The sequence below is a fragment of the Onychomys torridus genome, chromosome 7 (assembly GCF_903995425.1).
Source record: "Onychomys torridus chromosome 7, mOncTor1.1, whole genome shotgun sequence".
Lineage (NCBI taxonomy): Eukaryota > Metazoa > Chordata > Mammalia > Rodentia > Cricetidae > Onychomys > Onychomys torridus.
The window spans coordinates 38,784,719-38,855,244 of record NC_050449.1 but is presented as its reverse complement, the minus strand read 5'-3'; the positions used below and the strand labels follow the sequence as shown (position 1 = coordinate 38,855,244).

The 70,526-nt window shown below is 50.1% G+C and overlaps 2 protein-coding genes across 5 annotated transcripts; both read right to left on the bottom strand.

Annotated features, from left to right (window-relative positions):
* Positions 1–14,866: 14,866 nt before the first annotated feature.
* On the bottom strand, positions 14,867–19,086 carry Fxyd2 (FXYD domain containing ion transport regulator 2). 2 transcript variants are annotated; one of them, XM_036194353.1, is made up of 6 exons: positions 18,837–19,086; positions 16,995–17,033; positions 16,767–16,841; positions 15,541–15,577; positions 15,363–15,393; positions 14,867–15,125 (listed from the first exon to the last, which is right to left on the bottom strand). In XM_036194353.1, exons 1-5 carry the CDS (start codon positions 18,871–18,873, stop codon positions 15,369–15,371), a joined length of 213 nt encoding a protein of 70 aa, XP_036050246.1. In that variant the 5' UTR covers positions 18,874–19,086; the 3' UTR covers positions 14,867–15,125; positions 15,363–15,368. The 2 variants fall into 2 exon arrangements, with proteins under 2 accessions (XP_036050246.1, XP_036050245.1); XM_036194352.1 differs by having other exon boundaries at positions 15,367–15,393.
* An 11,907-nt stretch (positions 19,087–30,993) lies between these two features.
* Positions 30,994–61,991, bottom strand: Fxyd6 (FXYD domain containing ion transport regulator 6). 3 transcript variants are annotated; one of them, XM_036194349.1, is made up of 9 exons: positions 61,662–61,991; positions 61,489–61,551; positions 37,252–37,311; positions 36,671–36,709; positions 36,492–36,566; positions 35,600–35,636; positions 34,873–34,922; positions 33,962–34,011; positions 30,994–32,211 (listed from the first exon to the last, which is right to left on the bottom strand). In XM_036194349.1, the coding sequence occupies exons 3-8, from the start codon at positions 37,304–37,306 to the stop codon at positions 33,983–33,985; spliced, it is 285 nt and encodes a 94-aa protein (XP_036050242.1). In that variant the 5' UTR covers positions 37,307–37,311; positions 61,489–61,551; positions 61,662–61,991; the 3' UTR covers positions 30,994–32,211; positions 33,962–33,982. The 3 variants fall into 3 exon arrangements, with proteins under 3 accessions (XP_036050242.1, XP_036050241.1, XP_036050243.1); XM_036194348.1 differs by lacking the exon at positions 61,489–61,551 and having other exon boundaries at positions 61,662–61,986; XM_036194350.1 differs by lacking the exon at positions 61,489–61,551 and having other exon boundaries at positions 36,671–36,706; positions 61,662–61,986.
* Between the last annotated feature and the right edge of the window lie 8,535 nt (positions 61,992–70,526).

The window sequence follows — 70,526 nt, the reverse complement described above, 5'->3', positions numbered from 1 at the left end:
ACCAACAAAACAAAAACAAACAAACAACAACAACAACAACAAAACAAAAACCAGAAACTCAGTCTGTATGGCTCCCCAAGCTGTCCTACAGGTCTCTGATCTACTTTTCATCTAATTTTACTTTAATTTCTATATAAAACAGACAAACAAACAAAAACCCCTCTCAACCTGCTGGTGTGGTGGCACACACTTTTAATCCCAACACAGGGGAGGCAGAGGCAGAGGCAAGCAGAGCTCAGCCAGCCTCATCTACATAATGAGTTCCAGGTCAGCCAGGACTACATAGAGAGACCCTGTCTCAAAAATACAAACAAACAACAGCAAAAAGCCCTGGTGTTTTCAGATCCTTCTCTAAGGGCTGGTCCAATAAGTATAGTCCTCACCCCTCATCAAAGAAACTTCTCCCTGTAACAGACAGAGACCATTCCAGAAAACCACAACCAAACAAACTGAAGAACTGTGGAGCCAGGCCCAACTCATACATCTACAACTCAACTCCTGGGTGGAAAGAATTGCAGGAAAGGGGGTGGAAAGATTATAAAGCCAGAGGAGTGAGAGTTTACTGTGAGACTGGGTCTCTTAGGAACGTCAGAAACTACACCTGCAATAGTTCATGACTGCCTTAACATGCGCTGAACAAGGACAGCAACAACAGACATGTTAACACGGACAGAGGAGAGACCTCAGCCCTCCACATAGAACTACAGACATGTTAACACAGACAGAGGAGAGACCTCAGCCCTCCACATAGAACTACAGACATGTTAACACGGACAGAGGAGAGACCTCAGCCCTCCACATAGAACTACAGACATGTTAACACAAACAGAAGAGAGACCTCAGCCCTCCACATGGAACTACAGACATGTTAACACAGACAGAGGAGAGACCTCAGCCCTCCACATAGAACTACAGACATGTTAACTTGGACAGTGGAAAGACCTCAGCCCTCCACAAAGAACAACAGATAACCAAGAAATGGCAAAAGGGGGAGCAATGGTCTTCTCCAGAGTAAAGCACCCCAACTGGTTATGCAATACCAAAAGATCAGCCCTAAAAGCATTACATACACAAATAACATTATATAGACTGAGCAGGTTGTACTCATGGATTTAAGAATGTGTGTGTGTGTGTGTGTGTGTGTGTGTGTGTGTGTGTGTGTGTTTGTAAAACAGTAACTAATGAAAGGGGGGCTATGAATTAGAAAGAGCCAGAAGGGGTCTATGAGAGGGTTTAGAGGGAGGGAGGGGAAGGGGGAAATGAAGTGATTATATTATAATATCAAAAATAAAAGAATTTTACAAAACGACCTCTGAGCACTCGGCCTTTTCCACCTCTCTCTTTTCCGGTTCCCAGGCCTTTCCTCCACCTACCATGCACTGACCTTCTGTGAGGCTGACAGGCACTCTGGCATGGCATGGTAATCTCTCTCGGCCCTGGCTGCTGTGGACAGAGTGGCCTATGGCACTCATCCCTTTGATGGGAACTGAGGCTCTTTCTGCACTCCCGTGACCATCTCTGCGGACATTGGGTGCCCAACCCTCCTGGCTTTACCTACAGGCCCCCTCCTGGAGCCTCCGCAAATGTTGACCAAATGACTGACTTGGCTGTCTCATTAGGTGCCAAGCACCTTCCTAACCCCCACATGTCACAGTCCCACAAGTGTGGCCTTCCTCTTGGGTTTGAGCCCTAAGTTCAGCAGACCTCATACTGGCATCTCTGGCCTCTCAAGGTGTGCTCTTGGCAGGCTGCTGGTGTCGGCAGACATGCTGACCTCAAAGCCAAAGCAGTTCTGCCAGAGGCGTGCTCAGCCTGCATCACTGCCATCTTCGTAATTGTCATCGCGGGGAGCTTTTGGGGGTTCCGAGTGCTTCATGTCTTCTTCTCAGATCTTCATAAAATAGGGCCAGAGGCCAGGCAGGGTGACATATGCCTTCAATCACAGCACTCGAGAGGCAGAGGCAGGTGGATCTCCTGAGTTCAAGAGCAGTTTGATCTACATAGTGAGTTCCAGGACAGCCAAGACTGCATAGAGAGATCCCGTCTTGTCTTAAAAAGATATCAGGGGGTAGGGATGGGGGACAGAAAGGGCCAGAACTGCTTTTGCTTGTTATACAAAATGCAGCCACTGATGCTCAGAGGGGTCGTGGTGTGCCTGAGACAGGTTTGCTATGGAGCCAACACAGCCCAAGTTTGGGATCTTCCAGGCTGAAGAGTGCGTTCCTAGTGTGTGGGATGATCCAGTTGATCTGCAGTCACAGCTGGTTCTCTTTTATTATCTTGCATCCCAGGGGGTCTGGGACGTATTTAGGTAGTTCACAGGCAATTCATGCCTCTGTCCCATGAAAGGGACAGCTTGCAGGAACACTCTTGCAGCCCCAGAACAGCTCACCTGGCTTTGCTTTCACACAAGGTCTTGCTAAGGGACCCGGGCTGAACTTGAACTCTTCCTTCTGAGTGCTGAGATTACGAAAGTGCCCCACCTTGCCAGGCTTGCTCACTTTATCACACAAAGCTGCAATGGTACGATTTAAGTCCCACATGCTTGTGGACTTTGCTGCCTGCCAGAAAGAGCGAGAGAGCTAGAAAGAGGGGGGAGGGAGAGAGGGGGAAAGGCAGGGGAGATCAGGTGTAAAATAGATGGAGCCAGCAGCTGGTCTGTGTAAGCTTGGAAGCACAAAGAACATTTCAAAGAAGAGGGATGTGGTGGTGGCTTGTCAGGCCTGAAGGAAACACACGACTGTCCAGATTTTGTGATATTTGTAAGTCCTCCCCCCCCCGCCACAGGATGTCAGTCTTACTTTTGTGTGTGTATATGTGTGTGTGAATGAGCTCTGCACGTGTTCATGTATGTGCACATGTTGACGTCAGGTGTCTCGCTCAGTGGCTGTCCACTTTCTATTTTGAGACAGGATCTCTCACTGAACCCGGAGCACACTGATTCAGCTAAACAATCCGGACAGCAAGCCCCAGGGTTCTTCTTGTTTCTGCCTCACCAGCACTGGGATTACAGGTGCGTGTGGCTCCTAGCTTTTATCTGGGTGCCAGGGGATCCAAACTAAGGGCCTCGTGCTTGTACAGCAAGCACTGTGCCAGCTAAGCTGCCTCCCAGCCCCATAGTCATTTTTATCGTTCTAAATTAGCAATCACATTTTATCTATTTTTAAACATTTTAAAAATAAATTTATTTATTTACATCCTGGCCAAAGTTTCCCCTCCCTCATCTCCTCCCTGCCCCCCCCCATCCGCTCTGTTCCCACTCCCCAATCCACTCCTCCTCCTTTTCAGTTTAGGAAAGGGCAGGGCTCCCATGAGTATCAACAAAACATGGCCTATCAAGTTGCAGTAAGACTAAGCACCTCCCCATGTGTTAAGGCTGGACAAGGCAACCTGATATGGGGGAGCAGGTTCCCAAAAGCCAATAAAAGAGTCAGAGACAGCCCCTGTGCCCACTGTTTGGAGTCCCACAAGAGGACCAAGCTACACAAACGTCACATATATGCAGAGTGCCTAGGTCGATCCCATGCAGGTTCCTGGTTGTTGGTTCAGTCTCTATGAGCCCCTATGAGGCCAGGTTAGTTGATTCTGTGAGTTTTCTTACGGAGTCCTTGTTCCCTCTGGCTCCTACAATCCTTTCTCCTCTTCTTCTGCAGGATTCCCCAAACTCGACCTAATGTTTGGCTGTGGGTCTGCATCTGTTTCTCAACATTTTTAAGAGATTTATTTTATGTGTATGGGTGTTTTACCTGTATGTCTGTGCACCACATGCGTGCAGTACCTGAGGAAGCCAGAAGAAAGTGTTGGATACCTTGGAACCGGAGTTACAGATGATGGTTAGCTGGCCTGCGGGTACTGGGAAGCCACGCCAGTCCTCTGGACAAGCAGCCGGTGCTTGTCCATCCGAGCCATCTCTCTATCACCTTGCCTACTCTCAAATCTGTAACTTCGATTGTTTCCTGAAGATTCGGGCTCTAGAAATCCTAATTCATTCCAGAAATTTCCCAGAGTGGCCTAGAGCTGGGCACGAACAGACTTCCTGGATCCTGACAGAGGGTCCTCAGTCCCTATGTAAGTTACATACTCATGCAGTGCGCTTGAAATTGCCACCTCCCCGGGAAGAGCTCTTCCTCTGCAATGAAGAAGGCAGACGTTAAGGCAGTACCCATGGTCATGATCCGCTAGAAAGCGGGTCTGCTTCTCCACAGGCTTCACCTGGTAGTGCTCACACTTTAGAGTCTTGGGACAGGGGTGCCTCAGTGCCACCCTAATGTCCTCCCCCACACACTCTTGTCGTTGTGACAAGCTGTCAGTATTGAGGATGGAGCCACTCCTCAGAGCCAGAAGTCACTGGAAGATGGCATTAGCTCCTCCTGCCACCCAGCCCAGGAACTGTGAAGAGGAAGAAATCCCTCCCATCAGGAGTTGAGTCGAGAGACCAGGGTGGCTGACAGTGAGCAGAGGCTTTGTCAAGTGAGTGTGGGACACACAGGATGCTCGGGGCTCCCCTCATCTGGTGCCATCTTGCCCCTGGGCTCTCTCTAAGCCTCCACACAGGTGCTTTATCAATCTCAGGTTCAAGAGTTCCCTCCTCACCCTGAAGCCTAGCCTAGCATCACCTATGCACACATTCTGGTCTCTTGAACCTCATCCGCCTGGCCTTTCTGTATGCTCTCTGTGCCTGGATCTTTCCCAGATGACGGCTTTCCACATGGTGGAGAGACACCAGGGCCCCAAGTGTTCTTTTACTAGGCTTCATTTCCTATCTCTATTGCTTTCCATCTTAACATGATTGCTAGACCTGTGATTGTACTGGCTTCCCTTTCTGCCCCACCCCCACTCTATAGCACAGGGTGGCCTAGAACTTGAGACGCCCCTGTCTCAATGGGCATCATTTTAAATGTGTGGTTACAGGTATTCACCACCATTCCCAGACAACATTTCCCTTTAAGCAGTACAGACCCAATGCAGTAGAAGAGGTCTGAGCAGGCGAGTACAGGAACTGCCATCCCCTGAGGGAGCTCACCAGTTCTGACTGCTACTCTGGGCCCTTTAGGTTTGGTGAAGCACAGCCCCATGGCCCTGGTATGGATTGTTGGGGGAGAGGTGTACTTAAATGCACTATTTACTGAATATTAGGAGTTGGGACCAGTGGCACCACATACACACACTGGGGACATTGGTAATAGTGAAGTAGGGGGTCAGCCCCACAAGGCAAAATGCAACAGTGAAGAGGAGAGCCCACTGTGGCATCGAGTGCCACATCCTTAGCCAAGTTGACCCCATTTTTAACATCCTCGGCAGACAAGATCAAGTATGGCATTTCCTGAGTGTTTCATCAGAAGGTCACAGATGACAGACAGAAACAAACTTATGGCCAATGGGTTTGGAAAACCCTGGGATAGCTGGAGGTCTTCTCCCAGGAACCTGCAATGTGCCAGAGGGGTGCTGAGACTCCTTGTGCAGCCACAGCACGAGGCTTCCTGACTTCTTGTGGCATAAAATCTTTGTCCTTTCACTGTATACAGCCCACCCATGACCCCCCAAGGAAGCACACCCCTAGGGCTTCTACTTTATTTGTTCATTTATTGCGGTGCTCATGACTGAACTCAGGGCTTTGAGGATGCTAGGCAAGCCCTTGACCACCGAGCCACGTCCCCAGGCCCTTTCTTCATTCTTCTAGCAGTCACCCACTCCCCACATCCCAAAGGTACTGATAAAACTCTGGATGAGCCAGCTCAGCCTGTGCCCTCACACTTACCCTGAACTGGGGAGAATGTCTGTGGAGAAACACATAGTGGCCCCCAAGGCTCACAGTCAATAGGGCAGAACAGGGGGCAGAGGACCATCTTCTGTAAGCAGATTAAACCAAGTTCAATGGGTTAAGATGACAGCCTGGCAAGTCACCACAGGGCAGAAACAAGTCTCTTTTCTTTAAAATAAATATTATGGGTATATATATATATATTTGTATGCCAAAGCACCATGCGCATGTAGTGCCCACAGAGGCCAGAAGAGGGCAGTGGATGCCCCAGGACTATTGTGAGCTGCCATGTGACCGCCAGGAATTGAACCAGGATCTCTGTAAGAGTAACCAGTGCTCTTAACCTCTGAGCCATCTTTCCAAAAGCTTTCTTTTTCCCTTTCTTTTAGGATTACCTGTAGCTCAGGATGGCCTCAAACTTTCTAAGTGGCTAAGGATGACCTTGAACTCTTCCTTGATCCTCCTGCCTCCACCTCTGGAGTGCTGGCCTCTCTCACTACACCTAGCAGAGACTGCTGCTGGTCAGCCGTCCTGTATCTACGATGGTGTTTATGTCACTGGTGGGGCTACCTCTTTCCCTTGCACAGTCTACTCACCCCTCCACACTCCAGCTGGACATTTTCTACGCGTTCGTTGAGTGAATCTGAGACAGTGTGGTTGGGACAGACGACTTTTCAAATCTCACTGAGGGTTGAGGCTTATGGAAACTATGAAGGAGTTGCTTGAATTCAAAGAAAGGGGCAGTCAGCAAAAACGGAGGTAGGACTCGAGGGACAGAGAAGTCCAGGGTTGGCCTAGTGTTGGCGAAAAGGACACAGTCAGTGTCTGCAGCTGAGACAATCTCACACTGGGACGTGTGTGGCATTTTAAGGATGTCTTCAGCGACACTGTAGTTAGTGCCCTGAAGCTAAGCAGAATCAGCCAACTGTCAGCCTCAGCCATTCCATTTGGCAAATTTTAGCCAGGGCCATGGACGGCTACTCATCATGATGACTGTAACAGGCCCTGGTGGTGGCTCGGTGCCACACTGAGGTCCTCAGGACATTGCAGCCTTATCTCACGCAGCCAGGTTCTTGCCCACCATTCCCACTGTACAGCTGAGGTTCGGAGGAACTGGCTAACTTGTCCTCACACAGATGGTGACCTCTGTATGGTCACTGGTGGTAGTGTCAATGTTTGCCGTTACCGTCCCAAAGCAGAGTTGACACAGAATTTCAAACATACACAAGCAGGGAGAGCAGTCTATTGGGCCACCCAGCCCCTTTCCCAGCAGCACTTGCTATTCACTTGAGGCCAGTCTGATTGCACAGGTTCCCCCACAACTCCTGCTCATCACCTTGGATTTTTACATTTTTATTCTATTTGTTATTATGAGAGTGTGCACGCATAAATGCCACGATGCATACGTGTGGAGGTCAGAGAACCATTTTCAAGCATCTCTTCTGCCATGCTTTATCCACTGAGCCGTCTCCCTGCGCACCTTGTATTGTGTTGAATTGTATTGTATTGCATTATAGGACATCATCAGTAGACTTTGCATCCTCCTGGCAAAGTACCCAGGACCAGGACACCCCAGTCCTGCCCTCTCCCACCCATGTGTCAAGCTAGCCACTGTTCCAAACACCCCAGTATTCAGACATGGAAGTGTGTTGTGGGGCAGCCTGTCCTAAAGCCCTGGCCCGACGTGGCTTCTCTGAGTCACTTATGTGTCTGTACCTGGAGCCTCGTCCCTCAGCCTGGCTTCTCTTGAGACAGAGACAACAGGATGTGGTGGGGCTCTTGCCGTGAGCACAAGTCTTTCTAGACCAGGTTGGTCCTAAACTCACACTCTGGTCGTGCCCTTGTTAGTTCCTGCTTTGGGTTAGAGGGAGGGGAGGAGGAGGGGCAGTGTCTGCCTGGGAGGGAAGGACTCCCTCCTCTTTCCAATCTAAGAGCAAGATGTACAGATGAGTTCAAAGAGCGGTAAGCTTTCTCCATAGTTTGGCCAAGTGAGGATACAGTACCTACTATGGCCAGCAGGTGTTGCCTGAAGAGCACCAGAAACCATGGGTGGTGTGGGGTGGTTATGATGAGGTTTTCTTTCAGTATTAAATCCTATTGGGCCTGGGAGAAGTGAAGTCCCCCTGTCTTGGTGGATCTGGCACTTCTTAGGTCTCGAGTGACGCTTTAGAGAACCTGATGTGCATTGCATCAGATCCTAGGACCAAGCATCAATAGACTGTTTGTTCTACAGATGAGGGCCCCAAGGCTCCGGAAACCGAGTGGTTTCTAAATGACACACAGGCACCGAAGGGCAGGGCTTGGAGTTGGTAATAGGATGTGACTCAAGTCTCCTGACTGTTCTGGGCACTGTGCTGAGGCACTGGGAAGAAGTGGGGGAGCACGGTGCTCTTGGAGCCATTGGCACGAGACCCGCTGTTCTCTGAGGGCATCTCCCTCCAGTTTCAAAGTCTGCCTTTCAGTGGGAGAGTACAACTAAATCAGTGACTTCCAACCCCTGCCTTGAACGAATACACACACACACACACACACACACACACACACACACACACGATGATTCACACATACATTATCACACATACACACACACACATGATGACTCACACATACATTATCACACACACACATACATGATGACTCACACATACATTATCACACACACTCACATACATGATGACTCACACATACATTAACACACACACAGACACACAGACACACAGACACACACACACACACACACACACACACACACGTGCACAAATTGGAACAGAGAGACAACCCTAAGACCGGCTGTGTTTTATATCTTCTACAAGTTGGACATAAGCAGCTTCCCAAGAGTCACACATGGGGCTGGGGCTGGGGCTGGGGCTGGGGCTGGGGCTGGGGCTGGCATTTGCCCCAGGGGATGCTCTGTGTGTTTCTGATCAGCACTTTTTAAATAAATATTTATTAGTATTTTATGTACATTGGTGTTTTGCCTGCATATATGTTTGTAGGAACAACCCCTGGAACAGGAGTTACAGACAGTTGTGAGCTGCCATGTGGGTGCTGGGAATTGAATCTGGATTCTCAGGAAGAGCAGCCTCTTAACCACTGAGCCATCTCTCCAGCCCCCTGATCAGCATTTTTATAGATGATCTCCATGCTAGTTTGTCAAAAGGCCTAATAGAGTGCTGGCGCATGCCGGTGTTCAAATCCTCAATCGAAGCACACGGCACACAAGGCCAGGCTGAGCTTGCCTTGTCCCTCAGCTAATCTAGGGCTTTGTCACAGATGAGAAACTGAGGCACAGAGTGCTGTCCAGCTGACGGCTGAGCTCTGCTTCACACTACCTGTTTCCGGCCTTGTCTGGTCTTTGCCCCTGCAGTATCTGAGAGGAGGGAAGCCCGGAGTCTGGTGACAGCCAGGTTTCTAGATCTGCTCAGACGGGGGTGGTGACATCAGGCGTCAATGAATCAGTGACATCAGGGTTTTGCCTCGGTTGGTGAAGGGCGGAATGGGCAAGCCTAAACTGTTACGTACACCCTCCCTGAAGGGATGGTTGTGGGAGGAGGAGGGCAGAGTGTATATCCCCAACTCTGCTTGTTCTCTGTGAAGGTTTGCTCCCTGAAGAGGACTCTGCTCTCCCTGCTCTGATTCACTATGGCTGCAGTCCTCAGTGAACCTTGTAACAGAGAAGCTGGTTATGTGGCGCCCCCTAGTGTCCGATGGCAGGATGGCAGAGCTGCAGGCTGTGCTGAAATCTCTGCCTCAAGTTGTGTCTCATAGGCAAGCCTGTAACCTGCCTGCCCCGTCCCAGCTTGTGTCCATCTCGACCTCTGAGACTTCTTAGAAAAGACACACAGTGTCCTCCAGGCTGGGCCCCTTATCCTCCGATACGTGGGCCAAGCGCCGGGGAGGGGGCTCCTGGTTGTAATTTGCTTGCTGTTGCTGTGGTGAAACATTCTGACTAAAGGCAACTGGGGAAGAAAAGGGGTTTATTTGACTTACCCTTCCAGGTCACAGTCCATCTTGGAGAGAAGTCCAGGCAGGTACTCAAGTGGAGCAGGACCCCAGAGGCAGGAGCTGAAGCAGAGGCCATGGAGGGGCGCTGCTCACTGGCTTGCTCCCCATGGCTTGGTCAGTCTGCTTTCTTATAGCACCCAGGACCACCAGCCCGGGGGTGGTCCCGCTCCCACGGACGTACCTACAAACCAATATGATGGAAGCAATTTATCAATTGAGGTTCCCTCTTCCTGGATAACTCTAACTTGTGTCAAGTTGACAAAAAAAACTAACCAGCACATTCCCTGCGGCACGTGGGCCCTAATTTCTGTCATGGCATTGTGAGGGTCACAGCTTGGGACCTGGCAGTCCTGACACACTGGGCCATCCATCCTCAATAGGATGAACAAGTCACAGGGAAAAGTCACACATTATAAAGAGGAACAAAGGATCCAGGGGGCCCCCACCTGGCGGGGCCTGTCGTGATGCTTAGTTTTGAGTAGACAACAAGAGGGGTGCGGAGCTGGGCAGCCCAGGTCAAGGTGTGGTCTAGCCCGCCCTGAGCCATCACTGCCTCAAGTTCCTCCTGCAAGGTGTTCTGATGAGTCCTTAGAACCGTGTGAGATCTTGTCCCAGGAGACAAGCCCCCCTCTGGCTTTTCCTTCTCCTAGCTGGAGATTCCTGAGGAAATTCCAGTTCTTCAGTGAGGCCATTTGTTGAGTCCCGATGAAGGAGACACAGAATATCTTCATGACTGCTCAGATTCTTGCATTAATTGAGGCCAGGCTACCCTCTGCCCAGGCTCTCTCTGCCTGTGGGTTCCTCTACCTCTCCCCAGTGCCAACACAACTAGAATCATACTCACCCCAAAGACCTTTCCCACACCCTCCCTGCTCTCAGTATAGTAGACCATAAATCACCCTTCCCCCTTGTCAAGGGAAGAAACCGAGATACCCCAGGTAAGGGAGCAGAGGGTCCAAGGGGTGAAGATATCCCACACGTAGCCACCTGCATCTATACCTCAGCTCATATGGGACTGGGAGGGGTATGGGTGTTCCAGTCTGTCTCTGGTATTTGGTTATCTTGAAGCTGGACTCCTAGGGCACAGCCACTTTGCCGTCCCTGGACGTGGTGCCCTGAGAAGAGGGGATGGATAGAACCTTCCCTAATCATTGGTGGGAAGGTTCCAGGAAAGCCAGTGAACTTGAGTGTTAGCTTGGAGATAATGCCTGTCATAGTCACTGGCCCGGGGGTCCAGCGGGTTTTGCTGGTTCCCAAGACTCGGGGGATGAAAAGAAGGCTGTCATGTGGATTGATCTCAAAGGTCACTCCTGGTTCATTGTCTTCCTCTAGGCAGTCAGTGTGGTCACCCAACAAACATTTACTAGATGTATTTTCTGCTGGAGCTGGGGTGGGCACTAGGGGGCATGGATGAACTCCCAGGTGTTATTCCCACCCTGGAGTACCTAATCGTCTGGGGCCCAGAGTGAAGGAATGTTCAGATCCAAGAAGGTACGTCATTAGGGTCTCAGGAAGCATCCCAGAACAGCTGAGACCCATTCTGCACCCCCTACTCCTGCGTGTGTCTCCTGGTGGATGTCTGGGGGCTTGAGGTCTCTCCTGAATAACTCTATTAATCCATGGTGAATGTTTGGTTTGCAGACAGGAGACCTGAAATGTTATTCATTGAAGAGCAAGGACGCTGCATTCCAGGCAGTCTGTGTAAATGTACACTCAGTTACTGATTGACAGGCCTTTCTGGAGGAACAGAGAGAAGTCACCATGCTCCTGGAGAGGGCCAGTCTAGCTCCTTCCTCTGCTTCTCCAGGTGTCTCTGTGGCTGCCTTCCTCACTTACCAAGCTGGTATGTACACGTGGCTGTGTGCATCTGCTGTGCATTAAGAACAACTCACTGGCCTGGGTTTGGAAGAGAATTTGTTTCTACTCCAACTTCCCCTCCAAAGTCACCGCCCCTTGATTTTTAGACAGAAACTTAGAATTTTTGTCTCCCCAAAGCCAAATCTGGAGACAGACAAGGACCCTTCCAAGGTCATACAGCAGGCTCAGAGTTGTGTGGTCTGCAGCCTGCAGGGCTTCAGCGGCCTTTCTGAGCTGCCAGCTGCTGCCCTGGCTGGGTGGGGAGTGCCCACCGTCCATCGCCCTCCCGCCTGGCTCACCTGGGCATTCCTCCCAGTAACCCCAAAAGGTTCTTCCAAAAAGCAGCAGTGAGAAGTTCTCAAAACAGGGAACCAGGTTGAGAGATGTAAAGACAGACAACAGCACTATGGAATTATGGGAGAGTCACACTCGGGGTCACATCAGGCAGCCCAACAGGCTTGGAGAAATAAACTTGCCAAATGGGGCCTGAAGAGTGGTATTGGCCCCTGGGCCTCCCAGATGTGAGGCCCGTGACAACTGGGGACCCCTCACCCTAAACCATGTCCTATTACCATCTTCCTTGTCCCGCCAGTGTCTGGCCGAAACCCTGGGCACTAAGCTTCCAAATTCTAAGTAGGATTTTCCCCCCCAGTCCCTCAGCTATTCAGTTCAATAACATGAAGTGTTCCCAGCCCAGGATTCCTGAGACTGGGAGGGGACCCGAGTTCCCAGAATCTTCTGAGGCTGGTCATTTGTTTGGACAGCCAGCTGTCACTTGCAGCCCATGTCTCAATGCTGCTCTCCAAACACTGTGGCTGCTATGTCCTGGGCTTTGAGGCCCAAGCTGATCCATCTTCCAGACTGGAACAGCAGAGGTGAGCAGCCATGGCATTCACCAAGTAGGGCATCTGTCACGTCACTGATGAAGAACAGTCTCATGGTGAGGGGTGGGTTACCACCATCCAACTGCAGTTCAGAGCTCGACCACCTGGGGTGCACATCTGCAGGGAGGTGATTCACAGCACCAGCAGGGGCATTCCATCCCTCAGACTCAGTCCTCCCTTTGCCTGGGACCCACCTCTGTCCAAGGGGCCCCTTGTTCTGCTGTGGGCCAGCAAATCTACTCAAAACGAGTCTTTTGGGGCTCCCTCTTCCTTACTGAACTGAGGAGAGCCCAGAACTGCTGAGGTGGAGGTGATCTCCCAATCTGCCAAAGCTTTTAGAAAAACTGAAGGCCGGTAAGAGGAGTCCTCATACTTCAGATGAATTAGCCTCGGGCCCAGCTTCTGATTGGGAAGCCAAATCCAGACAGGACAGGGCCCCACCCAAGCCACCTTTCCTAAGATGGGCTCATGCCCTTACCCTGAGTGTCCCATACTTGGGTGTTAGCGAGGGCATCTGGAAATGGGGATAGGATTATGATGATCATTCAAGCTGTGTGGATAGAGGCTTCATGAAAAGGAGTCCAGAGCTTTCCCAGGATATCAGGCGCAAGCCGGCGATTCAATGCAATTTTAGGTGACTCTGAGTAAGTCAAGTGCTCCCTCTGGTGGTAGAAGGAGGAATTGCACTCACCCCAAGGCCTCTAGGTCTCCAAGCTAAGAATCGGTGAGGCAAGGGTCACTTTAAGACTCGGTTTATATTCTGTAATTCAGTACAGCTCTTCAGAGTGAAGGGTAAGTTCAGTAACTCTCAGTGTGTGAACTTCCAAGAGAGTGAAGGGAACTATCCTAGCCCAGAAGCAGGTCACAGAATCAGAATGTCCCCTGGAGCTGTGGTCCTCAGCCCTGGGCAGGCTCACTGAGCCTCAGCCTGGGTGAGGGCCCCAGAGCGCATGGGGACAGGAAGGCAGGCTCACCAGCTAACCTCATGCCTGTGCCCAGCTCTCCCTGCTCAAGGATGACATACGGTCAGGCCCAGGTCAGGCAAAGTCCCCAAGGTCCACCTCCAGTGTGCCAGTCTGGTCACTTAGAGAACAGAGCAGGAGACACGGTGGGAAGCTGAGGAAGGAGAGGTGACCCACCCAAGACCATTTAAGTGATGGGCTGGTGAATAGAACATTCTAGAAATGTGACTCCTTTCCAGGGCTCCCACTTCTCTGTAGTGAGCCACAGACCTTGACTACCTCTGCCTTGGCCAGATCTGCTCAACCTCTGCTCACTCCTCCCACCCTCTAGAGGGAGCCCAAGCATAGCATAAGCAAGTTCTACTTAATGGTGTGAGGTCATATTTTGTTAGTGGCGTGACACTGAGCCTAGTAACCAGACTTTACCTAGTTGACTACTGGTCTCAGCTGGTTCCTGCCCTTCCACCCCAGGCTTCCTTAGCTCTCACATGAAAAGATGGCAGGCAGGATGTCACCCTATCTAGACAAGTCACTGCCTTTCTGGGGGGGGGTGTGCTTAGGGTGCCCTTCCATACAATGGAAATGGTCTCAAAGGACTGTCTTCAATTACCTGTGGATGCATGGGTAGGTGGGTGGGCGGGCTTCAGAGCCTAGGGGGCAGAGGGTTAGGACAGAAGGCTTAAGTACCAAGTGAAATGGCCTGTCCACCCTGACTTTGTGGGTGGGCAAACAGTCTGTTCCTTTCAAATGCTGTCACCCAGGGTTCTGCTCATATACTCGGAGATGCAGATAAGGAAACCAGTCACCAGATGGTACCAGCATCCTGCCAGCCTTCCAGTCTCCTTGGAGACTTCATGCGAATGGAGGGAGAGGGAGTTGGACCCCTTTGTAAGTCTCTGCCCGGATGGACAGGGCCGAAGGAAGCAGTAACCATGGACTCACTCTCACTGTTCACTCTTGGCCCGGGGATGAAGCAACCCAACACCCAGATAGATGAGTAGGAGCGGGTCCAGCTGGAGTTCCTTGGGCACCACCCACCCAAGGAGGGTAGTTTGACGGGTATGCTGGGAGCATGAGCCGAGGCCCAGCACCAGGCTTTTCAAATCCACCCACCCAAGGACAGCAGTGCACTTTGGGAAAACCCACAAATGTGGCCACAGACAGCTACCTCTTAGGTGGCCAAGAGCACCCAAGAAGCAAGTTCCTCATGGAAGCACCCAGGCTTCCACAGCAACAGCATCCAACAGGACCCAACAGACCCAGTCACCTTCAACTTGACACCTTCAGACTTCTGCAGGGCACCCATAAGTCAGGCAGAGGTCTCTGTCCCCATCTATTCAGGGGTGAATGATGAGGGGCCCAGAGATGACCACACCAAGCCTGCTTTCATTGGCAGATACTTGCTAGAATGATTCATTGGAAACCAGTGAGATGAGGCTGCACATGTACCCCAATTTGGAACAGGAAGTGGGGTTGTTAGAGGAGTTGGGGAGGGAAGGAAATTAAGGATCAAGAGGCATGAGTGGATGACCATGAAGGGGTCATAGTGAGCCTGGCACATCCTTCAGCCTGAGTGCTGACTGTTATGGAACAGTGGGGTACAGCTGGGGAAGACAGGCATCCGTGGTACCCGTGCACCGGTGGGCACTGGCGGCTCTGGAAAGACAAAGGCAAGGTTTGAGCTGGGGGGAAGGCCTCTGGGGCTGGGACTTTTGTCTGTCCCCAAGGACCCCTCTGCAGCATCCCTACACCACACATCCCACTACATACTCAGTCCTCACTTTAAAACATTAATGGGGACAGCTCCCCCCAGCCCCCAGATTCCTTCTGCCTGCTGTCTCTTGTTCACAGGCATTCTCTACCCAAGCCCTGTGTTCCTTGAAGGGAACATACTCACTGTCACAGCTCATCTTCGTTGACCTGCCTGGGATGGGGAAGAATGAAGAGAGGGTGAAGGCAGAGGGAGGGGAAACCTGGGGTCCCCCAGATTGCGGATCCCCTCCTCATTAGGGAAAGCTTCCTGCCCTCCTCCCTGCCCCACCCACCTTGCCAGTTTCCCGACAGCACTCACCTGTGCCTCTTACTGCCCCCACAGCGGAATCTTTTGCCTAGAAAAAATACAGTAAAGTTTGTTGCCATTTTCCAAGGAGACCCTGTTGCCATTTTCCAACCTTCTGCCCGGATTGCTTGCCCCCACCCTTCCTCCAGTGGGGCTCGGAGTCTACATTTAACAGTTTCTCTGTTTATATAGGGCTGAACCACCAAGCAATTAGTCAATCAACAACCATTCACTGCACCAGCTCTGTGGTGGACTGTGAACATGTTGGAAGTGGCAGCTGGGACCAGAGTTCATGATGCCACCAGCACAGTGTTAGGCCCAATGGGGCAGCTGCTTGGTACATACACACTTGGAGGAGGACAGGCCAAATCCAAAGTTCAAATCCCTGCTTAGGCTCATAACTTCTGAGAAATGCCCCCCCCCCCATTTCCCCTCCAACACAGATCCAGGAGCCCAGCTTTCAGGGAGAATTCCAGAACACAGACGTTTCACCAAGCATCTTCCTGATTGTGACTCTGGTATTTCTCTTTTGGTGGCATTTCATTTATTGAGCACTTGCTGTTGTGCCTGCCAGTGCTGGAAGACGTCTAAGGACATTGCCCTCCCCCTAAAACCCTCCATGGCTGCCCTTCCTAATGTAACCCCCTCACCTCTATAGCTGTCTTGGGATGCGAGCTCAAATCTTACAAGACTGATGGAGATTGTCCCCATTAAACAGGGAAAGCGGAGCCTCCTCCATCCCCAGAGTTAGTCAGTGGTAGGCCCCTGGGCCTGGATCCTAGCCGGGCTAGTTTGAGGCATATGGAGGAAGGGTTTGCGGGGAAGGGTGATGTCAGATACACCCAGGGAGGGGAGCTGCCACAAGTCTCTCCCGGTGAGTCTCACTGTCCATCTCAAACGATGACAGTCGGGGCAGGGGTACTGTCCCTCAGTGCGCTGAGAACATCTAATGGCTTGGGTGGCTAGGGTGTGGCCACCTCCAGAGATGTCCCGGAGATGGGGTTAGGCTTCCACCCTGCCTGCTCCCTTGGCCTCCCCTGCCCATTGCTGCCGAGCCAGACTCCTCTCTCCGTTTCCCCTTCCACGGCCACTAGGGGGCACCCTGAAGGAAGCGGGAGCCTGCTGTCCTCTTGCACACACTTCCTAAATTCCTCCTCTGGCTGGTGGAGTGTGGGATGGGAAGTGGTAAGTGCCCTTACTGTATGACTTTGGGAACTGCCCCACCCGTCTCCACTTACTGAGGAGGATGAGGAGCCCCACGACGAAGGCCAAGCCCGCGAAGATCAGCCCCCCTTTGCGGACAGTCTCGTAGTCTTGGAAGAGAGGAGACATGCGCGGTGGTGTAAGCACGGCCCCTCGCAGACCTCCCAAGTCCACCCACCAGCAGCCCCATGGTGCTGAGAGCAGATACCCAGGAACAAGGGCTGGGAGCCAGCTGAGGGGTGAGCAGGGGAGGGCTGGCTTACCATAGTGGAATGGATCCTCTGCCCCCTTGCCGCTGCCACCTGAGGAGAGAGCCCGGAGTGGGATGAGCAAGATATCACAACCCCAGAGCAGTGGGAACACTGGACTGCTCAAAGGATCCCCAAGGGCCCAGATGGGCAGGGGAAAGATGGGGAAGAGTGGACTGGACATCCACCCCAAGGTTACTAACACCACATGGACATCCTGGATGGGGGATGATACCCTCACAATCCCAGGAGGGTGTGGTCCTCCCCAGCTCCCTGCTCTATATCACAAGGACAGGCCATAGAGCCCAGGTTCCTGGGAGGCTCCATAGTGGCCTCTACTGATATAATTCCACTTTCTCAAGGAGGAGTAATATCTATGAAATAAATGAGGGAGTCAAAGAGCCTCTGTGTTCAGGGAACAGGAGGAGGGAACCATGGGCCTGCTGGAGTTTTTGTAAAGACCCTGGATATCAAAGGCAGAATCGGGGCTTGACCATCCTAGATTCTACTCTCCTATGTCATGGTCCTCAGGAAAACTAACAGGAGTGGGGAATATACACTCAGTGTCCCGGCACTCCAGACCCAAGTGAATACAAGAGCAGCTCAGACCACCGGTGGGGTACTGTGTTATCCCCCTCTAACCCACAAGAGATTGAAGAGCAAAGAGCATAAGTAAGCCACATATCAGGTAAGGGGCAGAGCTGGGATTTGAACCCAGGCAAAGGGTCACTCTGAGTCTCAAGTGACACGTAGGAAGAGTTGTCCACAAGCTCTCTGGCCCTGGCCCTGACTCCTGTGGCCCCTTTCATCCTGGTGAAAGCAAATATTCCGCTCTTCATCCCCTGAGCTCAGAGCACTTGCCCTTGGATAGCTGGTGGCACTGGCCAGCAAAGCTGCGGCCATCCCACCCCCTCCATGCCAGCTGCACCCTTTGCTGCCCTGCTGGAGACCCTCTTGGCACTAGGGGGCTGAGGCTCTTTCTAAAGGACCGAACAGGTTAGCAATTCCCAGGCAACTTTGAACTGTGCCCCTGTCGTGGTCAACCACAGGGCCTGGTGAGCCCAGCTGTTTCCGGTTGCCAAACAGAGATCAGGGCCTCACAGCCCTCGGGTATGGCTTGTTCAGGAAGGCCAGAATCTGAGGAGAAGCCACAGGGACCCAGGCTCTGCTGCTGTGCAGTAAGTCTCCTCAGCTTCAGTTACAGTCAAGGTCATGTGGGGAGCTAGCCTCAGCCACACCCAAGCCAGGACTCCCCTTCAGAACCCTTTGGTGAGCCCTTCCCCCACCTGCACTCCGGGCCAGAACGCTGAAGATTTGTGGATCCCAAAACTCGGGGCTTTTCTTGTGACCCCAAGCCAGCTGGGGAAGGCTGGTCAGGACTGCTCTTCCCAGGCAGCCTCTGCCTGCTTTGTGGCCTTAGTTCTCCAACCAGTATTAGAAAGTCACACTGGGTAGCGTGTGGGAGGCTGAGGCAGGAGGATTGTAGTGGATTTTAGGTTATTCTGGACTTTACAGTGAGTTCCAGGCTAACCTGGGCTAGAGAACAAGATTCTGTCTCAAAAACAAAGTCACACAGGAACACATACATAAGCAAGCACACACACACACACACACACACACACACACACTTCTGCGGCTCCAACTTCTATTCTGCTTCTTTCCTGTGGGGTTGGGGGAGTTGGGACCCTTCTGATTGCTAATTTTCTTAGAGAGCCACTGGCTGGAAACCCAGAGGCAAGGAGGAGGAGGAGGAGGAAAAGGGGTCCAGCTGCCCACTGAAGGCAGTCCCAGAGGGGGAAGGGGGTCCAGCTGCCCCCCCCAGGCAGTCCTGCCAGCCCCACCGGGCACTGCACTCACCATCATCAGCCGAAAACCCTGTCATTTCCCCGGCCATCAGGGCTGCTGCACAGTCTTCCTACAACCTCTACTTCAGGGATGGTGTCTGCCGTGGGGTGGCCAGGGCAGAGGTGGGGGGCATTAAATATTAACAGTGTCAGGTAATATTTACCCTGGTCACAAGAAAAGTTGGGTGTGCTCAGAGGGGCTCCTGCTGAGCCAGGCAAGGGGGAGGTGTTGAGGGGAGCCAGAGGCGGGGAGGGGCTCGCTGCAGTCTCCAGCCCCTCCCAAAGGAAATTTCCAGAGAGCAAGGCCCGGATGGGCAGCAACAGTATTCTTCCATCAGCTGGGGAAGCTGCAGCTGGCCTGAGGAAGTGGAAGTTAGATGCACTCATTGTGAATGGCCCATGGGGGTGGGGTGGGGGGTGGTACTCTGTCAGATCTGAGTCCCTTAGCCCTCAGAGCTCCCTGCCAGCCCGTGTGGATAGCACCGTGGCAGCTAACATTCTCCTGGGCACTCATGTTCCCCTGGGGAGTTCCTGAGGAGCCTGGCCTGCCTCCCCCTCTCACCAAAGTCCTCTGAACCTTGGGGTCCACGGCAGGATGAGCCCCCGTGGCTCTGCTGTCCCCAACAGCCAGTCCTGACTTCTTTTATTTATCCTGATCCTAAAGGCCGTATTTAGCCACTCACATCTCAGTCTGGAATGCATCCCTGACTAATTAATGTCTTACCCTAATGCCCGGCACTCCCTCGTGTGGCTATCCACCATGCACTTAAGACTTTCAGGAAGAGGCCCACGCTTGTTCTGGCTTATGAAGCATTTTCTAGCTGGCTTCTCCCTGTTGGGTCACCTCCCTACTTAACATGAGCTATCTGAAGCACAGAGAAGTTAGGGGCCTTACCTAAGGTCACGTAGCCAGTGAAAGTTGAGACTGACAACTGTTCTTTCAGGTTCAGGGCACAGACGCTTTGCCCATCCTTACCAGGCTGTCCTCCACTTCACTGTGACTGTCCCCTTGGGAACTACTGGGTGGGTTTTCTGTGAGTACTATATAGTATTTTGGGGACTCTACACAGTAGAATTGGCCTTCAACAGACTAATGTCCATCACTGGCAGATGATGTAGAGATAGATACATAGATGATAGATTCATAAATAGCTGATACATACATACGTTACATACATATATACATATGTGCATGCATACAGGCCACGCAGGTGATAGATGGATAGATAGACAATAGATTGATGGAGAGATGATAGCTAGGTGGATAAGAGATGGATGGATAGACAGACAGACAGACAGATAAATGATATCTCATCCCCTGATGCAGTTCAGTCCTTCTGAAGGGAGGGGCTCCATCTGTGAGTCCCCCTCAACCAATGCCAGGGCACCGATAGCTTTGCTCACACCCTGGCTCCACTACTTGATGTTCCTTTGACCTTTGGCAATGTGTTTGCCTCTCCATGCCTCTGTCTCTTTGTCTATACAGTGGGCAGGGCACAGGACTCAGGGAAGTTGGTGAGGACTGAGACAGGCATATCAGAATATAACCTAGGACAGCGGGTACCATGTTTCTGCATTGCTTAAAAAGTGACAGACGGGGTTGGGGATTTAGCTCAGTGGTAGAGCGCTTGCCTAGCAAGCGCAAGGCCCTGGGTTCGATCCTCAGCTCCAAAAAAAAGTGGCAGACATCAGCCTCGTTTAATGGTACCATCGGAAAGCCAACCACCCTCTGCTAAGTAGATGAGAGGAGAGAAGCAGCCCTGGCTGTGCAGCTCCGAGGCTCTCACCTCTCATACAGCTCTCCCGAGCTTTCAGAGCCCAGTGACATGCACTCATAAACACAGACAGCAGCCCTGCCCTGTGAGAGGCTGGACCCACATGTGAGGCTCTTGGCACTCACAGACCCCTATTTAAATCTCTAGTGGCCCCATTTGACAGATGAAGAAACTAAGGCTGAACATTTGCTTCCCCCAAACATTTCTAGAGGGGCCTAGTGCCATAGCCCTCCAGGGACCAGAAAAAAAAACTGAGATCAAGGAAAGGGGAAGCCTGGAACACAGAAAGGGGAGAGCCAGAACTGGAATGCCAGGGCCCCAATATGGGTGGCATAGCTGGGACCATTCTTCACACAGTTCAGCAGCACCCCCACCCCTTGGTGACTACCTTTGTAAGCCCCAATGAGTTCTCTCTAGAGTAGCAAGTTAGAAAGACATATGACAGAGAGAAAGAAAGAAGGATGGATGGATGGATGGATGGGTGGATGGGTGGATGGGTGGATGGGTGGATGGGTGGATGGGTGGATGGGTGGATGGGTGGATGGGTGGATGGGTGGATGGGTGGACAGACAGATAGATGGATGGGCAGGCAGGTGGGTAGACAGGTAGGTAAAGCCACAGGAAAGCCGGATGACAACTACTTTTCTGTCCCAGGCATTGGGAAAGTAACCCCTCTATCACCACATGATTCAGTAGGAAAGGACAGGACTAGCGTCATCCCATTTTAGTGAGACGCAGACATAACTTGCCAGAGAGCAGGTTGCTAGAAAGTATGGGGACTAAGATGTGACTCAGTAGTCTGAAGTCAGATGGATGGACACACAGCTTGATGAGGAGGCTGATGAAGAATTGATTGCCCAGCCTCTGGTTCAGAGGTGCCTTGAACATCACAGCAGGCCCAGGACTCAGTACTGAGGTGTCCTACCTTATTAGGACAGCCTCTTCCATTTCTGCTTCTCCCACAATTATGAGGAGCCAGCAGGTGTGTTTGAAAGTGATTGGTGGTCCCCTGAATCCAAGTTGGAGAGGGCAGGGGTAGGGACAGGCTTGGGAGACTCACCCAGGTACCACCTGTCCATGGCAGGAGCTGCTGGAGGTGTCTGAGGTATACAGGAGCCAGGGAGTGTCTGCCTTTGCCTGGGGCCTGGATAGGGAGAAGTGGCCCTCTCTGCCTTCGTGGCTAGATGGGCTGAGCTGGGACAGGAAGAATGAGTCAGGAGGAGGGGCTGGTGGGGGAATTGTTACCCTGCACCTGCCTGCCCAGGCTGGTTGAAGCAAGGGACCCACGTGAGGGTAGAGAAGAGTCTCTGGCCTCCACTGGCCTGAGTGTCCCAAAGGAAGAGGACACTCAGAGCAACAAAATGAACTGCAGCATCCTCTCCTTCCTCCGAGGGGACCTTGCTGCTGCAGCTAGTGGTCTGCATTGCGTTGTCTAAGAGGGTTTCTAGAGGGGCACTAGTCCGGACACAAGCTGCCAGGACCAGAGTGTTGCCCCTCCCTGGGTTTCAGGCTAGCAGCTGAAGGAGACACTCAGAGGCAGGTGTGAGTCCCCAGCCTTCACTCAGGAGATTTTCATCCAACCATCCAGTGGGCCCCACCCTGGGCCTATTCTGAAACCCAGAGTCCCCTGAGAGCAGGCAGGAAGCTGTCCCAGGTGCAATGGGGACTTGGTGCAGGAAACTGCCCCAGGTGCAGTTGGCCAGCGATGGGCAATGGCTGGAGCCACAGTTAGTTCAAGGGTGCCCCCATGGTGGCCTGTCCTTCCTCTCCACCTACAGCTCCTCACTTAGCCCTGGGGACACATCTCACTTGTGATGTCACACCTGCTGATGCACCTATGGGATCCCAGCAAGAGTTCCGGCACATAATGAGGTCCTCTGAGGAGGGCTGAACTTTCTGTCAAGGGAGCAGATGAAAGGCAGAAGATCTTCCAGTCCCCAGGGCTGGGATGGCGCCAGGAGCCAACAAAAGAATAACAGGACAACCACCCCATGGCTCCCAGAGACTCTGTGCCCTGGCCACTGTGACAGGCCCAGAGCAAGGCCACTACAAGAAGTCTTTGTTGGCGGACTAAGATTGAGGCTCCCGTGATCATCCCAATAGGCCATTCCACAGGGATACCAGCAGAGCTTGGACAGTGCTACGTCTGATCACCTTGGTGACTGGCCTCTCTGTCCCTCACAGCAGCACCCCCAGGTGTTAAAACGACACCCCCAGGGAGATGGAAGCACTCTGAAATGCTGGCCTGATCTCTTAGCTGAGTTCTCTGGGTAGGCTGAGTTCTGTCTCAGGGCTCTGAGCTGGCGGCATCCCCACACCTACCCCCAGGCACTTGTGAGGTGAAGGGCAACTCCACCCAGTGACCCTGTCACGTGTTCCCAAGTGGAAATCTTAACCTTCAGGTAGCCTGGAGCCCTGAGTGGAAATTCCCCAAGCCAGGCACTGGGGAAGTTCAGGCAGTACCAGTGGTCTCCGTAGACCTCAGCAAGATCCCCACTTCCCCACAATCCCACGAGTTTCCTCCCAGCCTCAGGGCTGTGAAAAAAGACATCCTCTTCCATGATAGCCCCTCATCTGTAAAACCATCCCTTTCCCGCCCAAGACCCTCTGAATACTATTTCTAAGTTCAGGTCCTTGTGTCTCTTTATTTTGTAAGTTTTCTTATTGTTTGCTTGCTGATTGATTGATTGATTGACCACATGTATGAGAGTTTGCCTGCGCCATGTGCATGTCTGGAGAACAGAAGACAATTTGTGGGACCCAGGAATTGAACTGGGGTCGTCAGGCTTTGTGGCAAGTGCCTCTCCTTGCCCTCTTGCTGGCCCCCTTTTGTGTTCCTTCTTAATCTCATCCTAGTGTCCTTTCTGACCCTGTCCCCAACTTTCCTGCTCATCTGTCCATTCCAAGCACACTGTCCTCTTAATGGCTCTCTGACCTTCCTGGACTCATTCCTGCCTCAGGACCTTTGCACAGTTTTAGAGTACTCAGCCTCCAGGGTGTTCCCTCCATCCTCAGGTTTTTCCTCATGGGCTTCTCTCAGAGACTATGCTAGATACCCTTTCTACACTTTCACACTCCCGAGCACAGAGAGGTGGCAGCATTTCCCAGTGATTCAGATAGCCCCCAAGCCCGCCTGAGGCCACCTTCTCTCCTGTCTGTCACATGAGTGCAGCAGGTAACCGGGCCTGGTCTAGAGAGGCAGCTGGCACCTAGTACCCTTGCCCTCAGACTCCTCTAACACCCTGCCCTGACACACACACACACACACACACACACCACACATATCACACTCATACACATATACACCACTCACACACACACACACACATACACACACACACACACTCATACCACACTCATACCACACTCATACACATACACACCACTCACACACACACATACACACACACACACATACACACACACACACACTCATACCACACTCATACCACACTCATACATATACACACCACTCACACACACACACACACACACACACACACATCATTCTCTCTCTCTCTCTCTCTCTCTCTCTCTCTCTCTCTCACACACACACACACACACACACACACACACACACACCACTCATACCCATACACACCACACACACACACACACACACACCACACACACCACACACCACACTCATACCCATACACACACCACACTCATACACACACCACACTCATACACACACCACACTCATACACACACCACACTCATACACACACCACACTCATACACATACACACCACACACACTCTCTCTCTCTCTCTCTCTCTCTCTCTCACACACACACACACACACACACACCACACACCACACTCATACCCATACACACCACTCACATACACACACACACACACACACCACACACACCACACACACACACACACACACACACACCACACACACTCTCTCTCTCACACACACACACACCACATTCACACACACACCATACTCACACACAAACACCACACACACACACACACACACACACACACACACACACACACCCTCTCCCAACCCCAAAAGCCCAGCTAAGAGTTGCTGAGATCTGCTCAGCTGACAAAAGATGTCAAAGTCTTTCCTCATAACTTCCATGTCATCTCCCAGCCAGCCAAGACAATCGTCAGGGTTTAGCCAATGCTGGGGAAAAGGAGCCCTCTCTGAGACACCTTAATCCCCTGCAAAGGGACCCTGTCTCCTGCTCTCCTGAAAGCAGCTGAAGGGATATCTCCTCCCAGGTCTGAGCACACGGCCCCTTAAAGCCAGACCACCCCACTATAAATCCTTCTGTGTACTGACCTTGCCCTTCTGACCCAGTGAGCCAGGAGAAGGATGACTCCCTGTATCCTGCCATTTGAAATGCATGGTAACACCTACCTCCAAGGCTTGATGTGGGAGGAGGTCATTAAGGGAAGTGCTTGGCCAAAGACAGTCCCAACAATGGTAGTAGCATCCATTCTCTGCCCTAAACCGGGCTGGGTCCCCAGGAGATAAGATTGCTCACTACATCCCTTTACATGGCACAGGAGCCCTGTTGACTTCTACTGAGGGCTCTCTGTCAGCTGCCTCCTGTTCCAATGCCCCAGCCAGATCCCTGTCACCACCACGGGCCCCAAGCTTCCTCTCTTCCCTGGGAGAAACACAAGAGCATGCTCTCGCCATCAGTGTCTCAGCTCCATTCTCCTTCTCAGCCTTGCCTGGAGCAAGGGGGCCATGGCCCATGGAAACACTACTCTACTGCTTTTTAAAAGAATGGGGCAGGCCAAGGGCCTCTGGTTATCCTTCTCTGTAGGGTTTCTCCAGAGTGGAGCCCCAGAGAGGCATCCAGCTCCACCCTCCTTCGTCCTCTAAGACCCTGAGACCAAGGCAGTCTTTGGAGCTAGGGGGAGGTCCTCTTTCATCCTTGTCATGCCCACAGAGACAGGGACCTCAGTGGCTGTGCCTCATTTCCCCAAGTCCCCAAGGTTTAAGTCTTGGGGTAGCCATGTGGACAGTCCCCATTGTATTGTGGGTAGGGTGGTCAGAGGCTGGGACATCCAGCTGATCATTGTCTCCCTAATGCCAACAGGAAGCATCAGAGTAGAGGTCCTCACCACCAGCCTTCCTGAAACAGGACTCTCCGGCCCACCAGCCAGAGCTTTGTGATGTTTCCTGCCAGAATCCATAGCATTGCGCTTCAGGCCCTGGGATCATTTCCTCCATGTGGTGTTGATTTGTACCTCAGAGGAGTTTCAAAGGGGCGGAAACTCAAGGCCCCAAGAAAGCCCCAAGAAAGTCCCGACTCTGAGCTCGGGCCCATTCTCCAAGGTATGGTCCCCATGGATACCAGGCAGAGAAGGAGGCTGCTTCTTGTAGGCCCCATCTGTGCTGGCTAGAGATCCCAAGCCCTAAAGAGTGCCAGCTCCTGTGTCCTGCTGTGACCACACGTGCCAGCTCACTGCGGTCTTATAAATCAAGGGCTTGGAGGAGGTGGGCCCCATAAGACGCAGTCCTTAAGTGTTGGCTTCAAGATAGCCCAAGCGGTGGGGCACAGCGGTTCTGGGAGCTGCCAAAGGGCATTGTTTGCTGAGGCTCAAGGTCACCACGGTATGGCAAGGGCAAATCCATTAGTCCAGCCTCCTACACAGAGAATAGCCTGGAGAGAAATGCATTCTTGACTTTCTCAGAACTCACACCTGGCCTTCACCTGGAACTGACCTGTTTCTAGTGGCTCCCTGTGGCCACTGCCTTTGCAGAACCTTGGGGACATAGTCCACACCTTCCCCTCAGATGTGACTCCTGTGGCTTTCGTGTGGCCTGTGACCATCCTGTCCTGGCTTATGGGCATACACAGATCACCACATCTACTCACTCTTTGTACCGTCCATCACTGAGATGGAATCCAGCCCTCCTTATGTGGCAATGGCTCTCTCTGTTTCCTGGTTCTGGAGCATTCCAAAGATCTGCTTTGCTTTTCCTGACATCACAGCCAGCCAAGCTTTGGAACCACTATTTCACAAAGAGTGGGGGCTGCGGGTAATATGTGTCCAAGCCAAGACTGGAACCCAGGTCTAAGGGATGGTAGGGACTCTTGCTATCAGTGAGGAGGCAGTTCTTACACAGCCAGTGTTGACAGTACTGGTAACATGGCCTCTTCAGGTAGAAAGTTCAATGGTGTGTTCTTATGTATCACTATAACTCAAGGAAGTAACAGAAAAACACTGATGAATACAGTGTATAGTGTATATATAGTGTATAATATAGTGTATAGTATAGGCTTCTTTTGTATATATAGTGTATAACATAGTGTATAGTACAGGATTCTTTTGTATATATAGTGTATATATAGTATATAATATAGTATATATAGTATATATATAGTGTATAATAGTGTATATATAGTGTATAGTACAGGATTCTTTTGTATATATAGTATATAATATAGTATATATATAGTGTATATATAGTGTATAATAGTGTATAGTACAGGATTCTTTTGTATATATAGTGTATAATGTAGTGCATATATCTAGTATAATAGTGTGTATATACAGTGTATAGTACAGGTCACTTTGGCTCAATGGCTTTCCCGAGTCACACGGCCAGCAGAAGGCCTACTTTGCCCCGAGGACATCATAGAGAAGAAGGAAAGTGATAGAAGAGGTGGGGGCTGAGGCTTACACAGTTGGGGAGAAGAGAGGCCCAGGCTCTGAGGCAGGGCCTTCCGGAAGGCCCTCTCCTCCTGCCCACTACCCCGAGTCCTTGAGGACATCAATGCCAGCATTGCTCCTTGGCAGGGCACCTCTTGTTGCTCCAGGCCATGGAGCTGGTGCTGGCTCCGGGAAAACCAGCAGGTGGTTGGCTGGAACTGGTTGATTCTGCCAGCCGGGAGCTTAGGGGTGACGGCAATGACTCATACTAATGGCAAGAGGTGGCCGTTCCCTCCTCTTCATGGCCTGAAGACAATTATTTTCAAAGCTCCTCCCCGGCTTGGGCAAACACACCTGACCTTTCTTGCTTTCCCTGGGCCTCAGGGGAAGGGAGCACAGGGCAGCAAGGGACAAGGTGAGCTCCAGCCTGAGCTGGAGAGTTCTCCTCACAAGCCAGACCTGCGGGCAGAGCCCTGCCTCCCAGAAGCATGGGGGGGGGGGAGCAGGCAGGGCCCCTTGACCTTGGGGTGTGCTTCAGCCTGGCACCCTCTTCCCACCTCCATTGCCAGCGTTAACTTTTGCTCTCTGCCTCTGCCCCTCTTCCAAGAATAGTCTGGCCAGTTCTAACCTACATCCTGCAGGAAAAAATAAAAAATGAAACACCCAAGAGGCTGTGGGCCATAGCCCAGGCGCAGATTAGTGGCGTTAAAAATGAGCAGCAGCAACTTTCAAAGAGGCTTGAACATCTTTGGGGTCAAATTCATGTGAGATGGGGGAGGTTATGGGAGCTCAAATTTGGGGGACCCTCAAGGTCACTGAGAACAAGGGACTCACTGACCCTTACAGTGGTACCATAGCATTCCCATCCAACCAAGTAAAGTTGCCACATTAAACCAAATCACAGGGACGGAAGATGTACCTCAGTCAGCCACAAGCTTACATGGCATGCACAAAGTCCTGAATTCAAACACCAACCATTCAAAGCCAGCTGTGGCCATGCACATCTGTAACCCCAAGTCAGGAGGAGGGGCCTAGAAAGTTAAAGTCATCCTTGGCTGCTTGTGTTGTTTTTGAGTTTGAGGCCAGTGTGGGCTATTTGAGACCCTGTCTTAAAGGAAAAACAGAAAACAAATCACAAGCAGTGGAAGCATTTGGGTATTAGAGGCTGGGTGGCCTGCACAGCCCCACCCTTGTGAAGTTATAGTGTTGATGTGAGTATGGGAGGTGGGCTCATGGGAAGCCCCACCCCTGCATCTGGCAAGAGCTTGGTAGATGTTACTATGGTCAAGCTGTAGGAATCTTAAAAGTTCTTATTAATAAAAACAAACCTGGAGCTGGGTATTGGGGTGAATGCTGGAAGATCAGAGAAGCAGAACAAGCCACAGCTTCCTCATCTTGCCAGTTCCTCAGCTGATCCTGTTTCCTCAGACTGCAAGCTTCTGAGTCCTCATCCAGATGGATCTCAGCTGAACTGTTGCTCAAGAGCCTAAAAGCTTAACCAGCCAAAAAGCTTCTAGTTTCTGGTCTTCACGCCTTCTATATTTGTTTTTGCCATCACTCTCTGGGATTAAAGGCGTGTGCCACCATGCCTGGCTGTTTCCAACGTGGTCTTGAACTCACAGAGATCCAGAGGGATTTCTGTCTCTGGAATTCTAGGATTAAAGGCGTGAGTGCCTCCATTTTCTAGCCTCTGTATCTAGTGGCTGTCTGTTCTCTGACCCCAGATAAATTTATTACGGTACACAATATTTTGGGGAACACAATACCACCACATCAAGCTTTCCATTTCTGTGGGTCTGATTTCCAGACCACTGGCCTCCCATAGGAGCCTCCTCAGGGCACAGCCTGGGAGGGTGGGGGGCGTGTCTAGCTGGGTCACATCCTGAAAGGACATGGAGCAGACAAGTTTGCAGAAGCCATGGGTTGCCCCTCTCTTTATCTGACACAGCTTTCCCCAGACACCAGCTGTGTGGTGCACACATGGCCCTGGACACACTGCCTGGGTTCACCCCCAGCTCCCCTGCAGCTGCTGTGGCCTGGACCAGCCTTGAAGGGAATCAAGAGAGAATCTACAAACAAGACTACCCTGCTATCTCAGGATAAAGCCAGGTTGCTAGATGTCTTAGTTAGGGTCTCTTTTCTTTTGTTCTTTTTTCTTTTCTTTTTATTTCTTTGGTTCCTCAAGACAGGGGTTTCTCTGTGTAGCCCTGGCTGTCCTGAAACTTGATCTGTAGACCAGGCTGGCCTTGAACTCACAGAGATCCGCTTGCCACCTCTGCCTCCCGAGTGCTGGGATTAAAGGCATGTGCCATCATTGCCAGATTTCTACTGCTTCAACAAAACACTGTGAGTGAAAAGCATGTTGGGGAGGAAAGGGTTTATTTGGCTTACGCTTCCAGATCATAGTCCATCGTTGGAGGAAGTCAGGACAGGAACTCAAGCAGGAGCTGAAGCAGAGGCCATGAAGGAGTGCTGCTTACTGGCTTGCTTCCCATGGCTTGCTCGGCTTGCTTTCTTATAGAACCCAGGACCACCAGCCCAGGGATGGAGTCACCCACCATAGGCTGGGCCCTCCCCCATTGAACACTAATTGAGAAAATGCCTTAAGGCTGCATCTCAAGGAGGCTCCTTCCTCTCTAATGACTCTAGCTTGTGTCAAGCTCCACAAAACCAGTCAGTACACCAGGCGAACTAAGTGGGTGCTTTTAGACACCTTGCAAAGCCAGTCACCATTTTAGACCATAGTAAAGTAACAGTCACTCCCTTTCACTGGTGTGATGAAGGAAAGTCGGAGCCTCTCATTGGACTTTAGAGTTTAATGCTTCAGTTTTAGTAACCCTGTTACTAAATCCTTTGTGTGTCTGGGGCTTCTCGGTCTCAGTCACCTGCACTTCCTGATGCCCGAGTGTGCTGTGAACGGAGCTCATCTGCTTCCTTACCAAGTCCACGTATGACCAGAGACATCTGAACCCCTGCCATCACTGGCTTGACAATATTAAACTTGGTCCCTGCTGAAAGACTTCAGCTTTTCAGAATCCCCAGGGGCAAAGCACACCAAGGGTAGAGGTAAGAGCAGGTGTGGGAAATGCACCAAGCAGGTCTTGAGATCATTAGCAAGAGGGCGGCCCCATCTGCTCCCTCAAACCTGTGTTGTGCAGCCCTGTGGCTGGAAGCAACCCAGAAACCTCACAGGGCCTTTAGAGGTTCTCTTGAGATCCTAAGATGTTCTGGACATTCTCAGGTTAGAACAAGGCTTATTCCTCACCCTGTAGGGCTTATTCCTCACCCCAGAGGACTTGTGCTTCACCCAAGACACACAGAAGGCTGGAGACTGGGTGGTGCCCAGGGGTGAGCTACCTTCCAACGGAATCTGCCTGCAGCTGTGTTTGTTTGGGCAACAGTTCTTGTTTAAAAAAAAAAAAAAAAAAAGTCACCAAGCTCAATGGGACTGTCTTTGGGAGGCTCACAAGTTCCTTTCTACACACCTGTCACTATGTCACTAAGCTTCTGTGACTACTCTCCACTCTAACTTGCCCTGCTATGAGAAGAACCTGAGACCAGGGACCTGTAGAAAGGGAGCAGGGGAGATGGAGTCCAAAGCTGGGCTTTATGAGCCCTTCGTGAAGGAGGCCCAAACTGCCTGGCACCTCCCCAGCATCCTTCAGTCTTGACCTCCTTCCTCTGACTGTGGACAGGCTCTCTTGTCTTTTAAGGTCCCCAAACCCTCAGACTCTCAGAGGAAGGAAAGCCACTCGGAGCCACTAGGAAACAATGTTTTATTTACGTATTTTTCTGTTGTCAGAGGACAGGTCACAAGACAGAGATCAGCAGTCCCGGTACACAGTGTGGCTTGGTTAGTTTCCAAGGGAACACAATAGACAGGTGGGGCGGGGTCTGGTTTGAGTTTTCACTCTGATGACTTTTGACGTCTGGCCTTCGCTGTGCACCCAGGCTGTGCATACCCTGTTGATCTCTGACCCGCAGCCCTGCTGCTCCCACACATACCCCCATCCATCTCCACTCTGACCCCTGACAGGCAGAGAACAGAAACTGCAGTGACTGCCAGACGTAGACCACAAGGCAGAGGCAGACCCTCCCCCACACTCTCTGTTGCCCATCCCCTCAGCCATCCCCTGCCAGAGGCCTGCTTCAGAGAAGGAAGGAATCCTCAAGTCGGATGGACTGGGCTAGAAAGGAAAGTCTCAGAAGCAGAGAAGGTGGGCCAAGGCAGGAGGATTCCAGAGCCTAAGGGTTATTGCTCAGAAGGTATATGAGGAGCACATTCCCCAGAAGCAAGAGGAAGCCCTGGACCTGGTGTTCTACAAAGGGTGGGACAGACTGGGACTCTGCAGTGGGCACCCTAAAAGGAAAAGGACCCCAGGAGGCCTGTCGGAGGGCAGTCCTTGGCATCTCCCACTGCTGACAGACCTTCAAAACTGGTGGAATCGGGAGCTAGTTTCTTCTGAGTCCATGAAGAAGGGCAACAAAGATGATACACACTTCTCAGTCCCAAGGCAGCTGGGGACTCCTGCCCTGGGTACCACGCTCCCTCAAACCTAAATCCAAAGATGGGACTAGGGTTTCTCAGGGGCAGAGCAGACTCCAGAGAGCAAGAGGGGATGGAGGCCACAGGAGGGCACAAGGCGTGGATGGCAACATGGCCTAGCCCCTCCCAGGAAAGGGAGCACACACAGTTCACGGGAACAATGAAATCCACAGACCACAGTCAGCAGACACACAGACACACACAGACACAGCACAGAAGGGGGCCAGAGCTCTGGCTCCAGTGAACAGGGAAGGGCTGTGAGCGTTGCATCTTTAAGTACAGGACTGGGGTTAGTGGGGACGGGGAGAGGCGCAGGGAACACAGGTTCTTGGCTTCTCCTGGGGAAAGATCTGGTCTGAAGTAGCCGGTTTTCTCAAGCCTTGATACCAGCCTCTAAAGGGTCAGGCAGCTGGTCTTGGCTTCTGGAGGCTGCAGAGGCAGAGAACTCACATTAAAACCTCAGATCCTCTCTGGTACCCATACCTGGTCCTCTCTCCATCTTTAGCATAGTCCCTTTGCCCATGAATCCCCCAGATGGCATGCCCTTGAAGCCTCGAGGTCCTGAAGAACAGACGAGCCTGAGAGGCAGGGAAGGCAGCCGGAGGCTGGTATGTGTGTGTGTGGCTTCCTGGGCTGGAGTTTTTGACAGAGCCTGGTTTAAATGGTCATGTGTCTTTAAGCAGTGAGTTCTGCTGTCTGGGGCTGACCTATGGAGGTTGAGGCACTGCAAGGAATGAAAATACTACACAGGTTCATGGTAGTACTGCCATCATGGAAAAGGCTGGGGGCCATGACACAAGACAGTTTTTTGTTAGTTTAGTTTGTTGTTGTTTTCAAGACAGAGTCCATGTAGCCCAGGCTGACCTCAAACTCACTGTTAGTCAAGATTGACCTTGAACTTCTGACTAGGTTTACAGGTGTGCTCTGCTATGCCTGGCTTGAGAAAGCCTTTAATTGACAACTTTAGCTAAAGCTGTGTACTTGCCCGGTACACCTTATTCTGTCTGGGGCACAAGTGAGGGGACAAACTGGCTTTCTTGCCTTTGTATATCCCAGGGTCTGCCATCCAGACCACACTTGAGTGGGTACTGTGGGTGACCCTAACCTGTAGCCACAGAGACCTGGATTCAGGGCCCAGCTTGTCACATACTGTCTGCGCTGGCTGGTTTTGAGTCATCTTGACACAAGCTACAGTCCTTTGAGAGGAGGAAACCTCAACTGAGAAAATGCCTCCATGATATTGGTTGTAGGCAAGCCTGTGGGGCATTTTCTTAGTTGGTGGTTGATGGGGAGGGTCCAGCCCACTGTGGTTGGGGACACATGTGGGCTGGTGGTCCTGGGTTCTATAAGAAAACAGGTTGAGCAAGCCAGTAAGCAGCACTGCATGGCCTCTGCATCAGTTCCTGCCTCTAGATTCCTGTCCAGCCTGAGTTCCTGTCCTGGCTTCCTTCAATGTGGAAGCTTACACCAAATAACCCTTTCCTCCCCAACTTGCTTTTCGGTGATGGTGTTTTACCACAGCAGTAGTAACCCTGCCTAGGACACTATCCCAATGGCTTTCTCTCACTGCAGGTTGTTCCACTATACATGGGGCCAGCCTGGCATGTCCTGTTTCTCCTGGTAGGCTCCAGAAGGTTCCTCTACGGCCTGCTGACTGGAAGATTTACCCAATCACCATGTACTCTCTGGCACACCCTACAGTGAGTAATGGAAATGAACACACAGTGAGCCCCAAATGTTGAGGACAGTACAGATGGGGGGGATATTATTTTCCCTACTTTTGAATAGTATTGGAAAGTTTCATAATGTGTGTGTGTGTGTGTGTGTGTGTGTGTGTGTGTGTTGGCTCACTATTGGAAGTCATTCTCAATGTCATTTGGATATGGAAGTTTCACTGAGTGATTCCCACCCAAGTCACATCCCTGTGGTAGCTGGGACAGTACCATATGAGCTTGGCCCCGAGGCTGTTTGGAAGCCCTGATTGTGTTTGGGTGAGGGACACCTCAGCGTGTCTGGGACTACGCTGTCCACCGTTTCTCCTCCGCCTCTGAGAGACACTTAAGAGTGAACAGGTAAGAAGAGCCCCATGGGGGGGGGGAACCACACACACACACACACACACACACACACACACACACACACACGACATGACACACGACACTGGATACAGATCATCTACCTTCCTTCTGGAGGCTGCACTTCAGTTCTCTGCCTTCTGGGGCTCTGCAGCTGCAAGAGAAGGCAGACAGATGGGAGTGTGAGGCTGCTCACCCAGGGGGTGCTCCAAGCTGAACCCTCACTTATGCCTGATACCAGGATTTTGAGTCACTGAGATGTGGTGCCAATCTGTGCCCTGACAGTCACTGGTTACAAGAACTTGGACCTGGCTGTTGAATATGGGTAATGGCGGTTACCTCTCTGGGCTTAGCACACAGGTAAAGTTGGAGTCTGCCTGGTATGAAACAGGTATTCTGTATACAATGACTATCACCAGTAGTCTGTCTCTTGTGAAATATTAGCCAAGATGTGTTACATTTGTTCATGCTGTATTTGTTCACTATGTAAAGATGGGTTGCATTTGTATTAATTAAATAAAATTAACCCAGGCTCAGAGAGGCGAGGTTAGCAACTGGTTGCCAGGAAGTAGCGGGGACGAGTACTTAGTGTGTGGGGTTTTGTTGTTGTTGTTGGGGCAGTGTGGAAGGGAGTGGCTTCCTGGACGACTGCAAAGAGAGAAAGTTAGCCAGCTGCTACCCTAACTCAATGAGCTCGCAGGTTTTCACCTTAGCCTTTTGCACCCCCAGTTTTATCAGAACTAGAGAGATTTAGAATACCTTTAGCGGCAGCCACAGAGCCATTGTCTGGGGGAACAGAATTCTCCCCAGGCTACAGCCTTAGTGGTTTAAAGCAGAGCCGCTGTGGTAAAGGTAAAACAAGGTATAGCTACAGCGCTAACATCACAGAGGTCTTGGAGAGCCCTCTCCTGGCACCTCAGAGGCATGTCTGCTGAACCCCAAAGCAGCTCACCCAGACCAGTCCCTCCCCAAACCATGGGAAGACCCTCGCCTGGCACCCTGCCATGGCAGTTACCATTTGTAGTGATCAGGTTCTCCACCTGGGCCTCTTCATCCCCTGGAGCCCTAGGACAAGAGGAGAGACACTCTGTCACCGGTGTCCAGGGCAAACTACAGAGCATCCCCATTGTCTTCACTGAAGTAGGGCCTCTGGAACCCATCCCCCTAAGCTCCCTGAAGGATTCAAACACTCTACCATGGGACATGTGAGGTGAATGGAGAAGTCAGGACTGATAGGGACAGAGGCAAAGAGAACTTATGCGTACACTTCAGTGTCTGCCCCCAGGTAGGATTGCCACAGACTCTGGCTTCTGAGGTCCATGGCCACTGTGGCTGTTTTAATGAATGGGGTGTAACCTTATGTGGTGTAGAAAGGAGGTCAGGTGTCTGTGCAGTTGCAGAGCCTCAGGAAGAGATGAGAAGTAGCGGCAGTGTATCAGCCCTGTACCTCAGAGCAGCCGTGTGGTCCTCTGCTTCCCTCTTAGCAAGCCTAGCTGTTTTAAAGGCCTCCAGACAAGGTTCTAGCACCTTCTTACTCAGCGTTCCTTCTCCTGTTTACATGTGAGGGCTACCCTCCATGTGTGACCTCTCCTTTGTCCCAAAGTCACTTGGAACCCCCCCACACACATTCATACCTCGGCCTCCCACTCTCTCTCTCTGAGACAACCCACTGGGTTCACACTACAGCCTCTCCCTGGCCCTTCCGCTGTTGCCCCCGTTGGCCACAGCCCTGGCACCCTTACCTGGGCTTCTGGTTGAAACTGCACTTGCACCGGCGACCTGAAACACAAAGAAACCATTCAAGGTCACGCTCCCAACATCAGCTCAAGGTCAAGTTCCCAGCCATTCAATCCAGGACATTAGAAGATCTACTGTGAATCTATACAGGCCAAGGGGCACTGCCAGACACAGGCAGTGAATGCCTGCACCCCTGCATGGAGCAACCCTGAGCAGGGGGAGGGGTCAACTGAGGCCAGGTGCTATGGTTTAAACGGCAAATGTACCCCACAGGCAGTTGTGTCTAAATACCTCATACCCCACAGGCAGTATATCCAAATACCTGATTTTCAGTCGGGGTGCTATTTGTGGGAGGAAGAAACCTTTCGGGTGGGGCCTACCTAACCAAAGTGGGTTGCTGGGGTCAGGTCTCGGAGGTGATAGCTGCCCCTGGTTATATCCTCAGCTTTCTGTTTCCTGGTCAGCTTTAATGAGAACAAGCCACAAATGTCTGCCACCATGCACCAAGCTGCTCCACCACGCCTGCTCACTATGATGAACTTTGCTCTTTCATGCGGTGAGCAGAAATAATCAGGTGCACTCCATGCCACAGCTCGTGGGGGAAACACAGAGGAACACATTCCTAGGGCATTAGGAGAATGCATCTCTCTCCTGAGATGGCCAAGCTCCTGCCCTCGGGGTGCAGAGAGCAGCCTTCTCTTTTTAGCTATGTCTGTTCTAACCTACATTTCCTGGGCTCACCTTTCTCGTTTTACTGAGCACTTACTATGTGCCCCGTCCTGTATTGGTCCTGGAGATACCGTGGAGAGACAGACCTTCCCCTTTCCCATAGACACAATGGCTAAGCTTGTATACTGCCCCTATCTAACAGTCACAGAGAGAAGGGGACAAACTTACTTAGGATGAGGAGTATCCCAACAGAGAAGAGGACCACAGCAAACACCAATCCCCCAATCCTCAGGGTCTGGTAGTCTGCAAAGGAACCAGAGATGTGAGGTAGAGGAGGGTCAGGGCCAGGAGAACATGCCTGTCCCTCTCGGATGGGGCCACACCCCAGGGCAGCTGAGCTCACTCACCATAATAGAATGGATCCTTTTCTTTCTCCTTCTCAGCTGCTGGGAAAGTAGAGAGACATGGTCAAGAGGAAGGCATCAGTGCTTCCTGTGACATCTCACCTTCCCACCATTCCCTGTCCCCCCTAAGGATCCTTGTGAAGCAGGACTGTGGGCAGATACGGGAGATCATGGAAGATGGGGTTACTGTGCTTAGTGTCCACACCCGGGACGTACAGCAGATATGACTCAGAACCTCAGTGGGGTCCTGAGGTCACAGCACGCCCTTCATTCACTGAAAGACCAGGTCTATCTGTCATCTAGTGACAGATGGGGAAACTGAGACCAAGGGGTACTCATGACTTGCATATATGGGTCAGGGCGGGCCAATTACAGTCTAGGCTACAAGTCCATAGGAGCCCAAGGTATCTGGAGAGATTAATAGAAGGGCAGCTGGACCCATGTGGGGAACAGTGGGGGACACCTCAGTTAGGGTCTGTTTTTCTCTAATGACTGAAGGAAAGGTCCCAGGTCAGACGTGAAGCTTCTACCAGGAAGGGTTATGGTTGCCAGCTTGGCACAGCTAGGTCCTAAAGGACTCTTACCACTAGCCAGGACTGCAGGGGCCAGGAGGCTGCAAAGGATCAGCACTGTCTCCATGGTGTCTGGGATAAAAGAGAAGACATTACTCTGGGAACAGAAGACCTTCCCCAAACCATCACCCTGATTGGGACTCATCCCAGCCTTAGCTGTGCTGGGAGCATGTGTGACCTGAAGCTACTTCAGATCACCAGGACCAATGTACCCATCGCCTTATCAGACTCTCAGAGAGCTCTGCCTGGTCAATCCTACTATGCCAGATGAATCAGAACACTTAGCACGCACTGTGATAGGTCCACACTGCAGGCCTGTAACTGGAAACTTGGGCCAAGGTCATACGATGGCTCAGTAACTCTTTTAGCATGGGGCTTCTGGGTCAAAGCCTTAACATCCCAAGGACTTTGGAGATGACCGTCCCAGGGTCCCCACAGCCTCATTAAGATGTGGGACTCCTGGTCCAGCTCCCACAGTCAACAGACTACCAGGAAGTCTTTAAAACACACACACACACACACACACACACACACACACACACACACACACACATGCATGTTTGCTATATGTGTGCAGACATCCCTGGAGGCTAGAAGATCCAGGGCATCAGATCTCCTGGAGCTGGAGTTACAGGCAGTTGTGAGCTGCCTGATGTGGGTGCTGGTCCTCTGGAAGAGCAGTAAGTGTTCTCAAGCACTGAGCTGTCTCTCTAGCCCCTAGGAAGTGTTGATGCCAGCCCTGAAGCCCAGTCAATGAGTAGAAACCACTCTTTGTTCCTCAAACTCTATGGCAAACCCTGACACTCATGTATGACTTCCTTAAGTGCCCCCCCCCCCATGCTGTTTCCTCTGTATCCATCAGCTTCCTCTAGAGGACCAGATCATCATCTCCCAAAAGATGACTTGACTGCATTAAGGGAATGTGGATAAAGGTTTCTGAGCATCAGCTCCCAGTCCCTCCTTCCCTGGAAGACTGTGGGTGCTCTACCTCATCCTGGGGGGATGAGGTGAAGGACCAGGATGGGACACATGGGCAGAGTCAAGAGCAGACTTGGCTTCACCCGAGACATGTATCAGTGGAGTTACACTCCTTACTCTCAGGGTCAGAGAGTAGTACAGAGTGAGGAGAAGAGCAAAGAACTCAAACCAGAGGTGTCCAAAGCTGCTCTATCTTTTCTGGTAGGGTAAGCCTGGCTATAGCCTGGCTAGTCTGGTTCCGGCCAAGCTCCATCTAACAAGAGGCTCTGCTGCCATTCACCAGTCAGACACCAGAGGGCAGCATAGCGATACCCAGAACCATGCCCACTCAGATGTAGGCGGCAGAGAAAGAATAATCTCCCGCCGTAAAGCCGTATGAACATATACACACCTTGCTCTTCTTAAAATTATGCTTGACACATATCCAGTCACGTTGCTTTGGTGTGGTTTTGTGCATATGTAAATGTTCGGTGTCTGAACAGGGGCATGCACACGCATGTGGACCAGCGTCTCCCTCAACTACCCTGACCTTTGTCTTTTGAGACAGGGTTGCTTGCTGACCCTGGAGTTGACAGATTTGATTTAGCTAGGCTGGCTGACTAGTAAATCCCAGCAATCCTAACTTCCCACCTTCTCAGTGCTGAGACCAAAGTTAGCTTCCACTCTACCTGCCTTTTCTGGCTGTTTTGTTTGTTTGTTTGTTTGTTTGTTTGTTTGAAATTACGAAGTTCCAGGAATCAAACTCAGGTCCTCGGGCTTGAGAGGCAAACACTTCAATGACTGAGCCATCTTCCCAGCCCCTAGTATAGCTTTTTTCCCTTTTTTTAGTAGTTTTATAATTATGATATAATATTTACAATCTCCTGAGACTTGCTTTGATCAACATTGTTCTAAAGTTTTATCTATACTATTACACCGGACCATAGTTAATTCATGTTTAATATGTGATATTTCATTGTGAAGGCAAATTACTGTGTAGTGTTCCATTGTCTTGTTGATGGGTGTCTGGTCTCTTTAAAAATACATTGCTAACTCTAAATGATATGGTTACAGACACTTATGTGCGTGCTGCCTGGGACACACATACAGTTGAGAGGTTTTTAACAATTTTGATGACCCACTCTCAAAAGGAACAGGACTTATATTACAGATCAGTGGAAACACACATTTGTGGATACTCGAAAACATGGCCACCAAACAAACTTACTGTGAATGATGTACTCCACTGTTCAGTTTCCTTTTGCAAGACCTATGATGAGGCCCCTTGATAAGCCTCACGCTACAGCCCGGAAATGATGGCCTAGAGTGAGCAGAGCTCTGAAATCACAGCTTGGGTTAGAAACTGCTACACGTTTTAATTGTCCTCTATGGAGGTTATTACCATTTTAACACTCCACCAGCATGATGTGATTTATCTTTGTTGCTCTCCATCCTAATCAGTATTTGACATTGTCAGAAATCACAATTTATATCAATCTAGAGACACAAAATGTGGCGTTAATCTGGTCACTGAGCATTGGGTGTTTATTGTGTCTGTTTCTTTATCAGAGATGGGGCTTTTTTTTTTTCCATTTTCAAATCATTTTCCAATCTTGACACTAAACCTCAGTTATTAAATATTCCAAAATTTCCTCTCAATCCCTGACTCATCTTTTTACTTAAGAATATGTTTTATATCTATTCATTTTATTTTGTGTGTATGGTGTGTTTATGTGGTGTGTGTGTGTGTGTGTGTGTGTGTATGGTGTGTATGGTGTGTGTGTGTGTGTAGGTCAGATGATAACTTGAAGGAAGGTGGTTCTCTCCTACCACATGGGTGATGGGATCAAACTTGTGTAGTCAGGTTTGATGGTACGCACTTCCATCCCTTAGGCTGTCTTGCTGGCCCTGTCTTTACTTTTAAAAACTGCCCTACAATGCACAGACTTTCTCAATTCGAATATAGCTGCATGAGATGACTTACATGTCTTATTTAAGACATTTTTTTTCACACATTCAGGTCTGTAAGAGTTTCCTTTTGAAATTTTTAAAACTTATTCTTTCACATTAAAGGATTTTTTTTGCTTTTGTTTTGCCCAGAGTGGTCTTAAACCTCTGGATTTGTGACCCTCAGCATCTGGAGAAGTGGCGGAACCACAGGCAGGCGCCACTGCACCCAGCTACATTTCCACCTGTATTCCACCTGGAACCGAGGTGTGAGCTAGGGTTCTAAAGTCTGACTTGTCTCCCATTCTGATAACCAGACGTCCCAGGACCATTTGTAACCACCAGCCCCTTTCCTTATGGTGTGCTATACCAGCACCACCGCAAGTCTGGTTTCTGCTTGACTGTGCGGTATTTCCTGGCCACTTCTTGGGATGTATTGGTTAATTTTTCTGTAGTACCCTTCTTACTTCCCATGGATTCTACTGCCTTTTGTCAACTGTAGTCTGAAATTATTAAATGGGAAATTCCAGAAACTGCTGTGGATATCGCTCTGTACAAATAAAATGCTGATTGGCCAGTGGCCAGGCAGGAAGTATAAGCGGGACAAGAGAGAAGAGGATTCTGGGAAGTAGAAGGCTGGAGAGAGACACTGCCAGCCGCCGCCATGAGAAGCAACATGTAAAGACACTGGTAAGCCACAAGCCATGTGGCAAAGTATAGACTAATAGAAATGGGTTAATTTAAGACAGAAGAAGTAGATAACAAGCAGCCTGCCACAGCCAAACAGTTTGTAAACAATGTAAGTTTCTGTGTGTTTACTTGGTTGGTTCTGAGCGTCTATGAGCCTGGCGGGTGAGAGAGATTTGTCCTGACTGGTCCAGGCAGGAAAACTCTAACTACAAGAAACAAATGATTCATACAGTTTATGGCACACCATTCTACGAATCATGGTGAAATATCTCATGGTCCCATTCCATCCCGCCCCAGAATGTGAATCATCCTTCTGTTCCAGTATCTCCACACTGTATATATTATCCACCCATTAGTAACTTAGGACCATCTCTTTTGTCAGACCAACTATTCTGTGTTACTGTGCTTGTGGTTAAATAACCCTTTGTAACAGATGCAAACACAAATACACCACAAAGCTATAGTGCTTAGTCAAGAAAATACAATAAGATACATTGAAAAAGAATCCATATTTAAGAATTGTTATTATAGTATATTGTTATATAATTGCTCTATGTGGTATTGATAAGCTTTTCTTAAATTTATCTATTTACTTATTTATGTGCATTGGTGTTTTGCCTGCATGTACATCTGTGTGAGGGTGTCGGATGACATGTAACTGGAGTTCAGACAGTTCTGAGCTGCCATGTGGTTGCTGGGAATTGAACCCAGACCCTCTGGAAGAGTAGCCAGTGCTGAGCCATCTTTCCAGCCCCGGTGTTGTTCATCTCACGGTGCCTAACTTATACAGTAAAACATCACCATAAGTAAATATGTATAGGAAAACAGCATACTCAGGGTTCAATATTAGTTGTTTCAGATGTCATTCATCTCTAGGGATCTCGGCATGTATTCCCTGTGGACTACAATAACTGCATTAAAAATTGGTATCTCTGTCTGTTTCTACAACTTTTTAATAATCTTGCCATGTTGTAAGAGAGCCTTCCATCCTTTTCTCTTCATTCTTTGAGAATGCGTCACTCTTCTGGATCTTTGCTCATATACATAAATGCAAGAATATATTAATCACACTTAAGACGTTGGGATTTTCACGAGAACTGTCGTGAATTTACCTGGAGGGAATGGGTTGAACTGACATGCTCCTGATTTCAATTGCCTCAAGATTTATAAATTTTTTTCATTTTCCAGGACCTTGTCAATATTCTCTAGTGAAATATCATGATGCCTTCACATAGGTGTTAGATCCATTCAGGGTACATAATAAATTATATTGCTATTTTAAATGTTAACATATTGGGGAGTATGGAGCAAAACAATTGATTTTTATATATTGGTCTTAAATACAGTAATCTTAAGCTCTTTTGTCTCTAATAATTTACCCAGATACCTTTGGGTTTTCATTATAGACAGACAAATGATTGAGTGGTGTTTCCTCCTTCTCGAGGACACACAGGTTATTTCTAATTCTTGTCTCAGTGCACTAAGTCTTAAAGTGAAATGCAGTAGAGAAACAGTGACCACATACACATATGCACACACACGTTTACACACATGTACACAAATTTGGTCTCGTTTCCTATTACTGATTTTAAAGAAAGTTCTAAAGTCTTGAAAATTCTCCTCTAACACTGGGGTTCCAAGATTTGTTTTATATTAATTATGAGTAAGTGTTATATGTGTGTGTGTGTGTGTGTATTTTCCCTTTTTAATCTAACAAATAATTTTTTGTTTTGTTTTGTTTATTTATTTGAAATAAGGTTTCTCTGTGTAGCCCTGGCTGTCCTGGAACTGGCTCTAGAGACCAGGCTGGCCTTGAACTCAGAGATCTGCCTGCCTCTGCCTCCCTAGTGCTGAGAATGAAGGTGTGCACCACCACCCCCACAGATCAAACAAATAACATTTGTAGATGGAGTACTAATGCTAAAGCTGAGATAAAACCAATGTAATACTTTAAATACATAGGCAGACTTGGCTTGATGTTAGTCTTAGGATTTTTGCTCTTATGTGCATGAGTGGGATTGGATAGTAATTTTATTTTACTGTATTGACTTTGCATGGTTTTAGTAATGTGCTGTGATTTCTAGAAGTTTATTGTTTGAAAATTTAATCCTCATTATCAGTGCTATTTGGAAGTTGGGCCTTGGAGATCTACTGCAGTTTGAATTTGTAATGCTCAACCCCCATAGGCTCATGTTTGAACACTTGGTCCCTAGCCTGTGACATTCTTTTGTAAAGTTGTGAAACTTTTGGGAGGTGGAGTCTCTCTAGAGCAGTGGTTCTCAAACTTCCTAATGCTGCGACCCTTTAACAGTTCCTCATGCTGTGCTGACCCCAACCATGACTTTATTCCATTGCCACTTTATAACTGTAATTCTGCTACTGTTGTGACTCATAATGTAAATGTCTGAAATGCAGGATATTGGATAGGCGGTCCCAAGGGGTCACGACCCACAGGTTGAGAACCAATGCTCTAGAGGCCATGGGACATAGGGGATGGGACTTGATGGTCACAGCCCCACCTCTCTTCCTGTCTTCTCTCCACTGCCTGAGTCCCAATGCTATGTGGCCAGCTGCGGGCTCCTGCCGCCGCCATCCCTTCCCTGCTGTGACTGACTACCTCGCTAAACTCGTCCCTCAAGTTCCTTCTTGTCAGTTATTAAAAGTTATGTTCCACACATGCTTAGACTATTGTGAATTTCTTCAGTGAGAACTTACATATGCTCAGTAAATATAATCATTTCAATTTTTATGTTAATGAATTTGACAGTTTGACTTACCCGAAACTGAACCAGAAATCTTAAGATATGCCATAATCAGGAAAGACTTAAAAAATGTACCCCTATAATCCACTAGGAAGTTTTAAGTTCTTTTATCACCCATTAGCTGGGCCTTTGAGGACTATATAGTGGGTTTTCTTTTCTTTTCTTTTCTTTTTTTTTTTTTTTAAGATTTATTTATTATGTATATACAGTGGTCCTCCTGCATGTATCCTGCATGCCAGAAGAGGGCACCAGATCTCATTACAGATGGTTGTGAGCCAACATGTGGTTGCTGGGAATTGAACTCAAAACCTCTGGAAGAGCAGCCTGCTCTTAACCTCTGAGCCATCTCTCCAGCCCTCATATAGTGGTTTTCTTGATGTATATTCATTTTAATGTAATAGTTACTGGTTTTTTTAAATCCTAAGAAATAGATTTCAGGATTTAATCAGATTCACCAACAAGTATGATGGCCCTCCAGAACCTTGTGTTGGGCCTATTAAGGATACTTGGGCAACCCTGCAGAGAAGCCCAGGTGACAAAGAATTAAGGGTCTTGGTCCCAAAGCCTACTAGGATTTGGCCTGCCATGAACCACCAAGTAAGTAAGTTTGGAAGCAGGTGGCCCAGCCTCCCATGACCTCTACCTGGGTGGGGAGCTTGGCTATAACCTCTTCAAAGGGCCTGAGCCAGACCCACCCAGCTAAGCCTCTCCCTGATTACTGACTCTCAGAAACTATGCAAAATAACCAAGGTCAGTGATTTAAAGCTGCAGTTTGGTGGGTAATTTGATATGAAACAGATTCAATGTATTCACTGTATGAACTGTCCACTATCCTTTTAACTCTGAGTCTCCTTCAATTTTTTTTCCTTCTTATGAAGACCAACCTTCTTTTTTTAAAGAATATCCTTCAATAAAGACATATTCACTGTAAACTCTGTTTTTATGCATCTGAAAATGTCTTCATTTTCCCTCTGGGTGGACAGACAAATCCCATGGAGATCTACAACAGTTCCAACCTTCCAGTGTTCTGATGGGACCCCATCCTGTTGAACAGAGGCATGTTGTGATTAGTCTTGATTGTCAACTCGATGGGATCTAAAACCACCATGGAAACAAGTCTCCGGGCATGACTGTGAGGGATTGAGGTAGTAAGACTCCATCTCATGAGCTAAGGTCCTGAGCAGAATAAAAAGGAAAAAGTGAGCTGAACACCAGCTTCATCTCTCTTTCCTTCCTGATTACAACTGAAATATGTCTGAGGGACCATGACCAGCTAGCCTCCTATTCCTGCAACTAAACCCTTCCCTGCCAGGAGAGACTGTATCCCCTTAAACCGTAAGCCACAGTAACCATTTACTCCTTTGGCTGCTTCTTGCTGGGTACCTCATCACAGCAACCAGAAAGGTAACATGGTGCCAGCAATAGGCTGATACTCCCAAGGTGCTTATTTCTAAAACTCAGCGTTAGCGAGCTGGATATTAAAGGGTAGGCAGCCTTGTTGTGAGCAGGCTTACAGAGAAGAACACATGGCAAGAGATTGTGGGGAGCCCCTAGCAGCTCAAAGTAGCCCTTGGCCAACAGCCAGCAAGAGAATAAAGACCTCCATTCATCTGCCATGTAGAGATGAATTCTTCCAGTGAGCAGAGCCCTCCCCAGTCACACCTACGCTAGTTTGGTGAGATTCTGATGCAGAATGCAGCTAAGCTGAAAGAAACTCTCTTTTATGTGTTGCAGGGGCATAGCATGCCCATGTGGAGGCCAGAGGAGGCTGTCAGGCATCACAGTCTATCACCCTCTGTCTTATCCCTTTGAGACAGGATCTCTCACTGAAGCTAGAATTTGGCCAGCAGCCGGCAACCCTATCTCTAGCCCTCAAAGAGTTGGGGTTCCTGGCACATTCATGGTCACTTTGGTTTTTATGTCGGGGCTGAGGAGTCAAACTCAGGTCTTCATACTTGTGTGGCAGTGCTCTTATCTACTGAGCCACATCCCAAACCCCCAGACGGTACGAACTATCCGATCTATGTGTGTTCAGCTGGTAAGTTTGCAGTAATTTGTTAGGTTAGGCAGCACTTAAAACCATTCAAGGAAGGTGTCTTGGCCATGTACACATGCTTTAAGGTACCAATCCACTGTGTTCTGGTTTCCATGGTTGCGGTCAAGAAGTCTGCTGTTCGTAGTTATCTCTCTCTGCCTCTTTCTTTGCGTTTAGTGTTCCAAGTTTCACTGAAGTCTAAATGTGGGTTTATTCCTGTGTGTTGTTGTGTTTCTATTGTCTGTAAATTCGTCCTTCTCCTAAGTTATGACCAACTCTCAGGCTTCATCTCAAGTCACGTAATTCCTCCTTTGCATTCATCTTATCTCTCTCTTCTGAGACTCTGACTTGGAAATGTGTTGGACATCTATATTCTGTTCTGCAAATCATCCAGCTGCTTGTTCATATTTTCCACTCCCTTGCTTTCCTGTGCAGCACGCTGGGTGATTGTTCCAGAATTCTTTCTTTTCTCCCTTTAACTGTGTTTAATCTGCTGTCTCATTCATCCACTTAATTGCCTGTTTCAATGATTATGTTATTTCTCTATGTTCTAGTCGGTTCTTTTTGTAATAACTTGGTCATCTCATTAATCTTTTTGCCCGCTCATTTTTATGACCTCGTTGTTTTCTTTTAACATTTTCTTCACAGTTTTTATTTTTTAATTTTTTTGTATCTGCTAATTTCAAAGTCCTGAATTCTTGGGAGTATAAATTACCTCACAGTTTCTGTGATTTTTTTTAAACAGTGATTTTGTTTTTCTTGGCTCCCTCTCAACACACACATAAACACACACACACACACACACACACACACACACACACACACACACATCAAAACCAAAAAACAAAAACAAAAACAAACAAACAAACAAAAAAAACCCAACTTGGTTTAGTAGTCGTTGATGGTGAGCTCAAATTTGCTATATTAAATCTGTGGGAAATTCTGAGACTCTTTTTTTTTTTTCTTTTTCCACGGAGACTGAGAGTAGCCAAAACCAGCCTAAGAACAGGTTAGGCCCTCACACAGGTCCTCAGCTTGATGCGGAAGTCATAGGTTTGGTTCCTAACCCTGCTGGCTCAGTGTTCATGGGTCTCCAGAAGGCGCAGTGCCTACTGGCATCATGCTCAGCAGCTCTGTTTCAATTTACTTCACACTTTACATACTTGTGCTACTTTGATTTCATAGGATTTTAGCTGGAAGATTTATTTTGGTTTTGGAGTTAGGTGCTGGTTGGTATGCAGAAAAGAGTGACTGATAAGAGGTACCTCTCTTCTCTCGTGTAGGGCAAGCCCCCTCCCCCCTTCCCCGTGGCAACAGTAAAGCTGGAATCATTACTTTACAGCAGAAAAAAAATCAATGTTGAGACAGTCATACTGATTTAAATAGACCATCCAAAGAGGGAAATAGGCCGAGCGGCAGTGGCGCACACCTTTAATCCCAGCACTCGGGAGGCAGAGGCAGGTGGAGCTCTGTGAGTTCGAGGCCAGCCTGGACTACAGAGTGAGATCCAGGACAGCCAGGGCTACACAGAGAAACCCTGTCTTGAAAAACCAAAAAAAAAAGGAAGGAAGGAAGGAAGGAAGGAAGGAAGGAAGGAAGGAAGGAAGGAAAGAAGGAAGTGTGTACCTGCTGTGTATAAAACCCTCTTTCCTCCCTCCCCGCCTCCCCTCTCTCCTCTCTTCTGTCAAATTTCTTGCTACTTCCAGACCAAGTTCCAACTCAAAGCACACAATCAAAACACACCTGGGCCTTGTCCAGAAGACCGCACTGAAAAACTGGAAGGAGACTGGAACTGACATTGAAGCCCTCCAATGTGGCTCATGCATATAATCCTGGTACTCAGCAGGCTGAGGCAAGAGGGTCCTCACGAGTTCTAGGCCCGTCCAGACTACAGAGAGATCTTGTTTTATAAGTAAAACAAAATTAAATTAACCCTTAGGGACCTTCCTGGATCTCCAGATTAACCGGCTGGGCATGTCAGCTCACAGCGAAGAATTTACTGGGCGGGTAGAGCCCTCCTGGGGAAGAAAAGCCCTATCCATGGCAAGGACTCCAGACTACCAGGTGTGGCCCTCCACTCTGTGAACCCTCAACAGTCACCTCCACAAACGTTCAGCTCGAGCTAATTCCACAAACACTGGACTCCTTGAGAGGGCCATGAATTCCAGATCTTCAGGACAGATAAAGTGATCAAGGCTTGGCTTCGGCTACCAAGGACACAGGGTTTGAGAGCCAAGGCCCTGCTAGCAGTAAAAAGGACAGTATAACAGAGGACCTGGAATTGCCCGTGGAGGAGCTGACATTTTAGCCAAGCCTTGAGAGCAGGATGGGATTTTGATAGACAAGGATGGAGGGGAGGGGGCGGGGAACGTGAGCAAAGGCAAAGAGGGGCGGCAAACAATTCAAGTCCGATCTCAGGGTGGTACTTCCCTCAACAGTGGCTGCCTGCAGGGTCATCCCAGAAGGCATCTGAAAGAGGCTGGGTCCACTAGTAATGTCTACCTGGCATAAGAGGGAACCGTGACAACAGCCCAAGTGTTTCCATGTCTAGTGGCAGACACCTTCCAAAACAGTGAATAACTCAGTGTGAGTGGGTGGGCGGTGAGGATCCTCATAAGATAGCCGGAATCAGATTGGGGAGAATTGTGAATGCCAAAGTCCAGAGCAAAGATCTGCCTTTGTATTCTAAAGTCAACACTGGGATCAAGCTACAGGGTACTGAGACAAACACCGTCATAAACTTGAGAAGTGGCCGAGTCTCTGTCCTCCAAGCTGCTGCCGGGACCTGGGCTACACCAGCAGTCCCACCCAGTGTGAGTCTCCTCCAAGACTGCCTCTTGGCACCCAGACCACGTTGAAAGATCACATCAGTGGTACAGCTGGCACTGGCTGGGAGTCCAGTGGCCAACCACATACACAGATGCCTTTGTTTCTCTGTTAACCAAGGAATTCTATCCTGACCTCCTCTCCGCCATGGGAAGACCCCTGGCTTCTCTTGGCCTCCCAATCTCCACATTCCTTGTCCTTACAGGGCGGAAACTGGGCAGCCAGGCGCTCAGCTGACTAAGAATGGGGAGCACAGTCATCTCACTCCCAGGCCCAGAGTTTGGGGAACAGATGGGAGGAGAGAGGAATAGTCAGGTGGGGGACTAAGTCGGGCAGAAGTGGACTGGGAGGGAGGCTCAAGAACAGTCCAGGATTCTCAACTTGCATAGGAGAACTGTCTTGTTTTGTGACCCTGGGCCTCTGTAGAGAGCCCTGAAGACCTGGCAGGCTGGGACAGGGCACCTGAGAAGTCATCACTGCTGGAGTTAAGGATTCTGTTACATCTTATTGTCCTGATCACCACTGCACTAGGCCATTCTGCTGCTTCCTTTATAGCCCGGTGTGAGGAAGAATTCCATCTGTTTCCTCTCCTTTCAGTAAGCCGTTCTATCCAAGCCCAGGCACCCCCGTGGCTGACAGCAGCCCTTCCATGTTAATCTCCTCTCCTGCATCCCGCTGTTTGCACAATCACCCACTGCACGTGCGGAGAACACAATCAGAAGAGTTCCTCCAGCGATTGTCTTTCCACGATGAGTCACATAATTTCACTTAATTGCTGGGTAAAAGATGCTCAGAAAGAGAAGGCACCAGTTGATGATATAGCAACATGCTATATTCCTTCAGATTCCATGCAGCCATGAGATACACCAGAATGTCTGCTACTATTGACACCCATCTCTCCTTATAAGGCAGAAGTTCCAAACGGTGTAAAATTGCCTCACCTTACCTGCAGACCTGCCTCCCTTCCTTTGCATGGTGCCTGCCTGCCTTCTGCAGACTCAGCCCCTGGACCACACACTCCAGAATCATCACAGTGAGCTGATAGACAGGACATACCCAAGAGGCAGCCTTCAAAGAGCCACAGAGTTCCTAAGCCCCATGGCTTAAGTTTACAGGTCACCTAAGCTGTTATTAGAGACCATGGGACATGATTTAGCTTAGGGAATCTCCACATCTTTCAACAAAGATGCTGTGGGGAAAGGATGAACCTAGTATAGCATATAACCAAGATGTGAGGTTCCAGATGAATGTGGTATCTCAGCAGGCCAGGCTGGAATATTTGCCTTTAATTTGGGGAGACTGAGGTCCGATGAGAGAGGCCTGATTTAGCTGCCAGTCATTGGTAGGGACTAGCTCAAGAACCCATACCTCTGACCCTGCCTGCTGATATGGTGATCGGAGGCTGGGAACAGCCTTGTATCTCCAGCCTTGTATTAGGAGAGCCAGGTGGTACTGGAGGCAGTCTGATGGACGGACGCCAGGGCAGGCAGTGAGGGGCAGGAGGGAAGCAATTGATAGTCTCTTTTGACTGGAAAATGAGCTTGGGTTGGAGATGCAAAGTTGGGAAGCGGGCTAAGGGGGTATTGCTGGCTCCTGGGACAGGGAGGGAGTTGGTCCAGAAAGTGCCTCTGAGAGATACAACTTAGCCCCAAGAGCTTTCTTCCACAGAGGAGCAAGGCTGAGGAGGCCTTAAAAGGAGCATGCCTGGCCTGGAAGTTCTCACTTAACACATGCAGAACAGACCATTCTTAAGAACTTCAAGTCACTGCTAGTGTGTGTGTGGCCAGCCTGTCTCTGGGTTTTAATCTTTAGCTTCTTTGTTATTCTCAGCAGCTTGACCTTGCACTAGTTACAGCTATGATATGGGACAGCCGTTTGGCCCAGCCCACATACACTATGCAGCCAGAGTTATGGCTAAGTCCAGTTCCCATCCTCCACTCACTTCTCTGTGGGATGAGGAAGAACCTACTGAAGGCCCCTTGTTAGCCTGACACCCATTTTTCAGGGAGAGAAACTGGGGCAGAGAAAGTGAGTGAGAGCTGGATTCTATACTTCTATCTTGCCCTGTCTGCCTCTCCACTGGTGGAGAGAGAGTAATCTTCCAGACATGAGTAGACTGCCCATGTGGGGATCCAGCCCAAGATCACAGAGGAGGGTTTCCATCCCCCCATAGAGGGCTACCTGCACTGTGGCTCTATAAAGGACCCATGTCCCCTTGGCAGGTGACACTCTTTTTGTTTGTCCCCAATCCAGCAGTCTCTGAGACCCAACAGCCTAGGGAGGGGGTCAAATGAACTCCATAGGAAAGGGCCCTGCTTTTCCCAGCCAAGCTCCCGCGTCTCCAGCTTCATCCATATTCACAAGAGAGCCAGAGGGACAGCAGAGTGCAGGGTGTCTGCCAGCTCACCCTGAGTGGGAACTGGGAGCTGTTTGCTCGAAAGGGTGATTTTTTTTTTTTTCCAAGACACATTATAGGCCTATGCAGTTCATGAGGAGGGGGTGGGGAGCATGGGGTGGGCAGTGCACAGTCAGCTGATCCATCCCATCCACTTCTCAAGGCTGTAATAAAGGTCAAGTGAGATAACATGTGTGAAGGATTTTTGAAAGCTGCAGAGCAACGTGATCGCACTATGCAACATTTATCGGGTGCTCATGTCATACAAGGGTGGTTCCACACAGCTTGCACTTCTTCAACAATCGGACTGTGGCCTGGGAGGTGGTCACCATGATGACTGCATTCTACAAACAGGCCAACTAAGGAGACAAAGTATGGTGACTTGCCCAAAGCTCTAGAAGCCAGCTTCAGTCCCAAGTACCTGGCCCCCCGAGTTCCCGCTGGGAACCACTTAGTGTCCCTGCTGGGAACTACTCAGCTGTCTGTGTCTGCCACCCAGGAGCCCTGTGTCTCAAGAGAGCAACAGAAGCTTTAGGAGGCTTTCCTCCTGTGACTGTAAGAAGAGGTGCCGGGGGACAGGATCCCAGGTCTGGGGGAATGGATGTCATGGCCTTTGAGTGGGCACAGCTGCTCTCTGGCTCCCACAGCACCACTCTTACCACTGGTATCCCCTCCTGGGAGGGAGCCTGACCCCCTTTGCCCTCAGCCTGTGGTCTGCGGAAGTTTGCCCCTCACAGTCTCTCTCTGGTGGCCAAAAGGAATGAATCGGGGTCTTCAGTGTCCCCTTGCTGCCTGAGAAGACAGAATCGAGGAAGAAGAGATAGCAAAGTCTGATGGCAAATGCAGGGCTGGAGGCATGGTGTGTGTGTGTGTGTGTGTGTGTGTGTGTGTGTGTGTGTGTGTGTGTGTGTGTAGCTAAGCAGGCAGCTGCAAAAACAGGGGGGGGGGCAGGGAAGGGGTTCTGATGGGCATCAGGCCATCTGCCCCCCAGGGAGCAGAGCCTACCAATCATGACGTTCAGCTCTGTGAGTGACCGCCCCTGCCTTGCTTTGTTGAGGACAGGTTCCATTTCAGCCATTTCGCAATGAAGACAGATTGCTATGGAGCCTGGTACGGTGGCACACACCTGTAATCCCAGCTTTCGGGAGGTGGAGGCAGAAAGATGGGGAGTTCAAGGTCATCCTCGGCTACACAGTGAGTTGGAGGCCTCAGCTACACAGTAGTTTCATGACTCGTGGAATTCCATGAGACCCTATCGGAAAGAGAAGGGGCCTGGGCTCAGCAGCTGGCATCGTACTAGCTCCTTTGGCACCAACTTGGACTCACTACTGTTAGTGTTGCCCAGCTCTGTCCTCTCCTCCCTTCCTCCTTTTCTGCTTTTTCCTGGAAAATGGGGACGAGAAAAAGCAGAGGGGCCAGGGAAACGCTCCTGTCACCTCTCCCTTCTTCCTTCCTATAAACACTAGAAGGTTCTGGTGTCCTCCACTGATACGAGGCAGGGAAGGCTTGGCCCACAGCTGACACCGGCCCCCCAGGCACTGCTTTCTGCTCAAGATCAACAGTGGTCACCAGGGTCTCAAAGCAGGCAGCACAGAGAGTATGCCGGAGGAGGAGCCCGAAAACAGGGTGCTGGCCAGGATCAAGAGGCACTCTGACCAGCAGGGAAAGAAGTCACAAGATGGGACTTAGGCGGGCCCAGGGGCAGTGCTCCCATCAGAAACTGAGCCAGCAGAGTGGACAGGAAGGGTGGAGGGGAAAGCAGGCTGCAGGGAAAAATAAAATCTTCATCTGAGGGAACACCAAGTCTCCGAACCATCCTCCTCCCAACAGGGTCCTTGCCGGACCGTCTCACTAGGCTCCCTCTGCCATGCCCCTGGCTCCCTAGTTACCATGATGCTCTAAAGAGCAGAGAAAGGAAAACACACGAGGTGGGGAGCCTGCATGGGGAAAGTCAACAGACAGCTGCTGTGTCTAGGAGAAAGGCTCTCACACCGTTTCCTGGCAGCTGGACAGTGTCAGGCACAGCAGTGTCCCAACCCTTGAGGTCCTCGGGCTCCTCTCTAGCTAGGAAGGCCAATTTTCTTCCTTTCCAAAGTCCTGCAGAAAGATTGCCTTCTGCAAGGGGCTATTTCAATGTGTCCCTAGGGGCTTGAGTCAGGCTAAGGTGATTGCTCTAAGACCTGGGGGCTATTCCTAAGTTGTCACTTGGATTCAAGGAGTCTGATGTAACAGATCACAGACTCATATCTTTTAGCCCTGAACCCTCCAGTGAGCTGAAGCTAGACCATGGCCCTGAACAGCTGCAGGGGATACTATCCATTGGCCCTCAGCTCATAGCCAATACCAATAGAACTAGCAGCCAAGCGGCTAACAGCCTTTCATAAGGATCACGAAACTACTGATCACTTGTGTCCCATCTGGTGAGAATTTTAGGGCGTGGAGCTGAAATGAAGGTGTCTTCCCCCACAATATCATCCCCAACACGGTCTTTTAATGTCAATACATCTACTTATGAAAGAGAAAATACTCCTGATGTTAACAGCTGCTGATACCTTAACACGGAGTTCTTATTCAAATTGGTTTCTGAGCCAAGCAATGGTGGTGCACACCTTTAGTCCCAGCACTTGGGAGGCAGAGGCAGGCAGATCTCTGTGAGTTTGAGGCCAGCCTCGTCTACAGAGGGAGATCCAGGACAGGCTCCAAAGCTACAGAGAAACCCTGTCTCGAAAAACAAAAACAACAGAACAAAATGGATTTCCATATGGCTGAGATGCAGTGAGTCATTGTGGAAGAAGCTGTGATTTGAGAAAGAATATCAGTTTCATCATCCCAATAACCATGGCCACCTACTGTTGCTTAGACCCCCACACACTTATCAGCCAGAGTACTCTACCAAGCAAGAGAGACACAGCCCCCTGCACGATGGGTCTATGATCTAGCCATGTTCTCAGGCTGTCCTCTCCCTCCCTAACTCCAGTCTGGTTCCAGAGCTCATGTGTAGTCACCTAGAGGGAAACATCCCTTTAGTCTGTCCCCTGCGTTCTATCACCTACCGGGTGGGTGCAACAGCCTGCCTCATTCTGTAGCCACCATGCACATCTTTAACCTTCTCCTGCCACTCAGTCCCAGACTTGCAAGACTTAGATGGTGAGGTGGCCAGAGAGAGCAGAACTGATGGGCTAGTATGCCTGCCTCACGGAGTGGGGGGAGCCGAGTTCTAGTAATGAGCTCCAAAACCGTGTTACTGGGGCACGACTGAATGGAGACCTGGTGCTTTCAACATGACATGAGGTGATGACAGTGACTTCTTGCCGCTGAGATCTTCCTTCCCCAAGCCCATGCCCCAGTCTATGATGGGAAAACACTGGCCAGACCCCAGGAGCAGAACATCCTCCAGTAACCTGACCCACAGTGCTCTTTCTAATGGCCGCAGTCATCAAAACCAAGACACAGCCACAGCCAAGAAGAGCCCAAGGAGTCATGATAATTAAGTGCAGAGTGGTGTCCTAGAGGGGGGATCTTGGGACAGAAAGGGAACATTGGGTAAACGCTAGGGACATCCGCATAAAGTGTCAGTTTAGCTGACAGTGTATCAACAGTAGCTAGAATGAAGTAGAGACTGTGGCACATGAAAATAATATCTGAGTGACAGCAGAGGCTCTGGACAAAGGAAGGCATTGAGCTCTGTGCTGTCCGCTCAAGTTTTCTGCAAACCTGAAACTGTTCTAGAAAAAAAAAAAAAAAAAAAGTCTGTTTCTAACCAAATTGGAATATTCAGTTAAAAAACCAAATCAGTCCTCCATCTCTATCCAGCCCCAGCCCATCAGCTCACTTCCCTGGCACAGTGCAGAACACAGGTGTTCCCAGGCCACATGCTTCTGTAATAAGCAGGGCATGGCTGGTTCACTGCCACAGAGCCAAGGGCCAGCAAGGCTTTTAAAGCTGGCTTTTAAAGCAAGTGTTTTTGGTTGTAATCAGAGAGGCCACTGATAAATCTGTGGCCTATTTGCTTGCCCTGTATTTTAAATACCCACTGAATAAACAATTAAACATCAATTCTTCAATTGAAGAGCCTAGCTTGAAATGATTGCTCTCTCTCCACAGACTGCCCATCCCACCACCACCCCCATCCCAGCATTCCTGAGCAGAATTGAAAAGGAGATGACCTCAAAGCTGTTGAGGGAAAGGGAAGAGTAGAGGGTGGTGGCATTTGGATGGGCCTGGATATCTGGTGGCCTGAGTTACTTTGTCTTGAATTCCTTGTGGTACTCAGAAGGCAGCTGGGCAGCCTAGCAGTTAACCCCAGCCCCTTCAGGACGAGGCTTTCATGTCTGGCAAGAGCCCATTGACTTGGGGTTCTTTTCCACCATGCCTCATTTACAGAAGAGGTGGAACCTCCAGGCCCAAGAGTTTCTCTAAGAGCCCAGCAACACACCCAGCTAGCTCTGCAGGCCAGGGCCAGAAGCCAAAGCCCGTGTTACACAGCAGGGTACTTATTACTTTAACTCTAGGAGCCTTTACCCTTTAACATGCAGTTACTTCTGGGAGAGGGGAAGCTGGCCACAAGGAACAAGACAGAGGAGACCTGGAGGACTAGGCTCTTCCTCAGAAAAGGAAGCACACCACAGAACTCAAACCCAGGCCTGATGTCTACATGTCTTCCTGGGAAGACTCCAAACTGACCTACCAGCAGGGGCCTGGGGCTTGGGGTCACTTCCCTGTTATTGCCAACTGAGACAGACTTCATGGTGCCAACCTAGCCAGTCCCCAGAGGAATACCGTAATCATCAGGGCATTATAGCCAACTCAAACACAGACAGTTGACATGAGCTGCCCAGCACGAGCCAGGCCCAAGCATCCCATCCAACACCACAGTTCAAGGATCCTGCCTGTCCAGGACAACTGTGTCTGGTTCCAGCAAGTCTAGGTAACCAGGAGCATTATACAGAAGCCACAAGCTGGGTGGGTGTGACCCAGCCAGTCAGAAACAATCACACACACACATACACACACACACACACACCCCTGCTGACAAATGCCCATTCACAGAAACCAGAAGAGCAGTCCCACTAGCAAAGACAGAAACCTAAAGTTACTGCCAGACCAAGGGCCCAGAGACCAGACCCATGCTATCCTCCTCATAAGCAGATCACATTCCAGGGGATTGTCATCCCCTCTCTGCTAGCTGCTGACTTCTGGAAGCACAACTCGGCCTTCATGTTTCCACCTACACTCTGCATGGATTCATATTCTTTCCAGAGATGGGAGGGACCAAAGAAGGTCTTCTAGGGTCTAGACACCCAGAGAGTGTAGAGGCTAAGGGACCCCTGACTTGACCCTATTTTGTCTGTTTTAGGAAACTGTCCCCTCCCTTCTCTGGACCTTTGTCGCTCCATTCCCAGAATGGCATAGCTTACACCTTTTCCATGCATTGCTTGCACACACACACACTCTCATATGTGTGGGGTAGGGGGAAGCGCACGCACTTGAGTCCCAGAAAACTGTGCCAGAATGCCTTGGGCCAGAGGCACTTGCCAACATCTCTGGATCCCAAGCAATTGGGTCCAGCAGCTTATCTACAGATATTGATTGATCAAGTAATTAATTGGCATGTCAGCATCACTGTCTTTAAGTCATAATCCACCCTAAGCTCAGAACACCTGAGAATCTCAATGGTATATTGAGAGAGAGAGAGAGAGAGAGAGAGAGAGAGAGAGCGAGCGAGAGCGCTGAGGATCGAACCCTGGGCCTTGCGCTTGCTAGGCAAGTGCTCTACCACTGAGCTAAATCCCCAACCCCCTCAATGGTATATTTTAAGCATTTTGAGGCATTCCATCATGCTTCCCCCAACTCCAGGCCTTCATGTCCTCATCTCTGCCATCTGGGTCTCGTCAAACTCCCAAAAGGGACGGTGAATCAGCTCCCTCTGTTAACTTCAGCCTTCAGCATCTGCCAGAATGCCAAGGAAGAGGCATTCCAAGACCATACATGGGAAGAAAGGAATGGACACCTTAGGGATGGGCTAGGTGGGAACAAGTGCAAGGACTCAACACTTCCCACTGGAGGCTGACTCCACTTACGGGCTCTCTGGACTTCCTCCATGTGCACCTGCCTTTATGGGGGGCGTACAGAAGAGGGAGGAACATCTGTAAGCTCACTAAAATGATGACTGGGAATCAGATAGAGCTTCTTGGAGGGATGAGCACTTGAGAGGAGCCTTGAAGGGTGACGTAACAGTGATGTCATCCTACTGACAGTAAGATGTAGTTATCAACATTATTCACCTGCTTTCCAGAGCTGGCCCCAGTATATCTCCATGCTCATTTGACATACAAGTTAAAAGAAGAAAATTAAAAAAAAAAAAAAAAAAGCAAAACCAGAAAGCCTCAGAACCTAAATTTATGGTTCTAAAAAGGCTCTCATCCTCAACTCCACAGGCAGGAACAGCATGTTCTAACAAATCTCAAGTAGAGGACAGAGCACAGGGTTGGGGTTAGGCACCTGGATGCAGCTGACTAGGAAGGGCCTGAAGGGTAGGACCACATACCTGTCATTACTCAGTGGTGGACAGCCACACACAGGGGCTGTGACAGAACCAGACTGGCGCCGCAGGAGCCACAGATAACAGATCTGGTGGATGAACTTAAAAGGCAGTCACAAGGGTGAGAGACTGCTGCTAGGTAAAGCGGGAAGGTGTGTGGAAACGCGCAAGCACCTGCTTCTGTGTCAGCGACAGAGGATTATGTATGTGTGAAGAAAGGATTGTGCATGAAAGTCCAAGTGTACTTGTCCATGAGTCGGAGAGCCCTCCTGTGGAGGGTTACAGGGTCTTCCTGATGGAAGATAGAGGTGAGGTGGGCAGGCAGGGGGAGGACAGGCCAAATCATTAGATCTGCCTGAGCAAGGTTGACTAAGAATGTGGCTCCACAGCTCTACAGGGTTCTGAGAAACTCATAGGGCGTGCCATACTGAAGGGACTTGGTATTTGCTAAAGGATGAATGAGTAAAACCTAGGCCGGGTTTCACTCTCAAGCTGTGTGTGTGTGTGTGTGGGGGGGGGGGGGTTCTCTGACTCTTCCTACCCAAATCATGGTTCTTGACTGGGCAAAGGCACTCCCACACTCCCAACTTGATCCCTGGTGGCCAGACCTCTTCCTTCCTGTCCCCTTACCCCAGCCAGACATCTTTGTGACAAAAGTTTCCTATGCTGTTTCCAAGATGGCTTTATATGTCCCATGTCAGAGTTCTTCTCCATTTTAAAACAGAGAAGATGCTGCTAAATGGGCCCCAAGCTTCTGCCTTGGCCAGAGAGGTCCAGCTTCTTGTCAAGGTCAGAGACCCAAGACAATGTGTTCCTGACCTTTCTAAACTGTCCAGAGGTCTTCAGAGACCCACTGAATGCTGGTCTCAGACTCATACTCTGCAGAGGTGGCCCTTTAGGCCCTTTACGTGTTTTAGGCCCCATGTATATCCTAGCAGAACGGACAGGTGACTCTTGCCCAGGTCCCTCTCCATTCAGCTCATCCTTGGCCTCTCAGCCATTGCCTGGCCAGTATTGAAAGAGGACCTTTCTCCAGAGTGGCCAGACAGTCTCTTTCTAGCTTAGTTCAGCCGCACCCCCGCCTCACTGGTACCTACAGAGAAAAAGCAATCTTATTCAAGACCATAGAATCCATACACATTTAGAGGAAAGAAGGGCTTGGAAATGACTAAATCCCCTATGGACAGATGCGGAAACAAATGTCTAAGATCTTGGAGGCCTCGGGTTACTTGAGCACAGATCAAGCCATTTTTAGGCTGCACCAAGAGACCTGTGGTACATCCAATAAGATATTGTGGAATAAATGTATTTGCCCTTGGGAAGCGTAGCACTCAGGGGTGAGCTAGGGAGCTAGAACCAGGCTTTTTGTGGGCCACAGGCTCTGACTCCTGTAGTTGTGCCTTTCCAGCGCACCCCAGGAGGAGCAGATAGGCAATCTGTTAGATGGTGATCCTAGGGCTTCTTGGCACTATCTGCACCCAGATGGTAGCCTGTTGCATCTGACAGGGAGAGAGTGGGGGTTGAGGACTGTGTGCTCTCCGTGAGGGGAACCTAGGTGGGTTGATTTCCCATGTGAAGTTGCTCTCCTCACCTCTCCTTGCCACATCCTCCAACTTCACTCTCTAGGAAAATATAATGGGGCAGACGCCTCTGTGATCCACACCTACAAGGGGACCCTCACTTTGGAAGGGACATTCTGATCTCCGAAGGACTGACAGCCACCAAGGGAAGAATGGAAGAAGTACAGGCCTGGCAGTGTGGGATCCAAAATCTTGCCTGTGAAGTCTGTCCTCAACCAACCCCTACTGGTTGTGAGCCTTTGCCTCCGTTTTCCACCTGTGTCATGCTCCTGAGGCTCTGGAGTCAGGGACTGTGTCTCTTTCCTCACTGTTCCCAGAAGTTAACAGATAGTAGGTGCCAAAAACTGCCCAATGACTGAACTAAATGGGACCTCCACCAGTCCTAAGGTCAGGTGGAACCTGGAGGGGAACTCTTCCCTCAAGCTCCCCCCATCTGAGAACAAGTCCTGGAGGTGTCTTTACACGCAGCAGCCCATGGCAATGCCGCTTACTCTCCCAGATGCATAGAAATGATCAGAGGAGCAATCAGGAAGCGGGAAAATGGCTGGAGGGAGAAACCTGAACTCCACACAGCAGCTGAGTACCCTGACTTCCATCTCTTTGGCGTGTCTGTCTGTCTGTCTGTCTGTCTCTCTCTCTCTCTCTCTCTCTCTCTCTCTCTCTCTCACACACACACACACACACACACACACACACACACACACATCTCTGCTCCCTGCTTCTTCTTTCTGCCCACCTGTGTTCTCCATAACAGGCAGACTTCTCTCCCTCCAAAGAGCCTCCTCTCATCGGAAGGGACTATTGGGCTCAGGGAGGGAAGAACACAGCCCGCGGAGATTTAAATTCTGGTTTGTGCCCAGCCTCGCCCCTGGAGTCTGGCACCTAGCAGATGTGCCCCTCTACTAAGGAGGCCTGGAAGTCTTTCTTTCACCTTCTCCTGCAAGGTCCCTGGGAGATGTCAGAGGTTCCCTTCTGGATTTCTCTCTCTCCCTTTTCATACTCTAGGGATCCAGGATAAGGCTGAACAGCAAGAAAACTACCCTTTCTCTGCTTAGCCTCATCCAGCCTTGTGTGTGTGTGTGTGTGTGTGTGTGTGTGTGTGTGTGTGTGTGTGCTGGTAAAGTGATGGTTTATGTTACAGGTGGAGTTTGTGTGTGCACACACAGAGTGAAAGTTGAGTGTAGATGGTATGCATGTTAGTGTGTATGTGGGAGGGGGGTGCATATAGTGTATTTGGTGTGGATGTTTATAGTGTGTGCTTGGTGTAGTTGGTGTGTTTGTGGAGTGTAGGGTGTGTAATGTATTAGGTGTTTATGTGATGTGGTGTGCATTTGGTGTCTTTGGTGTTTATGTGTTGTGGTTTCGTGAAGTATACTTGGTGTACACGTGATATAAATGTATATGATGCTGTGTGTGTGGATTATGTTAATGGACTGTGTGGGGTTATAGGCATGTGAAGCTGTGATGATATTGTGTGTACTGAGTGTATGCATTTGTGTTTGTGGTGTTTGTGATGATTTGGTGGGTAAAGGGCCAGGCAGTTTAGAGTGGGAGCCCGACATAGGGTGTCCTCCCTTAAAAGACAAGGGTAACCAGTATCTAGGCAACCATATTGGGGGGATGGGAGGCAATCCGGAGGTGAGGAATGGGCAGAAAAAGGAGGGAGGAGGAAGTGGAATGGTTTCCATGGCAACCATGAGACAGGTCACGTGCAAAAGGCCAAGTTGGAAAACAGATACACATATTCATACATCTACAATATGAGGGCAGACAGAACCCCAAAGCCAGGAGTCCTTTCATCGAGGGCTGGGATGCCCATTGGTCCCTCTGCAAAGCTGGAAATCCCAGTTCCAACAGCCCGTGAAGCCAGGTTAGACAAAGAGAATAAAGACAGAGGGCAACCGGTGGAGCCAAGCCTCCAGCCACGCAGCAACCTCTGGGGCTGGAGGTTGGTGGCAGCTTGGGTGGGCCCATATTTCCAACCTGACTGTTCGGAGCAGGCGCCCAGAGACCCAGGCTCTCAGCCAACTCCACACGAAAGCCGGTGCAGACACAAAGGGGGAGGCTCCGCCAGGGCCAGCCCTGCTGGAGAAAGGTGGGGATAGGGTACCAGTGGCCCTGGAAAGAAAACCAGGCTTGACGACCAAGGGAAGGCAATGCGATCAGATGAAACCACTGGCCGTAGAACCCAACGCCTTCTCCAGGTCCCCCTCTCCATTCACCCAGCCCACGCCCACACCCCACAAGCACCAAGCCAACAAGTTCCATTTTGTGTGGCTCATGTGTCCACATTCACATCTAGCCACGTTCCCAGTTCCTTGTATCTCCACTCCCCGTAGGGTCCCCAGCTTCCAAGTAACAAAAGGGAAGCTCCCCGTCAAAAGGTCTTCTCCCCCTTTTCCTGGAGCTCCTGATCCAAGCTCAGAGCAGCCTCGGAAGCATTTTCTAGCCACTAGCATCGCCCACCTCCATTGCCTGAGTCCTCATCCAGGGACCCTTGGCCTTCGGATGCTCACCTCCTTGTTTACATCCTCAAAGCCGTTTCCCGCCGCCCCGGAGGGGACGTGGGCACACACCCACTGAAACAAACAAGACTCTGAGGAACCTGGTGCTAGAGGGACGGGTCCCCACCCGAGCCTCCTCCCCTCGGAATAAGGCGCCAACTTTGCCCACCTCCCCTGCTGCTCACCTAGGCGTTGGGTCCCCTCCGAGCGGATCCCGGGAGGACGTGCAGAGTCCCAGCAGCCGGGAGTGGCGCGCTGGGGGCAGGGCGGTGGGCGCGGCTTGCAGCTTTCCCGCCTCCCGGAGCGGGTTGACGGGCTGGGCTCCGGGATCGCCCGCGGCCGCTGGCTTCTCGGACCCTCTCAGACCCCCCTGCTGTCTCCCGCGCCCTCTTCTTCTCGAGCTCTTCTTCGCAAAGGGAAGTGAGGCTGGAAGAAGCAACAGGAGACGCACGAGGAGGAGGTGCCCAGCGCCCGAGCGAATTTGCCAGCAGCAGCTGCTTGATTTTCCCCCTCTGGCGAGGGAAGACTAACACCGTGACAGGGCTGGTGTCTTTTGGAAATAGTAAACTCAGGGGAGGGAGGCAGAAAAATAGGAGGAAACCCGGGTGCATCAGCCACCGGCAACCTTCCGTTCTTTGGGTGTGTTAGCAATTTGCATGAACGGAGCCAGAGATGGGTGGAGTTGTCATTTTCAAATAGAGCAGTGGGCTGTAGAGACAAGGCTCTTACCTGAACCAGGGTTTTTTTTTTTTACTGGGCAGGAACCCGTTTTCAAGACACCCTCCCCTCAAACCCTGACACTGTCAGAAAAGGATCTAAGAGTCAAAATTCGAGATACCAAATGAATTTGAAGATTTACACCATAGCTCTGTGATGCTACCTGTAGCGCCCCCTTGAAAGCTCACATATGGAGTCTTCCAGTCTCTCACCTGGGAAAGGGGTGGGGGGGTGAGAATAACCTCCAGGATGTGTTTGACTCGATGACTCTAAGTCATGAGGTCAGAGCTTGTAAGAATGGACAGAGGTCAGCTACCCACCAGGTTGGTAGTCAGGAAGCCCTGCTGTGAGGAAGGCTGTCCTAGCCAGTCAACATGTGCTGAAGGGTTGAGGGGAGCAGCTCTCATCTTCTAATTCTAGATCTGATCACAAGGACTCCCTGACAAACCCCAGTCCCCTGAAGTAATGAGCACTGTTAGCAAGAGCCCCAGTCCCTCCTCTCCAGCACCCCTGCCCCAGGCCAGTTTCTCATTTGTGGGGAAAGGGGGAGAGTCTCCAGAGATGGTGTTCAGCTTTCATCCCAGCCCTTGGGAAGCAGAGGAGGAGATCTGGGAATTTGAGGCCAGCCTGGTCTACAGAGCGAGTTCTAGGATAGCCAGGGCTACACAAGAGAAACTCTGCCTCAAAAAACCAGGAAGCAAAATAAATTTAAAAAGAGGGAAACTTGGTAATTCTGTGGCCCTTCAACTTGATGGGATTATTTTAATAAATGGTCAGCTCTCCAAAGCCCAAGGCAGGAAATAGACACAAAATCAATGAGACCTTGGAGCTGGCAGCAAAGCCATCAATGGCTGCCAGGAAGGGACTGAGTTCCCCTGCTTCAAGGAGAGTCTGTGGAGGATAGTTTGACCTCTTGAACACAGGATGTTGGGCTGAAAGGACTCCACCCTGGCCCAGTTTCAAAGTCACTAGGGTTTCTGTGACAGTGAAAACACTTTCATCAAAGTCGGCTCAAGCCTTGCCTGACCCTCTGTCTCTATCTTTTCCTCTGGAGGCTGGGGAGTAATCTGTTGCTTTCCACTTGCTCAGCGTGGGAGAGAAGACACCACATCCCTTGCTGGTCCCCTGTCCTGGGCAAGCAGATCGGCCCCTCCCTACCAATGCCCTTGAGTTCTGACGTTTGCCCACTTACGAGTCAACTTTTGGAGCCGCTCCTTGTAAGTGGGTGCCAGCCCAAGATTTGCAGGCCTGTTTGGGAAAGGACAGGCCAATGGGTCAGAACTCCAAAGCCCAACCACCTGTTGGCTCAGTCTGCTTCCTGCCAGAGGATATAGCCATGTTACTTCCCCAACATGTGCCTGATGCTGCTGGGAGTCCTGGCTACAGAAGATAATGGGAGTCAAGCCTGGGAGGACTGGCCAGGGCTTGCTTCTCAAATAACACTTCTTTTTTGTTTATGCAGGTGGAATTTGGGGTGTTCCCGCTACAAAGCAACACATAGCCTTGCTCTGGGAGAGTCACATCTCCCTTCTAGGGGGTAAAGAGACACATTTGGCTCCTGTGATCAATGTGTCCAGGGGTTAACAGAGGTCACCAGTTGCTCCACTCTTTCAGCACACCCCTGTGGGAGACGGCTTTCCCATGAGCCCTGGGTCAAGCTCTGCAGGTAGGACAGAGAAAGGAAAAGCGTGGTTGTTGGTTAAGCGGCGGCCATGCCGACGGAGGAGAGTGCTGGATGTACCGGTGATGGAAGAATCACGAGCTATGGTTACCTTTAACCAACAGTCGTCCCTTATAGACAATGGGTAAAATGGGTATGTCTCAAGTGGCTCCATGGTTCAGAGCCGTGAGAATATAACATTTGCAAAGCAAGCTTGAGATTCAGGAGTGTTAAGGAAATAAAGTGAAAGAAGCAAGAACTGAGGTGTCTAAAGGGTTGGGAAATGATTCCAACTCTGGCATAGAAGCTGTGTGTGTGTGCAGAGGCCCTGAGGCTGGGTGCGTGGGATGGGAGTGTATCCCTGCATGGCAGTGAACAGAAGAGACAGGCCAGGGAAGGGCACAGATGCCAGGCCAGGGATTCCAGCTTTTGTCTTCAGGGCAATACAAAGCCTCTGAGGGCATAAGGAAATAGCTCTGAACAAGAATTAAGGAGAGGCTGGCTTAAAAAGTTCCTGGGGGATCCGCAGTCGGGATTTAGAAGGCTCGAGAAAGAGGATGGAGAAATGAGCTTGGATCCCTGCTAAGCAATTGCTTCTCTAGAAGCCTAAGGAAAAGGGGCAGCTGAGGCAGGACCACACGCCAAGGTGGGAGTCAGGTCAGAACAAACAGAAAGGTTTCTAAATAGCATAGGTACAGGAGTGGGTCACACACACACACACACACACACACACACACACACACACCAGACCCCAAGACACACACATGGTGCAGAGAGCAAGCACAAAAAGCACATGAGAGTCCCCAGTCTGGAGCCATAGAAAGACCCAGTGCCAGGCTTGTGAGGACAATGCACTGTTGAGTGGATCCCGACTGCTCCATGCTAGAGAGCTTACACTGAGCCACATAACTAACCCCCCATCCTCAAAGCAGTTGCCTAGGTCCTTGTGCTATGGCAGAAGTGGCCCTTCCAGAGCCAGTGGGAAGGCTGCCTTGGCCCAGGAACACGGGGCTCACATGGTCAATGAAAGGGGTAGGGAGTGACCAGAAGTCTTAGTTACCCTGACCCTCCTAACCTATAGCTCTCCAAGAAAGGCCCAGAAGTCATTGGGTGCTGTTTCTTCCGGGGGCGGGGGGCAGACTACAGAAAGGGAAATGTTCCCCTTACCATCTGCTGCAGCGTACCCATTCACCCCCTTCCTTATGCAGGCTGTCACACCCGAAGAGGGCAGCTCCCAGATTCCCCGCTCATTCCCAACGGCTCCTTTATTCTCCTCTCCCACCTTTCCCACATTCCTCCAGACTTCTTGTGAAACTGTGTCAGGGCCCTCTGTCCCTTTCTGTAATTTCCAAGCAATCTGATACATAGCCACATTTTTGGCACCAGCTTCCACTTAGTCCTCTTCTCTGGACAAAGAATCCAGGAACATCACATACTGACTCCAGCATCCCATGTGTGTTAGGCAGCGTTCCTCCCAAGTAACATACACCTAAGTTGAGCCAACTTGGAAAGAGAAAGGAGTTATTTGGCTCATGGCTTTGGAGGGTTTAATTTATAGTAAATCAGTCTCATTGATCTGAGCCTTTGTTGAGGCAGAACATCACGTGGGGAACACAGCGCATGGTAGAGGAGAGAGAAACTTTCAGCTCCTGCTATCTGAGGCGAAGGAAAAGGAGGAAGAGAAGGAGGAAGAGGAGGAACAGGAAAGATGTGGGGGGTAGGGAGCTGCTAGGTTCTCACTAGCTCCTTCAAAGACACTCAGCGAACTGAAGACTCTCATTAGGCTACACCTCTTAAAGATCCTCTCACCTCCCAACAGTGCCACGGGCTGGAGACCAAGCCTTTTAACACACATGTCTTTGTGGGACATTCCACGTTTCAGCCACAAGCCATAGCGCCATCTCTCCAAATGCCCTACATCTTTCTTCATTTCAAAGCACTGCCCTCAGCTCACTTTATCATCCACAATAAATCACGCCACACTCTCCCCTCTCCCCCAGGTCCTCTCTCGGCTAGGTGCACTCTTGGAGCCATTGTTTCCATGATTGATCGGGCCTCCACAGTACCAGCCTCTTACCACTGGCTCCACTTCCGTCTCCCCACCTCTGCCTCCACTGACTCCTGTTTGGTAGAGGTAATAGTCACTTTTTCCATTGTTGTAGTAAAATGCCTGGCAAAGTACTGTAAGGAAATACGGTGGTCTGGGCTCACAGATTGAGGGTGCAATCCTTCATGGCGGGAAAGGTATCACATCAGGAGCATGAGGCAGCTGGGTGATCGTATCCACACTCAGGAAGTAGAGAGCGCTGGTGCTTAGGTTATGTTCTCTTTTCAGCCCGTCCAGACCCTAGCCCATGGGATGGCTCTGCCTACTTTCAGGGTGAGTGTCCGCAGTTTGTTAAAGGTCTCCAGAAACGCCCTCATAGACACTCCCAGAGATATGTTTCCATGGTTACTCTAAAATCAGTTAAGTTGACAATGAAGGTCAACCGTTGCAATGGACCTAATTCCTACAATTCCTGTAAGTTTGAGGACCAAATTCTGAGCATCGCCTTTAGTGTTTATAACCTAGTGGCCACCTACTGCTCTTATTTCATCTCCTGAACCCCTCTATTACCCTCGTCACCCCCATGAAGGTAGTGCTGAGCTCCAACCCTAGAGTTCATGATGTCTATATTCACTGCCTGCTTTCCACCCTCTAACTTTGGCTCATATGCCTTCTCCATTTGAAACACCCTCATCCTGACACAGGACTCCTACCTACCCCGCGAAACTAAATCAAATATTGCCTTGTTGAAATTAAGGTTCTTGCCTCTGCCATCACGAGCAGCACCACGCTTCTCCTGTAACAACATATAGATAGCATGGTCTGCATTATGCTCAAAGGAGTATGTTCACTGCCCTAATGGAAATGGGATCTCTTTGGTCAGATTTAGCATCTCAGTCCACTCACAAGTGTGTCTTGCAGGATGATCTGTTGATAACTTTTTCAATTTAAATAATTGTAACTATTGACTCATTGAGCTCCTCGTGTGATCTTGTCCCTAATGCTGTCTCTTCAGCCAATGACTGCCAAGCCCAACCAATGGTCCTTACCAGAGGCTATTAAAGATCTTTGAAGCTGATGCCCCAAGCACTGGTACTCTCAGCCTAGACCATATCTACGCCATGTGTCAGCTTTATTAATACAGCCTCGCCCTTCCCTTAAGAAAGCTAAAGTGGGCTAGAAAACAGCACTACACCAGGCAAGTCAAACATGGATGAAATTTTTTTCTGAGTGTAAAAAACCACCACTGTCCCATTAGTCTGGAGGACCCACTGCTGCCTGATTAACTTAAACTTGCTTGTAAGTGTGAAATATCACCCCTAGGTGCTGATTGCTAAGATCTCTAATTAGGAGCACACATCTCCCAGAGAGCAAGGCTGCTTATCCAAATAAGAGTCTATGGCCACTCCTCCAAAGCCTTTTCACGCAGCAAATCCCTCAGATCCCTCAGCGTTTGTCTTCCTGTACATGCAAATGAAAGCAACAAGAAACAATGTTGCCCTTTGGAGATAATGACGTTTGAAATCCAAGACATAATGGCTCCCTAGATAAGACCAGGATAGCTTCCTATTCCTGCCTTCCTCGTGCACAGAGAAAGAGCCTGTGAACACATTCAGGCGCCTGAATTCAAAGAGTGCCTGGAGCCAGAACTCATGGGGAGACGCACCTGTTTATCAACATCTACTTGCTTCTGGCTCACAGGATGAAGACTCAGAAGCGAAGCCTGAGTGGAGTCCTTGAGACAGGTGGAAAGCTAGCAACTCTCCACTCTGTGTGCCCCATAGCTTTGCATGGAGTCGGTAACGTGTCAGCAGGGTCGTGTTTGCTGGGCAGGGAAGGCTGATTAGAATCTGCCTGTTTTCTCTGGCATCTTCTACTCCCAACTCCATCCCCACCCCCAAAACTCTGAGCTGAGTATTTAGGAAAACAAATAACCATTTGGTAGCTGTGATTTCTAAGGAAGTCACGGGGAGTGGAGAGAGGAACTGCCACCATGGCAGAGTTCCCCTCCCCCAGTACACTATCAGGACCTACAGGGCACCTGTAGTGACTTTGGACATCCAGAAGGGACATGGGGAGGCAGGAGAAAGGCTCAGCAGACACTGTGGCCCTCGGGGCCCTGTCTCTTTTGTTTGTGTAGAAAGGACTTGGGTCTCCACCTCCCAGCTGTCTGTAATCGGTATCTCTTTGATGATGCTTTGATGATGCTTTAATCAATCCTCAGACCAGGGCCTGTCTTTATGACCACCATTTAAAGTATCATCCTCCAATAATTTTCACTGGCAGGCCTTTTCAGGATCTCAGATGTGGCAGATGAGAGGTGATGGGTGCAAAGCAGTCCACACCCTGCTTCTCTCCATTAAACATTTACGTTGCCTCTGCAACATTTCCCCTTCTGGCTACATTGTCCATAAAGAGAACTCAGTTACTTCCCTAAGCCTGATTCAGAACTAACTCAGAAGCAAGGAAGGGCTGCAATGATTCAGGCCAGGGAGTTTGTTGACGAAGTTGTCTGCTCCTAGATGAGGAGCAAATTGAGGACAGGAAGGCGGAAGGACATCTGGTGTGCTTTTAGCCTCCTTTCTTCCCTCCCCCTTCATCAGGACCATTGGTATATAATGACCACTTTCTGAACACAAAGACTGATATCACCAGAGAACACAGGACACATCAATCATTAGTCCATTAGTGTCAGTGCTGGGATGCGGTATGAGGCTGCACCTTAATTGGCGGGAGGAGAAAGGGAAAGATGACAGGCAGGTCCTCAGGACATGGCTGCCAGACTTCAGATACATCAGGCTCACCAGAAAAGTGTTTTTTCAATGATGACAATCTAAACGCCCAGAGCTGGCTTCAGTAGTGTTTCTTGTCTCTCAGACTCATCTGTAATGACACACTGTCACTATTCTGTCTTCGAGGGGGATCTGCCTATCCCTCAACCTAGGCTGTGTGACTTATTATTATTGTGTGTGGGGGGGTACATGACTATAAGAGTGTATATGTATGGATGTGCCTGTGGAGGCCAGAGGACAACCTCAGGGGCTGTTCCTTAGAAGCTGACCACCTTTTTCCTCCTCTGCCTCTTCTGCCTCCTTCTCCCATCCCTCTCTTACCTTCCCCCACCCCCTCCTCCTTCTTTTGACATAAAGTTTCCCCACTGGTCACTGGTCAGTCACTGGTCATGAGCTTGCTGGTTAGGCCAGGCTGGCTGGCCAGGAGCTCACTAGTCAGGCCAGGCTGGCTGACCAGCAAGCCCTAGGGATCTCTGTCTCCCTAGTGCTGGGATTACCAACACACACTGCCACATCCATGCCTATAACTCAACTTGAACCTAAAACAAGAGGTAGAACAGTCCCTGACTTTCTAGTCTGGGCTTTGGACAACCATGTGACTTCTACCTTCCATGTTTGGAATGTAGACTTGTCTCGTGGAAGCCAGCTGCCTTCCAAGACATCAGACACAGATTCCCTGCAGGGGAGAGTCCTGATGTCATTCATGTAGAATGTTTCCAGCTAGCCAGGCTCTCAGCCAGGTCCCTTGGATGACCTTGATTGGGAACCATTCAGGGGCCTTATCCCAATTCCTTTAATATGGGATGGTGAGCATTCCTTACTGATGGTAAGTAGCCATTGTTTAAACTATATCAGAGGGCACTTAGTCTCATAATAGTGGATGACTGACATGGGCAAGAGAGACCTGTTTCAGTCCTGTGAGTCAGAGCAAGACCTGGGCCAAGGATGGAGCCAGGGCATCTGCATCTTCACAAACGCTCCCTGGGACTAAGAGCTGAGGGTCCGGTGACTTCTGCTACAGCTGTCACATATGACACTGTGAGTCTGGAATAGAGTGACCTGACCTGCAGCAGCTTGTCAGGGATACATGTGTTCAGGGAAATCGGACCGCTTGAGAAAGAACAAGGCTTAAGAGATTTCTGTGTCTGGGGCTCAGAACTGGACAAAATGAAGAGAAACAGCGGAGTTAGAGCCAGAAAGCTCGCAGCAGGATTGAGCCTTAGAGAACATCCCGGAAACTAGGAGTCCAAGGCCCAGAGAGGACACGAGTTCTAGTTGCTTCTCTAGTGATGCAATAAACACCATGCCCAAAACTACTTGGGGAGGAGAGGGTTTATTTCATCTTACGACTCTCGGGTCACACTACATCACTGAGGAAAGTCAGGGCAAGAACTCCCACAAGAACCCGGAGGCAGGAACTGAAGCAGAAACCATGGAAGGACATTGTTTACTGGCATGTTCTCCACAGATGTCTCAGCCAGCTTTTCTTGGGATTTTTGTGGCGTGAGGAAACACAACGCTCTCCTAAATGTGTGGAAGTGTTTGTTGATGAGTTAAAGACATGAGAGTCCTGCTCATCGCTGTCCCAATCAACGTGTGTCTACCCATAGCACCCAAAGTGGAAGGATAGGACTCTGCTGTGGGACTCATCAGGGTCACCTTCCTGGAAGAACGATAGGGCTTGGGATGGGGACAAGCACGCTGCGCCACAGAGTAGGAGCCAGGTGGGAGGATCTACAGGCTCTCACTGTGCCGCAGTCAAGAAAGTCCTGCTGCGGAGCTGGATTTGTACATTTCTCCCTGGGGAACATCATCCCAGGTGGGGGGACCTTGA

What these genes read in the sequence shown, in the direction of transcription:
- Fxyd2 (XM_036194353.1), bottom strand. Translation starts at nt 18,873, where the DNA reads ATGGCCGGGGAAATGACAGGGTTTTCGGCTGATGATG. An exon ending in AGAGGATCCATTCCACTATG is followed by an intron (nt 16,842 to 16,994) that starts GTAAGCCAGCCC and finishes CTCTCTTCCAAG; the next exon opens with ACTACGAGACTGTCCGCAAA. An exon ending in GGGGGCAGTAAGAGGCACAG is followed by an intron (nt 15,394 to 15,540) that starts GTGAGTGCTGTC and finishes TCCCCATCCCAG; the next exon opens with GCAGGTCAACGAAGATGAGC.
- Fxyd6 (XM_036194349.1), bottom strand. Translation starts at nt 37,306, where the DNA reads ATGGAGACAGTGCTGATCCTTTGCAGCCTCCTGGCCCCTGCAGTCCTG. An exon ending in CCCTGCAGTCCTGGCTAGTG is followed by an intron (nt 36,710 to 37,251) that starts GTAAGAGTCCTT and finishes CTACTTTCCCAG; the next exon opens with CAGCTGAGAAGGAGAAAGAA. An exon ending in AAAGGATCCATTCTATTATG is followed by an intron (nt 36,567 to 36,670) that starts GTGAGTGAGCTC and finishes GTTCCTTTGCAG; the next exon opens with ACTACCAGACCCTGAGGATT.